This window comes from Lycium ferocissimum, chromosome 4, assembly GCF_029784015.1.
Source record: "Lycium ferocissimum isolate CSIRO_LF1 chromosome 4, AGI_CSIRO_Lferr_CH_V1, whole genome shotgun sequence".
Classification (NCBI taxonomy): domain Eukaryota; kingdom Viridiplantae; phylum Streptophyta; class Magnoliopsida; order Solanales; family Solanaceae; genus Lycium; species Lycium ferocissimum.
This window is the reverse complement of record NC_081345.1, coordinates 29,404,535-29,470,118: the sequence shown is the minus strand read 5'-3', so window position 1 is coordinate 29,470,118 and position 65,584 is coordinate 29,404,535. Positions and strand designations below refer to the sequence as shown.

The window sequence follows — 65,584 nt, the reverse complement described above, 5'->3', positions numbered from 1 at the left end:
GGTTATGTAACTAAAGTAATATTTTTGGTGACTAAATTTTCATTTACTTTCTCTTTTCTTAATTGAATTGAAGTGTGAAGTGGAGCTGCAAGCTGTAGATAGTCAATGCTTGGTTAAAACATAAAACTAAGCTGCCTGTGTTCCAGTGTTGATATATTGAAGTGATATATGTTCCCTCAGACCCTAACTATTCAGAAGCAAAACCATGCAGGAAATTACTGATATATGTGATTTTTTTTGGGATTAAGTCGACAACTGAATGGATCAATCATTCCTTCTGAACATGAGTTCAATTCCTTGCTCCAAACTCTCATTGTGCATTGTCACTTCTTTTGCTTTTAAGTTACAATTTTTGTATCTGGTTAATTTTTTTGCTTGTAATTTCATTGTATCTAAAGTACATTTTCTTTTTTGTTCGAATCAAACTAATGAGACGCTTTTGCTGGCTATTGGAACGCACTTGTTGTCTAGGAGTAGGAATTTGCATTCTAAATCTATTAAGTTAGTTTGATTATAAACATTTTCACCAAAAGCTACTTCAATTAATTTTGACTTATTTGTTGAAGGCCCTAACCATATGATGTTGAAGGTGCGGTGGAGATTCGTAATTTAAGATCAGGAACCCATCCATTATGTTCATTGTTATCCTGGAACTTACAATGTATTGTCTGTGAACAGATGTGGAATCCTCTTGGAATAGTTGGTGTAATCACGGCCTTCAAATTCCCACGCGCTGTTCCTGGTGAGAAATTGAAAATTATAACCATTTTTAATGGTTTGCTTGTTTCTTATGTTTGCAGCTTCATTATAGTTTATTCTTGTTGCATCATGAAAATACTTAGTGGTGAATCAGCTCTCTCTCTCTCTCTCAGTGATGAATCAAACTACTGAAACTCTCTTCTTTCAGTTTCAGAATCCCGTTCCTTCAATTTCTGCCTACATGCTTACTAGATACCACTTGCTAAGATTGCCACTCGCTTTCTGAAATGTTTGTTGCTGAACTCTTTGCATGGGATGCTTTTGTATCCTGTTGTTTCTAAATGCACACCCAAGTATACATGGTCGACAAACAATAATATGATGAGATTGACTTATCACTCAAGCTAATGCCAACTACTTATTCAAGTCATTCCACAAATTGAAAAGTACTCTAGGGAGTTATCAAGTTTAAGGTATATCTCCTGAAATGAGGCTATGAATTGTTTAGATGGACAATTATTTTGCACGACTATGTTGATAAGTACTTGTCACGACCAGATCAGAGGGCCATGACGGGCACCCGGAGCTAACCTACCGAGCACCTCTTAACATATCCTCATAATCACATCTAGGTGGGCCATATGGCTAACTCATAATTTTCATGCGCCAAATAACACGAATTTTCATTGAAAGTAAGCGCCTTTATATAAACATTACTAACGATTAGTATATACACAAGCCGGCAAGGTTATCAAAACGATATACAAAATATGAGCCGACAAGGCTGAGGGATATCTAGCTATACACATCTGTCTATGAGCCTCTACGGAGAGTGTGTAATATCATAAAGACGGGACAGGACCCCGCCATGCCATGTATGTACACAAAAAAATAATACCAACTACTGCAGCTCCGGATCAAATGGAACACTGTTATGCAATCTCTGATGAAGCACCCTAGGGGTCGAGTCTGTCTCCCTGTCTCCTGCGGGCATGAACGCAGCGTCCACAAACAAAAGGACGTCAGTACAGATAATGTACTGAGTATTTAAAGCATTAGTAGTAACATAGTAAAAGCATGAAGGATAACATAAAATAGGAGGGTCATTTATGCCTCTTGAGACATTCATTATGCTTACTTAACCTTTTTCTAAAGAAAACTTTCCATACATATACGTGTACATATAATGATATCATACCCGACCATATAGGTTCGGTGTTATTCATACCCGGCCATAACAAGGCTCGGTGTTGTCCGTATCCAATTGCAGTGGTGTGCGCGCAATAGATATTATACCCGGCCATATAGGCTCGGTGTCACAACATGGCTTTATATATATATATATACACACACACACACACACACACACACATAGGAATACATAAGTAAAAGCAACACCATCATCATCACTATATATTTCCTTAGAGGATCAACTATCGTAGGGTGGGATCAATGATATCATTAGATGTCACAGCCCAACCGGAGGGCCATGACGGGTATCCAGAGCTAACCTGCCGAGCACCTATCATCATACTCTCATAATCATATCTGGGTGAGCCACATGGCTACCTCATAATCACCATGCATCAATCACACAATTTCCATCTGGCTAAGGCACCATTTTATATATAAACATCATCAACTATGCCAATATATACACAAGCCGACAAGGCTATCAAAATGATATATCAAAATATGAGCCGACAAGGCTGAGAGATACCTAACTATACACGACTGTCTACGAGCCTCTAAGAAGAGTACATAATATTATAAAGATGGGACAGGACCCCGCCATGCCCATATATATATATATATATATACACCAAAAGAATAATACCAACTATTGCAACTCCGGATCAAATGGAGCACCTTTATGCATCACCGAAGAAAACATCGTCCGGTGCAGTCGTCTCCACTATCTACCTAGGGGCGAACGCAGCGTCCACAAACAAAAGAACGTTGGTACGAATAATGTACTGAGTATTTAAGGCATGAATAATAACATGATATAAGTATGAAGAATAACATGAGATAAATGAATCATTTATACTTCTTAAGACGTTTGTTATACTTACTTAACCTTCCTTTGAAGAAAACATTTCATACATCTACATATAATGATACCATACTCGACCGTATAGGTTCGGTGTCATCTATACCCGGCCATAACAAGGCTCGGTGTTGTCCGTACCCAACTGCAGTGGTGTGCGCGCAATAGATATCATACCTGGCCATATAGGCTCGGTGTCACAACATAGCTTCATACGTCTATGAAATACATAATTATCCGAGAGAAACATTACAACACTATCGAGGTGACACAAAGTCGGTAAACCCCCGATTTCTACTATTGAATCACCATCATCATTATCATTATCACTATTATCATTATCATCATTATCATCATCACTATGAGGAGCTTTTGCCAAAGTATCTCAAGAATATTGTAAGTTATGAACTTCGAGCATCTCTAGTACAATAACGGATACGCGGAAATAATAAAATGACAAGGAAAAGAAAAGATAGATAGATAGACATAAGAAAATGGAATTAAAAGCAACCTAAAGGTATATTAAACCTAAAGACCTCGGTAGACCAAACTCGAAGGGAATTAGATTCCCTCGCAACCAACCTTTCAACAAATCTCAAATCAACAAGAGCTTAAATCCATAAGACTCTCAATTGTTTCTCTCTCTAGAGACAACACAAACATACTAACATTTTCATCAATTCATCCAAAGCTAAAGTCTTGAAATAAAAGACTACCTATTTATACTAACCAAATAAAAGAAGACCCTATTATTACATAAATGTCATTAATGAGGCAAGGGCCTTGTTTGGCTAGTCTTGTGGAGATGGAAATCTTGACTTTGCGAATGTGGCCTCTTGCAAACATAGCCTTCCTTGCTCGTTTGACCACTTTAATGGTCTTCCATATCCCATCCGTCCTCTCCATGCTATCATCCAAACTTTGGCTCCACGGGACGGTCCTTGAAGTGTCCTTGAGGCAACTCGGCTTGCATCATTCTCCCCTTCTTGAAAAGGATTCGTCCTCGAATCTATACCTTGCAAAACCATAAAGGAGACAAACAAAAACCAAGTCCTCAAAGGATGAGGGTTAGTGTTAGGGTGGACCAACCTACCACCATGCCAAGTAAGCACAAATTTGTGATATAGCCAAGTATCAACCATTTTCAAGCAAAATAAGCTCTCAAGTGGAGCACTATGGGTTTGGCTATCCCAAAGATCAATAAATGAGGATATGCTAAAGGGACCAATGGTTTCAATAAACCAAGTTGGTACAACACACAAACGATCCTCAACGGCAACATGATACCATTCACACAAAGTCAAGGTTTCCCCGGGATCAAAAGGGAAAGATACCCACATATTATGCTCAAGGGAACAACTAAGTACCCCAAGAGGACCCCACCCAATATCAAATGAACTCCCAACAATTACATGAATGTCATTGTTACACCCTATTTTGAACGGGTCTAAGATAGTTTGCAACTTCTCAGTTCTTCTAACTGGTATAAAAGAGTTAGAGTCGCCACCTTATTTTTTAGGAAACCTATATGTATTTGTGTGTCTACTCCATTTTAGTCCACGTCTAAACCTATGAGATGCTAGATAAGGGTTTTATTTACCCCGAGGGGGAAGGTATTAAGCATCCCTCGAGCCGTCGAAAGGGGCCCTTAAACTTAGTTTAACTGAACACTAGAGGGGGATTATTTATATGTTTATCATTATTATTACTTGTTTTCAAAATGTTGTGATTTCATGAAAATCTACACTAGGTGATAATATGCTAATTGTATACAGTGTATAAAAATGTATGTATATCAAGTATCAAGAATTTATGAAAAATGTATATCGATATGAATGTACAAAGGAGTGTGAAGAAAACATACCTCGTTCGTATGGTAGTGTATTTGTTAGTAAAAATAAGTGTATATCTATTGGCACAAAGGTATATCAGTTGGTGTAAAGAATATATACAACAATATAGAAGGTGTATAAAAAAAATAAGAGTATGTAAAATAAGTATATAAAGAATGTGTGTCTATGTGTAATGTATGTATGTTAAACATATAAAGAACATATTTCAAGTGTAAAAGAGTGTATATCAAATATAAAATGTCTAAAGAATGGTATAACTAGGTATATTAGTGCATAAAGAATGTAAAAATAATCTATGAATATTCATTGGTGTAAAGAATTTATATAACAAAATTATTAGAAAAAGTGAAGTTGATTTGACTTGTTTCTACCGTTTAGTTAAAAAGAGTATTCATTTAATGAATATCCTATCAAAAGAATAAGGAACAAAAGGATAGTAAAAAAATTTGGAAAAAATAAGTATAAGGAATTATGTATATAAAAAAAAATGAGTGAAAAAGATATAATGCCTTTAAAGAATGAAAGATTTGTAAATGGACGACCTAATATTTACCTAGCGTCAAAAACGTGAATTTAACCTAACTAAAATATGTATTAGTGTGTACGAAACAATATAAAATGTGTGTTGTATTAAAAGTTTATAAAGAATATAAAATAAGGGATGGACTAGTATTTTTGCCTAAATGTCAAAAGTGTGAATTTAATTAACAAAGTATTTATATCAAGTTAATCTAATCAATTTATGAAAGTGTAGACGGCCTAAATCTTGCCTAAAGCGAATAACGCACTTTAAATTAAACATATAAGCGACAAGTAATTAAATATCCCCGCCCAACAATAAAGTGAAATTTTCACTACTCCAAGTTTATGTTTTGTACAATTTTAAATAATGCGCGAAAGTAAATACAAACAAGGATTCGATGAAGTCTTTGGGTTCCTTCCGAGTGTCGTCTTCGGGATGTGTCTCGCACTCGTATAGACACTTAGTAACAATGTTAGTAAGATAATAAATAACTATCAAATGAATTAAAGAAATAATGAATAAACTTAAAATAAAAACCCGTCTTTTGTACAGGGGAGGCCTTGGAAATCGATGGAAATTTCTTCATCAGCCATTTGGGTTTAGTATTCGCCCAAATGAGTTTAAATAAATGATAAAAAGGGTAAAGTGTCAACAACAGTCCGCCGGGAGTATTTTCCGGGCGCAAAACCAACATTTATTTAGAAAAAAAAAAATGCTAAAGAGTAGTTTGAAAATGAGCATTACAATAGCAACAAATAGTAACAGTAGCAGCGACACAATCAACAACCTAGCAACCAAGCTTCTAGCTCGTTCCTGGAGCGTCATCGGAGTTTAAAAAAAAAATGACCGGAGCAATATTTCATCAAAATGGAGCAGCAGCTAAAACAGATCTAGAGCAACACATAAGCATGTGGCTTACATGATAAAATTAAAATAGCAAATAACCCAACAGAAACTTAAAATAAAAGTTCATAATAATTGGTCATCTCTATTACGCCAAAACATGCAGCAAACCAACATAAAGGTAAAAAAAAAAAAAAAAAAAAAAAAAAAAGAATCAGTCCAACATAGCAAGCAAACATATCCCAACATGCTCGTATGAAAATTTACAAGAAAACACAGAACATGGTGGAGCCGTTGGAGAAGACAACACAGTCACCGATTTTAATGGAAATTTTCCGGCCAGTGGGGTGGTGTTTGGGGTCGTTGAGCGTGGTGGCTTGGTAGTGGTGGTGTGGTGCGGACGATGACGGGCGGTGGTGTGGTTGTCATTTTTTTGGTGGAACTCGCTGGTTGCAGCGATGGAGAGAGAGGAAAATAATGGTGTTGTGGGCTGATGTTTCATAGTGGTTCGTCGACTTCTTCGGCGTCGTGAGTTCGCCGGAGCGGGCAGTGGGGGACGAGAACGGTGGGTGGGGTTGTTTTGGAGGAAGCTAGCAGTGGAGAGGTGTGTGACGGAGGGAGTAGAGGGCTGGCGGCTTGCGTCGGAGTTCACCGGAGCTCGGAGCTCCGACGTGGAGGGGCGGCGGCTAAGAGAGAAGTTGGGGGAGAAAGAAAATGTTTAGGGTTTAGGGGAGAGAAAAAATTTGAAAATGTGAGTATCAAAAATTTTTAGTGTTGTGTGTGTAGAATATGTGTAGAAGATGAAAAAATTAAATTAACCCCTCTCTTTTTTTATAATGTCAATAAACCTACCCCTATTAACCCATGTTTAAAAATGCATGTGTAATATGTGTAATGGATCAAATTAACCTAAATGTCAATAAACACCCTCTTTTGTCCAAAAATGTCAACTTTTTTCCCCTTAAAAGTTTAAAAATGCATTAACCAATGGATCAACAACCTAACCCATAACTTGATCAAATTTTTGCTCTCGTTTAAAAATTAATTACTTCCGATTTTCTACTCGCATCGACGGCCGTACTAAAATATACTTAATTAATACATGTATAAATAATAATGTAAGTATAAAATATAATATTAATGTATAAGATATAAAAATGTACTGCTATAAAATAAAGAGACGATTATTAATTGCACAAAATGGTAGTATTACGCTGTACATGTACAAAAATAATGATTCTTAAAAATGATAATAAATTGATAAAATTCCTAAAATAAGGATAATCATCAATAAATTGTCAAAAAATGTAAAAATGTGTAAAAAGCTATTTTGTGCTCTTTACCGAATCAGGACCACCCAAAATGTTAATTTTAAGAACGTCGAGCCAAAATTAGGTGTCAATAATCATCATATGCAAAAAGATAGTAAATAAAGGTGTCACGCAAAACAACTTCATCTAGGGTGTCCTCAAATGTAGTTTCACTATTAAACTCGAAGAGTACGGTCAATCATACTACTACTATTCCTAACACCCAAGGAAGAATTAACGCAATTTAGAGAAAGTTTCACCTTCCTTGAACACTTCCCTCCCGTAAGTGGATCACGATTCCCTCGAGGAGGATCTCCGTCATAGAAGAGTGTTATCATCCCAGTGGATTTTCAAATATCATGTAGTCACCAAAAGGCCACACTTTCAACATTACAAAACATCCCACTAGTTACTTCACTCTCAATAGTCATGTCATCCTCAAATAAAACATTATCCTTTGTAGAGAGTAATCCGTGAACAATGAAGGGAGTCAAAGCATATCATTTCACTCTCAAAAGAACCAATGTCATCTTTCAATGCATTTTTGCTCACGACCATCTACTTACGACACATCATCACCACAAATTGGAGTCTTAATACGACACTAAAGTACAATCAAGAGACTCATTTTGACATGAAACAAACAAGGCGAGATGTCACATTCTTTCACAAATTGACCAACTATATCAACATCATCACTAACTAGGAGGTACATTAAACACATCACAAGGATCCTCAAGTAGTAAATTATCATTACAAGCACAAGTTGATCAACACAAGTTTCAACACTAGTATGTCAAACTCGCAAGAATTACTAAATATGACGACATGACATTGTACTACCATTAAATTCACAAGTGTCAACACTAGCGGACACAAATAGACATCTGCAAGAAGAATCAATTTGGTCATCAAAGGATCAACTAGTGTTTGAGCACCTTTATTCGATAATGCCTTTATTCAAAACACAAAGTTGTCAACACTAAAAGGACACAACCCACCTTACAAGGATGATCAATGTACCATCATCGGCTAGATCAACCATGTATGGGACACTTTCAACAATGACATTACCAATACATGGTAAAGAAGCATTAGGCCTAACGCAAGGTAAACTAACTTTCACACTCGACTTGACATTAAAAACACACAAAGATGTAGGAGTATAAGGATAAGTGATATTACCTTGGTATTCATGTAAGCTCTTTTGACCAAAGGAAGGAAGGGTTGTGGCCGCCGTCCTTGCCTTCAAGCATGGGGTTCTCTCAAAAGAGGTACCCCTCAAAGATTCATTTCTTCTCCACAATACGGCTTGGGATAATGGCCTCTCAACATCCTTTTCATGTCCTCCCAAGTCTTGATTGACTCCTCACTTGTCTCCCACAATATTTCACGTACTCCAATATTTGACAAGCTCGAGTCAAAAGTTCGAACGGCTAAGTCCATCTTCATTTCTTGTGAATAGTTGTAGCTAGCGAAGATTTCATCTATTATGAACTCTCATTTCTCATATTCTTCTCCACTAGCTTCCCTAGCCAAGGTAGGCCACTTCACATGGGTATCTCGCACTTTTGCACTTGGACTCTTCCTAGGAAGTATTCATGGAAAGAGAAATTTTCCTTTCTTGTCCACTACATATCGATGCTAATCTTGTTCAAGTGGGATTCCATGCTTTTGGAACCAAGGGACTCCTAAACATACGTGACAATTATCCATTGGAAGACATTACACCAAACCTCCTTGTACTCGCCAAGCGAAATGGATACCTTCACGCTTCTATCAACCTAATACCTTCCCTCATCATAATAAGGGTTCCGCCTCATCACACAAGGTAACCTTAACTCTTCAACCGCACGAGGGGTAATGAGATTTGTGTAACAATCGTCATCAAGCATGTTAAATCTCACTACCAATGTTCACCTTAGTCTCCATGTATCGCCTCTTTGGGACCACCTTCTTTTCGTATAGGATGACCCCACTCGTACTCACATTTCCACTCGTGCCACTTTGCTGTATAGAAGTACTACAAGTTAAGCACATTATGTCCACTTAGAAGTCCTTCCGTAATCAAGATTAGCACTTCCGCTACCTCCATAGACACCCTCCACAAGTCCTATTTGTATAAGGATTTTCCCCATAAGACCCATAAGACACGCGTGAAGGAGAGTCATACCGAGTCGTCTTGATTATCATGATGTATAGCACAAGAACCTTCACCCTTCATTATCTTCATCATACGAGAGATAACAAGGTTCTTTCTTCATCCCCATCTTCCTCATTAGTTACGTGAGTACCACCCTTTTCATGTTCGCCCTCAAAATAGGAACTCTCGCCCTCAAATTGTTCTTGATCATGATTTCCCATATAGCCCTCATATCCACCATCGTCAGACCTATGATAGCTTCTATAGTCCTTCCCTTGTAACTACAACTATCATCGTCATAACTATCATGTGCCACCGCATTTAATTAGAATCAATGGAGAAGCACTCGCAAAAGAACACTTAGCAAACACGTTAGTAGTAAAGAAACCTCACCACACTCGTGTTTACACTCATTTGTTCTTGGCTAGCACCACTCAAATGAACTCACACACTCTTGCCTTTTACCACTCATATGGATTAGCCGATATTGCTTCTCAATTGGATTCGGTTGCTTGCAAGGTGCATAATTACGACTCGAGATCCGAATGGATTCTTGTAGACTCAAGAAGGACGGACGACTCAATTAAATCAAGCGTACTTGAATCAAGAATTAACGACGAAGTTGTGAAGAGAGAAAAGAACGAAAAAAATTAGCACGAATGAAATGGGACTCAAGAACTAATTTGCAACTAATAAGATCGATTACTAGTTGTTAAATAGTTGTAAGAATCAAAGAAAAGGATTAGGAATGGAATCAAAAGAGAATTAGAGTTGAAAAACCGGAGACGTGCAACATGCTAAACCTGTGCAGCACATGCTACTCGCATGTTCAACCTGCTACGGTGATCTGCGTCTAGCAGATGATGCAGACCAAAAATTTTCAACTCTCTGTCAAAGGATGCTACACCACCTGCGACGCAACATGCTACTAGCATATGTCGCATTTGGGCCAACTTTTGTGACTTCAATTTTTCTCTTAGGATTTGTTTGGATGCTTGTTTTTCTGATTATTCCTTGTACTTGGGCTCACTAAACCTAGTATTTTTCTTTTTGGGCTAGAGAAACACTTTTCAACTTTTTTGCACTTGAAATTTTGGATCAAAACTTCCCTTTTTAGTCTTCTTCTCCACTTGAATCTATGAAAATAGCTCAAGAACACATGAACATTCAAATTTCTAGCAACCTTCAAATCAACTCATTTTACCCCAAATTTTGGTTTAGGCTCGCTTAACCTAGTAGAACAAGGCCCAATGGTTATCAACTCCCAATTTCGTCACAAATCAAAACCCACCAAGTTGTTCTTGAACTTTTCAAAAGCTTGACCCAACAATGGTAGATTCTTAAATATTGACCCGAATGACACGAAATTTGAAGATTTAAAATCCTAACATACTAAGGAACAAGAATCTAATAACAAAACAACAAAACAAACCCAAAATTGTTTGGGTTTTTGGTGGAAAATTTCCAGATTTTTTTATTTTTTTTATAGCAACAAACCCTAGGCTAGATTTGATAGAACAAATCTAATCCAAGCTCTGATACCAATTGATACAATAACGGATACGTGGAAACAATAAAATGACAAGGAAAAGAAAAGATAGATAGATTGACACAAGAAAATGGAATTAAAAGCAACCTAAAGGTATATTAAACCTAAAGACCTCGATTAATTAACATTAACGAAGCACCAAACTCTTAGGAAGACCTCGGGAATTAGATTTCCTTGCGATCGAACCTTCTCTCAACAAATCTCAAATCAACAGCTTAAATTCATAAGACTCTCAATTGTTTCTCTCTCTAGAGACAACACGAAACATACAAACATTTTCATCGATTCATCCAAAGCTAAAGTCTTGAAATAAAAGACTACCTATTTATAATAACTAAATAAAAGAAGACCCTATTATTACATAAATGGCATTAATGAGGCAAGGGCCTTGTTTGGCTAGTCTTGTGGAGATGGAAATCCTGAGTTTGCGAATGTGGCATCTTGCAAACATAGCCTTCCTTGCTCGTTTGACCACTTTAATGCTCTTCCATCTCCCATCCCCCATCCGTCCTCTCCATGCTATCATCCAAACTTTAGCTCCACGGGATAGTCCTTGAAGTGTCCTGAGGCAACTCGGCTTGCATCATCTAGGATTAGGACATTGTGAATATCTTAGATGGCATCTCTAGAATTAACTCATCATCATAAACATTATCATTATCATCACAAAGAACATTGTCAACAATATCAAGAGAATCTCGAGGATTATGAGCTTATAGCATTTATAGGAATAGGAATATCATGGATATCTCGGATAGATTCAAAATGAGGAAAACATGCCTTTAGAAGGAAGGGTTAGCCTTACGTACCTTTACGTCTTAGCTTAACTACTTAACGTTCTTTCCCCAAAGCCCGCAAACTCTCATTAGAAGAATTTAGACTAAGGTCGTGTCACGACCAATGGGAGGGTCATGATGAGCACAGGTTAACCCGCCGCACCTCTCGTCATACTTTCACAAACATAACTAGGTGAGCCACAAGGCTAACTTGCGATTCATGCATCGATAATGCAAATCTTATCGAGCGAAAAGCACTTTTATATCAACATCACCAACTACGCCCGTATACGTATACACACAAACCGACGAGGCTAACAAAATGATATACAAAATATGAGCCGACAAGGCTAAGAGACATCTAGCTATACACAACTGTCTACGAGCCTCTAGAAAGAGTATGTGACATCATAAAGATGGGATAGGGACCCGCCATGCTCATATGCATATACACAAAAGAATAGTACCAACAGTACCGAGCTCCGGATCGAATAGAGCCTCTCAGTAGTCTCTAATGAGGCGACCTAAGGATGGTCTATCTCTCCGTCCACCGCGGCCGCGCGCGGCGTCCACAAACAAAAGGACGTTAGTACGAACAATGTACTGAGTATGTAAGGCATAATCAATAACATAATAGAAGCATGAAGGATAACATAAGATAAAAGAGTCATGAAGTAGTAGAGCCATACATACCTCTAGCGATGTTCATCGTATTCACTTACCCTTTTCTAGTGGAAACCTTTCATTACATACACACATACATACATGGTAGTACTATACCCGACCATGTAGGTTCGGTGTCACACATATCCAGCCATGACAAGGCTCGATCTTATACATACCCAACTGTAGTGTTGTGCGCGCAATAGATATCATACCCGACCATGTAAGATCGGTATTACCAAATAGCCATACATATATATATACATAGGAGTACATAAGTATCATCAACATCATCATCACTATATCTTTCCTTAGAGGGTCAACTATCGCAGGATGAGATCAACAATATCATAAGAGTATCGAAGACTTAGGAGCTTTTAACACTTCTAGAAATGGGGGCGTCATAGAAGATATGGTGAATTTCATAAATAGGTGCACAATAATGGAATCATGCCTTAAGAAGGAAGGGTTAGCCTTACATACCTTTACGTCTTCTTAACTACTTCACGTTCGCCTCCAAAGCTTAAGAAATCTACATTTAAAAGGATTCATACCAAGGTTAAGTCTTAACGACACTCTTAAGTTCAAACTACAACAATTCATGAGCTAGCGAAAATTGGGCAGCATTTCTCCTATTTCATCTACTTTTACCAAGATCCCAACAACAACGACATTATCGACCCGTAATCGAACAACAATGATAGCTACAACACAACACCATATATTTACTTACATACAACACTTAACTAACATCATTAGTATCACCCACATCAAGATTATACTCATAACATGCCAAGATTTACAATTCAAGCTAACCTATAGCTCATAATATCCTCAAGTTCACACTTGAACTCTATTTCCACTTTTCTTCCTTTACCCACATGGCATAACAATCAAACAACCTTAACCATATGTAAAAGATGTGAAATCTTACCTTAATCACTCAAGAACAAGTCTTGGATCAACTTACTCCACTAAAGTGAAGTCTCCAACATCAACACCATAGAAATCTTGAGTTCAAAAACCACAAGCAAGCTTTTTAGCACTTGAATCTCTTGATTCTCTTAGATTTGGCTTAGATTAGTTTATGGACTTGGAGAGAGGGTTTTGGAGAGCCCTAAGATCTATTTTGGGGAAATAATGAGCTCAAATGAGGTGAAATAAAATATATAAAGCGTGACTTGAAATCCCGTCGGGCAATTCTACGTCGGCTTTGACGGACCGTCAAAATTCCTCGGTTCGTCAAAATGCTCCGTCAAAGCGCCCAACCAAACATGGCTCATGTGACTGTTTATGCTAGGAAAATACCATTTGACGGGCCGCGAAATTCTGCGGTCCTCAAATTGTCCGTCAAAATGTTACTTTCGAGCGATCTGTCTTAAAAAACCCATAACTTTTTACTCAGATGGCACATTGACGAACGGTACATTGCGTTGGAAACTAGACTCAATGAACTTGATTTGGACAAAAAAAAAACACCAAAACTCCTAATATTCTAGAGATATACCTCTCTCAAGTTGGACCAAAATCCTATCCAAAATTTTGCCAAGTTTTCCCAAAGTTCCGACAAACTTAATTTCCTTAATTCGCTTGTTCTCAAATCCTTTCATAGCTTATTTCATGAACTTAAACCCCCCATAACCATAAGATAGGAACATATAATCTCATATATCCTAGAAGATAACTCCAGTTTTCACGATTAGGACAACCAACACCTAACGAATTTCAACGTACAAAACTACGAGGTGTGACAGGTCAAGTCATTGAAAACATGCTTAAGTTCAAACTAGAGCAACTAAAAGGCTAACGGAATTTGGGCAGCACTTCCCCTATTTCATCAACTTCCACCATATGGAAAAACAACTCCCAAACAACAATAATAACGTTTAAAATATCATATTCAAGAAGTTACATTCAATTCAATCTTAAATTTATCCAAAATCCCTTTTTCAAGTTCATCTCATAGTCATCTTCTTCACTTATGGCTTCTCCACTTTAATTCTTTTCCTTTTTAAGGGTACTAAACTTCTACATCAACTCACCCATATGAATAGGATGAAGAACATACCTTATAATCAAGGAACTTCACCTCACTCAACTCACTCCAAGATCAAGTTAACCACAACTTTGAAAGGAAGCAAGAACTATCACCTCCCATGGATTACCTTTGAGCTTTGATGTTGATCTTCTCTCTTGATGATATGGAAAGGTGTGGAGGGTTAGGGAACCTTCAAGAGCTCTCAATAAGTCTCTAGAAATGTAGGGAAATAAGTGTGGAAAGTTGGAATGAAAATGAGGTCCTTGGGGATTTAAAAAGGTGGCAAAAATCGCTCCCCGACTCAATTGGCGGTGAGTATGCGACCTAGCACACTAAGTGTGCGGCCGCACACTATCTCCACCACTTGGGGGTGGTGTTGGCCAGTAATTACACCCAAAATGGGGAGTTGGCGGTCAGTATGCTGCTCAGCACACTACCCCAATTTCTCCGATTTCGCGAAATCGCGTTCTTTCCAATTCATTTGACCTCCAATCCTTATGGAACCTTCTTGGCACTTGTATAAAACTTCGTTAACCATCTAAGGGACCTTATAGAATCCCCTCAAGGTAATTCTAAGCAATGCATAACTCAAATGCTACATAATCTTCCCAAACATGACTCCAACTCCAATTTCTCCAACAAACTTACTTCCACCGCTTCTTATAACTCCGAAACCTTAACGTGTACACTTAACATTGTCAAGTACCCTTCCTAACCTTATGAGGGATTCATGTCTACTTTAGGCTTGAGTTGGTTCACTCATAAGGCAAACGTCACGAAGTTTCCAAGGTGTAACATTAAGAGTATCAAGAACTATGAGCTTTAGCACTTCTAGGAATAGAGTCATCGTGGAAGACATTATGAATTTCATGTACAGGTTCACAACAATGGAATCATGCCTTAAGAAAGAAGGGTTAGCCTTACATACCTTTACGTCTTCTTAACTATTTAACGTTCTCCTCCAAAGTCTGAAAAATCTACATTCAAGAGGATTCATGCCAAGGTTAGGTCTTAAAGACCAGAGGCGGATTCAGGATTTGATGCTTGTGGATTCCAACCCATATCAAATTAAAAAATATAAAGAGAATGGTTATGCTTGTGGGTTCCCAAGTCGTATTTGATATATATTTACTAAATTTTTCAATACAAATACATGGGGGTTCCCACCCCCATATACTCTTAAGTTCAAACTAGAATGATTGACGAGCTAACGAAATTTGGGCAATACTTCCTCTATTTCATTGACTTCCACCATATTACAAAACAACTCCCAAACAACAATAACAACATCCACAATATCATAATCAAGTAGTTATATTCAATTAAATCTCAAAACTCATTCTCATAATCAATTTATATCAACAACTTCAACGCAACCGTTTGTACACTTGTATACAACACTCTCTCGTCATCACTATTGCCCCTCATAACAAGATTATACTCAAAACATTCTAACAATTATAACCCAAGTTATTTTACTACCCAAAATATCATCAAATCTATGTTTGAACTTCATCGTCCAATTTCTTCCCTCACTCGAGTTGTTCAACAACCAAGCATTCTTAATAACATGTAATAGATGTGAAAACTAGACTTTTATCATATAAGGATAAGCTCTGGATCAAGTTATCCACTTGAGTTAAACCTCCAACTTCAACACCGAAGGAATTCTAGGACTCTACAAATCCTAGTGAGCTTTCAACACTTGAATCCTTTGATTCTTGCCTTTTGATCTGTGATTTCACTTGGATTTGGTTGGGTATGCTTAGGAGAAGGTTCTAGAGCTTTTATGGACTTGGGAAATGTTGAAACGAAATAAAATGAGCAAGGGTCAGGTATATAACTAAAAAAAAAAAAATCTAGTACTGACCCGGATTTAAGGTCCACTTTTACGGACCGTAAAAATTATACGGTCCGTATAATTGGATCGTAAATTCTGACCAGTGGTTCACCCCCTTCTGGAATCAATTTACGGTGGAAGTCAGCCAGATATACGGTCCGTAAAAATTATACGGTCCGTATATCCAACCGTAAAACCCACTTTTCCCCGAAATACATTCTCGTCGATTTGTTCAACCTTTAATCCTTCCAATACCTGTTAAACATGAACTTAACCCTTTATAACTATAAGATGAACTTGTCTAATCTCATTTAACCTTGATAATCCCCGTATCCAAGACTAGAACCACTGACACACGACGAATCTCAAAGTACAAAACCACGAGGTGTAACAGTACTCTGGGGAGGAGTTTCTTATTTGAACACTCTCTTTGCAAACTTTGAAAGAAGCAATTGAAATAAACAACTCAGTACGTCAAGATTAAATAGTTCCATTAACTGAAATCCTGATGTTATATTTAAATGGATTGGTAAAGCAATCTGTCTTTTAATATTCTAGACAATGTTCTCTAGATCAGTTTCCCTCTTATTGAATGTGAATATACCAACAAATGGAGCAGAGATTGGTGGTGCCTTTGGTGCTGAAAAAGCTGCAGGTGGTGGCTGCGAGGCAGGAAGTGATTCTTGGAAGCAATATATGAGGCGCTCAACTTGGTAATTACATGAGCGTTTTCCTTGAACTCCATTTGCGTGTTATATTTTGGGAAGCATGACATTTTAACGCTTCAGTTGCTCTCACCAATTCAAATTAGTAGCATGTCTTAATTATCCCAGATATCAATACCTACTGAATGTAATTACCATGAGGCCAAGCTTGGTTGACCTAACTTGGCTACTTTCCTTATCATTGCAGCACAATCAACTATGAGTATGAACTTCTCATTGGCGCAAGGCATCAATTTTGGCCAGAATTAGTGGAGTCTATTGCCCTCTTACAAGCTGAAGTATCTCATAGCATGTTCTGCTGACCAAACTTTGGCTACTCTAGTATATCTAAAGAGCTTGTTACTAATCTTATAATTAAATGGAAAAACTCGGCCTTACTGCTGGCCTTCATCCGGCAACTTAAATATTCTAATCTTATTTCAACCAATCACCCTTGAAAAAACAACAGGTAGACGTATCTCAAAAGGACACGGGGATAACAGGTATGGTGGAGAGAAACAAACAGGGCACAGTTAGAGAAACAAGGCTGTTCATTCACTTCCTTTCTGCAGTCTTCTAGTTTATGATGTTATACAGCAAGCTTATTTAAGTTTGATGAAAGATTACCTTTCAACTTGCAAATTTATGCATACTTCCTCAAATATGAAGCAAAATCATAGTATCAATTTAGAACAATGCTGTTTGAGGATAATTTCACGGCTCGAAACAGGACATACTTCATCACCATTTGTCCTTTATTTTTGTGTGGGTAAGTATACTCTATTGGAATGGAATAGTCGATCCAAATGAAGCAAAACAAAAATTGCATTATTTTTAATTTTCGTATAAAGTATACTATATTGGAATGCAATAAGTCCAAATAAAGCGAAATGGATAATGGGAATTCATATAGTTGATTTTAACTTATTAATGATGGAGGTAGTGTTTGTTATATCACTTATATTGTTATCCTGGTCTTATGGTAATGGAGTTTGAAGTTAAGAAGCCAGGACCAGAACAGATATAATCTGTGAGACTGTGACATAATCAACCAATGAAGCCGAAAACTGTTTTGTCATTAAGAAACTAGGATGACGACATTGATAATCGGAAAGAATGAGGATTCTTTGTTCCAACTTTTTCTTGTATTTAGAACACGATAAAGAGATAGATTTTGGGCCTAACTCAATCCTGAAAAGGGTGCCCAACATCGAAAACAATGAATTAGAATGGGTCTGACTCTGATAGCATGATAAAAAAATAAATTTTGGCCTACTAAAACCCAAAGGCTAGCACAAGAGGGGATGATTGCTAGACCAAATAGCCCGTATCCTACCAACACGGGACTGCAAATAAAACATGATTGAGTTGGTCCTGGTTGATCATGTGTGGTGACAAAAAGCAGAAGAATATTATTGAAGTTTGGTGAACCATCAGGACAGAAGAAAAAGGGATGGGCCTAAAACCAGACACAGGTGATGTGTAGGTTATTAGCTGTACACTTGTACTATATTCTCACTGACCAATGCTTGCTTCCCAGAAATAGGGGCAGAATGTCCTTCTGTTGAGGCAGTAGCTGAAAAAAAAAAATTGGTCCTATTTGGTCCCAGAGAATGTAAGCATGACAAACAAACAGTGTCCCAGGCCTACTTTAGTACTCCACTTTCCGTGGAGTTTCAAACTCCGACTATGATTCTCTATGGTACTTGGAAGTAACTAAACTAAATAAACTAGTCATCTATGATGGTGTTTGATTGACTATTAAATTTAAAAAATAATTAAAAATTTCGATGGTTTAAAATAAATCATAAATATATGTGTAGTTTTAAATCATTTCATTATGTAAAATAAGAAGTTTAAAGAAAAACTTGGTTACAGGAACCGAAGGTTAGGACGATTACTTTGGTAGAGCAAGACCCAAAAAAGCTTATTCTTACCCCTTACCCCAAGTTAAATAAATTGTTTTTAAATAGAGAAGTATGACATTTTTTTTAGACGAACTAAAAAGGAAAGTGTGATATATAAATTGGGACGGACGGAGGGAGCGAACCATGGCAAAGTAAGATGAGCATAATTTCACTTCTTCTTAATCCTTATCCTCTGTTTGGATGGTTGTTTCACGTGGTTCATTAATGTACAGTATGGTATGGTACAGTATGATGTTGTATTGTATTGTACTGCATTAATGAACACAATGTTTGGATATTTGTATCGTTTGTTTTGGTTTAATAACATTTGTATTGTTTGTTTATTTTGATTGTGTGATGCTTGTATAATAACTTGTAAGTTTACTAAAATACCATTAACTCTTAATTAGAAATTAGTTTATATATATTAATAAAACTCGGGTAAAGAACAAAATAGGAACTTTAAAAAATAAGTAGGTAGTGAGTGGGAGGGGTGGGTGGTGTGGTGGGTGGTTGTGGGATGAAGGTGGGGTAGTGGGTGGTAAGGTAGGGGTGGGCGGTGGTGAGGGGTAGTGGGTGGCGGTGGTGGAGGAGTGGGTGGTTGGGGGATGAGGGTGGGGATAGTGGGTGGTAGGTGGGGATGAGTGGTTGTGGGGTGGGGTTAGGGGGTGGTGAGGGGTAGTGGGTGGTGGGGGTGGGTGGGTGGCGGATGAGTGGGGTAGTTGGGGTGGGGTGGGGTGGGTGGTAGGGTGAAGGTGTGGTGGGAGTGGTGGCGGGGGTGAGGTAGGGGTGGTGGTAAAGGGTGGGGTGGATGGTGGAGGGTGGGGCGGGGGTGAGTGGTAGCGTGGGGGTGGGGTGGGGTGGATGGTGGAGGGTGGGGGCGGGGGTGAGTGGTAGCGTGGGGGTGGGGTGGGGTGGATGGTGGAGGGTGGGGCGGGGGTGAGTGGTAGCGTGGGGTGGGGTGGGGTGGATGGTGGAGGGTGGGGTATAATGGAGAAATGAAATATATGGCAGGAAAAATCGCCAAATCCGTGGTTACAAAAAATTGGGACTTTTTATGGTTATATAACCATGGGATGAACGCGGGTTCTGTGTCATACCACATAATTTTAAAAATAAGAAAACAAGCTGATTTCGTAGAAGGCATAATCACATTAATGAACCACAGGAAACCACCATCCAAACAGGGGATGGTTTTATCTTTTGTCTTCCGGCTAGCCAAAATATACAAACTACAAACTATGAATGTGCCTATTCTCAGAGTTTCTGGATATACCACAATTCACAATCCCTGCCTATAAAATAAGCTAAAAGATATTTTTCAGTTGGGGGTTGGTTAACAATCTCTGCACAATAAACCCAAAAAAAAAAAAAAAAAAATCAAAGATCTACTTGGGAGTGGTAACTACCAATAGAAAAAATTAATCTGGCCATATTCGTTGCTTGATTATGAACAACAAAATGATATTGCCTGAGGGACAATATCAAACACATAAACACTTAACACGCAAGCAAGGAAACTGGACCAGTCTGAGAACCTAACCAGTAGGAATGGTTCAAAATACGTGTTCTAATAGAACCAAGATCCTACAGAAATGGTTTGATACACATATTACAAGAGAGGCAAGATTATACTTCCTCCCTCCAAGATTAACACTCACTTTAGCTCAAAAAAAATTATCTCAAAATAATTGTCACTTTAGGAATTCAAGACTAAAGTCAACAATCATTTCCAGTTATACTCAATTAAAGAAGTCGGAGTTGTTCTTTTTACTAGTGCTAAGTTCTCCAAAAATAGTTAAATTAAAATGGACGGAGTGAGTAGCTTGTAAGCTAAAAGAAGGCTTTCTCATAAATAAATATTTACAGGATACATAAAGAGCTAATCAAAACTGCAAAATCTGTTGGGCAAAGTAAATGTTAGTACTACAATTCAAACACACTGACAAACAGTAAATTTAGAGCAAGTAGTACTATTCCATTCCATAATAGAACTGCCAATTGCCCTGTTGTCTTATCACTTCGGAGATAAATTAACACGTTACTTGAGTAATTTCCCCAACATGCCTGAGTTGAAAACGAATTCAATGTTTCATTCACAACCTCCATCCAATCCCAACGAAATTGCTGGGATACAACTCTCCGATCGAATAATCACAGCGTGTTTCATCTCTCCACTATTTTCTGCTGGACTACTAGACATCGACCTAAGCAACTTGGGAGATTCCAAACTCCTCCTCAAAATCTGCCTCATCGCAGCGATTAAATGAACAGTCGGATTTAAAGGCGGGCTAGACGAACTGAAGTTCTTACAGAAGTTGAGGTGACGATTCAAGGCCTCTTCAGTACTGATAAGCATCTCGCAACGTATGATCTCGTCTTTGATTGCCTCAGCACACAATCCGCAAATCCACTTCCCTTGATACCGCTGGCGAATTGTTTCTATATATGATAGAGTGCATTCCTCTATCAAACCGCAGCAATCGCATTTAGCGAAATCAACATCTATTGGTGCTGTAAGTTTTGCTTTAACTGTTTGTGAATCTGCTGATTTCATCACCATTGCATCGCTGATCATCGACATCGTTATTCGTCAATCTGAAAACGAATTTCAACGTGAAAACGAATTTCAACGTGAAATCAAAAAAATTGTTCTAATAAACAAGAAATTAGTTCGAATCTTCATTATGTTTTATAGAGTTGATGATAAAAAACACACCTGAATTATCAATTTTTTACCTGTTGTTCCTTTTTCCTACCTGAACTATCACTATCTGTATTAAAACACACTTCAAAACTGACTAGGCAAACTATCAGTTGTTCCTTTTCCTACCTCCACTATCACCTAGGTTGTTTTAATACATTAGTTCATGTAAGAAAAAGGAACAAACTGATGTGAAACTCGCGAGAAAGTGATTGTTCAGGTGTATTTTTAACCATTATCTCTATTTCATATATATGTATACAAATCTAAGCTAAAACAGTTCATCTATGACCAACTACTAATCTATATGCATGGTAAATAAACTTACCAGTAGAAGCAGATGCAGATACAGAGATAAATATAAGCAGAGAACTTTAGAAATTATAATTATTCCTTTTTCTTCTGCTTATATTGGAATAATGTTTACAGAACTTAAAAGGAATACTTTTCTATCTTTCTTTCTCCCACTCGCCTTCCTATTTGCTTTTTTTCCTCATGAACAGAATACGTATCCATAAAGTAAAAAAAAAAAAAAAAAAAAACTTAAAAAAAGTTTACAGAAAATTCTACAATCTGTTTATGGACTAAATGAACAGAGAGAGAATCAATGAATTTAATGCGTAGATGAGATCAAAGTATAAGAAAGAGACAAAGTGAGAGCTTTTTTTTTGTGCTCCACAAAAAAAAAATTCTTCTTATTGAGGCTTTTTAGAGAATTTGAAGCATAATATATGAAGGCAAAAAGAGAAGCCTCAATGATTGATTGGCGGTTTGAAGAATCCACGTCACCTATTATTGTCAAATTAAAAATTGCCGACTGTATTCTTGTACATTGCCAGCTGTTCTTTCAATATTTTTCCATTTATTAGAGAAAAAGTTTAGATTCTAATTTCGCATTTTAGTAAAAAGAATCTAATATTAGTACCTTACTTAAGTACATTTCAGGTTCAATTATTACACTTTAATTCCTCCACTAATAATACTTTTTACAAATTTACTATACCTTTAAATTTTAGTCCCTAATCGAGTAAATGAATATAAAATCTGATTACTATGGTTAAATTATCAATTCTTCACTGTTAGTTTTATCATCCATCTGAATTTATTTGAAAATTTTATGTGACTAATCATTAACTTTAATTACTTTTTTAGGTTAAAAGGTTTGTTGAATTTGAATAGATTTAAGGTGAGCGATCAAAAGTAGAATTCTACTAGGTAAACGTCAAATGTGTTTTGACACGTACCATGAGAACTAAAGCTAACAAAGGAACCAAGAGTACATAAGTACATTTGTAAATTACAATATTTTCTCTGTTTCATTTGGAAATTTTCCTTCCCCTTAATTTTTTTAATAAGGAGATAGCTAATGACAAAGAAGCACGTGTGATGATGGATCACCGACATTTATATCCAATATATTACTCCTTATTGCACAAAAGAAAGAATATGAATAATGGAGTACCACGTGTGAAAATTAGGTCCTAATTTGTAGTTTACGATTTAGTTAGATCTAATTGCGGAGTTCACTACACTTCATAATCCACCCACATTTTTCTATTTGTAGATAAGCATTTCTTTCTTTTCTACAGAAAGGGAAATTTTCTATGGTTAACTTGAACTCAAGTTCTATGTTTATTTAGGATTCTAACCTTGATTACCTAGAAAACATTAAATGTCAAGTTGGAGAATATATGCTTTCTACTATAACCTCTTGATTAAAGGTACCAAAGCTCCCGTGAGAAAAGAAGTAAAATTACATAATTATCTAACGGTAAATACTTATTCGTATTTGATTTTTAAATTAAATCATATTACATATTTATAGTTAAGTGATTTAACAAATTTGAAAAAAAAAATAAAAAAAAAATAAAAATAAAAAAAAAATATATATATATATATAAGAGACAACCAAGGGGTATTTGTAGTCCTCACAAAAAATTTCAATTAATTACTTCTAGGTCCCAAATTTATTTTTTAAGGTCAAATTTACTTTTTATTCTTATTGCCTACTTTTCATTACTTTACTACTATGTATATGGGAGAATAACCACTTTTTGTAGTCTTCACGTGTTTTTTTTTTTTTTTTTGACTCTTTTTACTCCTAATTGAAAAATTAATGGCTTTGTGAATCTTCATACATTTTAGTAAATTGTGAGAACTTTAAGGACTTTTTCATGCCACTAAAAATGATGATGTTATCGTTATGGAAAAGATTATAAAGGCCCGGCAAAGCATAATGTGATAGAATAAGACCATGGGCTTATAAAAGAATTATTAGTTCATAGAAGTTCTAAACTTCACCAATTATTCTGTAAGTATAATCTTATTATATCTAGATCTGATTCATAATTTACGTGACACCAAATTCGACGCATTGTACTCATATGTGAAGGCCCAGCAAAACTTCTCTTTTTATTCTATTCCAAAACTTTTTTATTTCATTCTATTTCTTATTATTCATTGAATCACAATTATTAAGTTTGCTATCAGAACATTGCTAAACCCATTCTTGACTTGATTCTTATACCTATATATAGTATCATTGGTTTTGCTTTTGTGTAAGAGATACATATCAATAAAAATTTCTTCTATACTATTGTGCTGGGTTTAATATTAAAGTAAATCTTTGTTAGATTCTGGCTCTTATTTTATACTAGATGAGCTTGTTGAATCTTGAGAGGTACACCCATACCGGGTGAAATGTCCTTAAGGATAGTGTCTTCGGACATGCCTCAAGCTATGAAGAATTCCATACAGTGTTCGTGATCAAGTATTTTCCGTATGATTTCCAATAACTTCAACTTTTAATTCTTAAAGAAAAATAAGAACTTATATTTATTTCCTCCGGCTAAAAGTTTATGTTTGTAATTTCGGGTGTTGTAATTTCGGAAACAGCCTCCCTATCTTCCGAGATAGGGGTAAGGTCTGCGTACACTTTACCCTCCCTATACTCCATATTGTGAGATTTCACTAGGTATGTTGTTGTTGTTGCGTAGTTTAAGATTAAGAGTTTATCATATAATTTAATATTAAAATTGTATAGATTTAAATTTAAGGTTTATGTCATATTTAAATGTAGAATTTTAACTTTTAGAACAATTTTTGTAGAAAATAATAGTACATGAAGGAAATACTGCTTTTTACTCCCTGGGCATGTGATTAAGGTAAGAGGAGAAGTTTTAAGTTAAATTACTTTTAAATATAAAAATATATCTTTTTTTTTTTTGACTGAAAAAAAAAGTGTATCACATAAATTAGCTAATATTCAACACAACAATTTTAATTGCACCACTATTTCCAATATTACAACCCCAATTTTTAGATTTTAACCTCATATATCACGCATAAAGCAATATGCATTAATTATGTATTCAAAATACAAATGTAACCTCGAAGAATTATAGCTTGTTGAAATTAATTTCCTTTTCAACAAATCAATATGTAAAAATAGTCAACACAAATTTCAGTTATATTCTGCACCAGATTATATAAATACAGTCAAATCTCTCTATAATTATCATTCGTTATAACAACATTTCACTATTACAACCTAATTTTCCTGAAAAACCGATTTTTCATGTTATATTTTACTCCCTCCGTTTCATAATAAGTGAGTTTTTAGGCTCTTTTTTTTTTTTTTTTAAATAAGTTTTGCTTAAGAATTTCAAGAATACTTCGGGCAGATTCTTCCAAAATTGTTCTTATTTAAATAAACAAGATCCATGAACTACCTTTTTTTTTTCTAGGCATTTAATTATGTAAGCACAATTCGATTAGGGGTAAGTTAGTAAAAACACACCTAATTTTCTAGGAGTGAGCAATTTCTTAAGGGGTGTGCATGAGCTAAAAGAACCACTTATTATGGAATGGAGCGGAGTACTTCACTCTAACAACATTCTACCTATAACAGCAGTGGCATGCATTATAGCGGTACACTCTTTGTAAAATTACCTCTCCATAACAGCGTACTCAAATATTTTGTAAGAAATATATTATGTATAAAAATCAAAAGCTATTGATAAGAGTTAGCTGTTACTTGAGGTGAGATAGAAGAGTCACATGTTAAGCTCCTAGACAGAAAAATATTGAATTCCCTTCCACTGAAAGTTTAGACAAAATTTTTGGTCAATTCAAAGGTTATATTATCACTAAGAGACTGGGATTTATGAAACAACGTATAATTGTAGAATTCTTACGTCAAACTTGAGATATTTCAATTCTCAATTAATTTTAAATGCCTTTTATAGGTATCAACTAGTTATACATTTATTAGTAATTTATTACTATTTTCATTTTTTAATTAATGAGATATGAAAATCAATCCAGATTTTAAAATTAACAAGTATATTGTTTTCGTTTACATATAAGATAAAATTACAAAAAATCATTGGTTGCTACTTTTGTTTATAACAGCTAAGAGATCTAATGCTAGTATATATACATAGCAGCACCTTACTATAGCAGCTATAAAATTTTCGGACAAATGTTGTCATTATAGAAAGGTTTAAGTGTATATACAAAGTACTATCATCTTTAATACCTTAAAATATTAGCTAAATAGATCAATTAAATTCATAGATTAATCCAATTAAAAATGCATGTGGAGGAGGTCCAAAGATAAGCATTACGTGTACAATGAAAAATTGAATGCAAGTATAATAACAGGCAGTAAAGCCAAATAAACAAAAGCTCAAAGGGTATTTCCGTAAATTCATGTGAATGAAAGCTCCTCAATTTCCTTTTATTAATAGTACTAGATGATGAAAGCCTGTGCTACAAAAAATAGTATCACACTTTTCTTTTTAGTCTGTCTAAAAAAAATGATATATTTTTATGTTTAAAAATCATTTAACTTGAAATTTCTCATTTCACTTTTGGCTTTTTACATTCTTAACATATTTATTTCCTCCATGCACTTTTACTTATTCACTTTTAACTTTTCATGTTCTAGCTGAATATTTATTCTCTTCTCATGTATAAACATATGCAGTTCAATTTTAATTCTCCTACACAAATTTATTTCCTCCATGCACTTTTACTTGTTCACTTTTGGCTTTTTACATTTCTATTATATATCTATTATATATAAGCGGCTTGGGGGGACGAACACGGCTCCCCAAGCTTGTACCAACAGCTTCACGAATTGTACCCGCATTAAATTCTTGTACCATGAGCTATATAATTTGTACACTTTATTCAACTATTTTTATATCTCATGTAGACATGTGTCATAATACTTAATGTTTATTCTCTTCTCATGTATAGACGTATGCACTTTAAATTTAATTCTCCAACACATTTATTTTTTCCGTGCACTTTTACTTGTTCACTTTTGACTTTTCGTGTTCTAACTCAATAGTTATTCTCTTCTCATGTATAGACATATGCAGTTCAATTTTAATTCTCCTACACAAATTTATTTCCTCTATGCACTTTAATTTGTTCACTTTTGACTTTTCACATTCTTTGAGAAGTAATAAATTTCACGTGGATATATGCCACAGTGCTGAATATTTATTCTCTTCTCATGTACACACGTGTGCACTTCTATTTTAATTCTCCGACACATATTTATTTGCTCTGTGTACTTTTACTTGTTCATTTTGACTTTTCACGTTATTTAAGAATTAATAAATGAAGTACTCCTTTTGTTCCATATTACTTAACTACATTACTATACCTGACTTTTCACGTTCTTTAAGAATTAATAAATAAAATACTTCTTCCATCCCATGTTACTTGGCCACATTACTATACTTGACTTTTCACGTTCTTTAAAAATTAATAAATGAAGTACTCCCTTCGTCCATATTACTTGGCCACATTACTAAAAATATATGTCTATTTTTCTTTTCTATATTTATCTTCTTTTCTATTTCTATTATCCCCATTTTTCTTCTTTGTCAACATTTTAAATGTGAAGAGAGGATGAACAATAGCAATGCAAATTTCTACCAAGTCATTTTAATGCTCCTACACATAACTTATTCACTTTTGACTTTTCACGTTCTTTGAAAATTAATAAATAAAGTATATATTTTATCATAATATCCATATTTATTGGTATATAGTCTCAATAGCCTCAAAAAATGAATAATTAATGTGACAGGTAAAATAAGAAGAAGATTTTTTTTTCCGTGATTTTTTTCCTTGATATGTTAACGTCGACAAGTAAAAGTAAAGGGAGGGAGTGACATTTATCCCCGTTTTCCTTCATTGTCAATACTTTACTTATTTACTCTCCTTTGTAGTCTCTGATTATTATTTCTTTACATTTATAAAATGTATTACTTTATATTTTCATTTCAGAATTAAAATTTGGTGATTAATGATATAACATATATATTTCTAATTTTGATTTCTTTGTAACAATTAATATTTTTTAACAAAAATATTTTAATCCAATATATACAACAAAATGTTTCTTATGTTTGAATCTGAACAGTTACTTAATTGAAATGGATATTAACCTGTCGGTATACAACAACAACAACAACAAGCCCAAAGATAATCTCACCATGTGGGGTCTGGGGAGGGTAGAGTGTACGCAGACCTAACCCCCACCTTGAAAGGTAGGGCGATTGTTTCCGAAAGACCTCGGCTCAAGAGAGAAAAACAAGAAAAACAAGACAAAAGATCAGATAGGGCCAAGCATACCGCAAACAATATGAAAACAAGGAATAACAAAAGCGAGAAAGTCATGGAAGAACAATCCGGAAAGAAAGGAGCATTAACTACTATAGATAAATAGGATAAACAAAGTACACGACCCAACAAATATAAGCAGCAGTCAAATGCAGAAATCAAATGGTAATAAACAAATGAGCAAAGCAACTCCTATGGTGAAAGGATAAGCCACCTAGCCTTCTATCCTAATCCGAGTCCTCCACCCTCCTATCTAAGGTCATGTCCACGGTGAGCTAAAAACTTTGCCATATCCTCGTCTAATCACCTCTCCCCAATACTTCTTCGGCTCCTTTACCTCTCCCCGAAACCGTCCATAGCCAACCTTCCACACCTCCGCACCGGAGCATCCGTGTCTCTCCTCTTCACGCCCAAACCATCTCGACCTCGCTTCCCGCATCTTGTCCTCCACCGATGCCACTCCCACCTTGTCTCGGATATCTTCATTCCTAATTCTATCCCTCGTAGTGTGCCCACACATCCACCGCGAAAGATTCGCATTTTCGCGACTTTCATCTTCTGAACGTGACATCTCTCGACTGGCCAACACTCCGCTCCGTACAAATAAAGTCGGTCTAACCACCACTTTTTAGAACTTGCCTTTAAGTTTTGGTGGCATTTTCTTATCACACAAAGACTCCGGAGGCTAGCCTCCGTTTCATCCACCCTGCACCAATACGATGTGAAACATCGTCGTCAATATCCCCATCTCCCTGTATAATAGACCCAAGATACTTGAAACTTCCTTTCTTTTGAATGGCCTGGGTACCTAGCCTCACTTCCTCATCAGCCTCACGCGGCACGCCATCGAACTCCGCACCCAAGTATTCTGTCTTGGTCCTACTCAATTTAAATCCTTTAGACTCCAATGTCTGTCTCCAGCCCTCCAGCTTATCGTTAACTCCGTTGCGAGTCTCTTCAATCAGGACTATGTCATCCGCGAACAACATACACCAAGGCACCTCACCTTGTATTTGTCGTGTCAATTCATCCATCACCAAGGCGAATAGAAACGGCCAAGAGCCGATCCCCGACGCAACCCCATTAGAACAGTGCTCCGAGTCTCCTCCTACCGTCCTTACCTCCGGTCTTAGCTCCATCATACATGTCCTTTATCGCTCTAATGTACACCACAGGTACACCTTTAGCCTCCGTGCATCTCCATAGGACCTCTCTTCGGCACTTTATCGTAGCCTTTTTCTAGGTCAATGAATATCATGTGCAAGTCCCTCTTCCGCTCCCTATATCTTTGCTCCACCAATCTCTTTACAATATGAATGGCTTCGTAGTCGAGCGCCCCGCATAAATCCAAACCGGTTCTCTGAAATAGACACACCTCTCCTCACCCTCATTTCCACCACCCTTTCCCATACTTTCATAATGTGACTTAGCAGCTTGATACCTCTATAGTTGTTGTAGCTTTGAATGTCTCCCTTGTTCTTGTACACGGGAATCATTGTACTCCACCTCCATTCTTCCGCATCTTTTCTCGTCTTGAAAATGACATTAAACAACCCAAATACCAACCACTCCAAGCCTACCCCCGCTCGCATTCTTCCAGAATTCCCCAGGAATCTCGTCAGGTCCGGTCGCTTTTCCCCTGCGCGTCCTACGAACAGCTCCCTTCACCTCCTCAACCTTAATACTCCTACAATAACCAAAGTCTCGACACCTATCAGAGTGCTCTAAGTCTCCCAACACAATGTCTCTGTCCCCTCTTTCGTTCAAGAGTTCATGAAAGTATGACTGTCATCTCTGTCTAATGCGGGTTTCCTATACCAACACTTGGCCATCCTCATCGTTGATGTACTTCACTTGATCCAAGTCGCGTGCCTTCCTCTCTCTCGTCTTGGCGAGCTTAAATAGCTTCTTATCCCCACCTCTGTCCTCTAGTTCTGCATAAAGGCATTCAAAGGCTGCCGTTTTAGTCGCCGAAACTGCCAACTTCGCCTCCTTTCTCGCCATTCTATACTTTTCCCTGTTCGTCCGCTTCTCTTCATCATCTTTGCTATCTACCAACTTCACATATGCATGCTTCTTTGCTTCTACCTTCCCTTGGACTTCTCCATTCCACCACCAACCCTCGGTGCACCACCACGGCGCCTCGCGAGACCCCCAATACCTCTCTAGCCGTTTCCCAAACCGGCCGTTCTATCCCACATCGCTCGCATCCCCCTACTATCCCACGCTCCCATAGCCATCAACTTCTCCTCCATCTCTAAGGCACTAGCCGGAGTCAAACTCCCCCACCTAATCCTCGGTCGGTCATCCACGACCCTCTTCTTCTTCTTCCTTCTTATCTCCAAATCCATCACCAATAGCTTATGTTGGGTCGTAAGATTCTCACTCGGTATGACCTTGGCCTCCCCACAGAGGCCTTTATCATCTTTTCTAAGAAGCAAAAAGTCTATTTGCGTCGCGATCACACCGAGCAACGAAAGGTTACCAAGTGCTCCGCCTTTCTTCGGAAAACTCGAGTTGGCTACCACCAATCCAAAAGCTTTGCGAAATCCAGAGTGAAACTCCTCCACCATTCCTGTCCCCGAAGCCAAATCCACCATGCACCTCGTCATAACCCCTCGAAACAGACCCAATGTGCCCATTGAAATCTCCTTCTATGAATAACTTCTCAGTAGGCGGTATACTTACCACCACTTCGTCCAAGTCCTCCCAAAAGCGCCTTTTTACCTCCTCGTCCAAACCCACTTGTGGCGCATAGGCACTAATAATGTTCAAGGTAAACCCTCCAACGACTAACTTAATCGCCATCATCCTGTCATTGATCCTCCTAACCTCTACCACCTGGTCTCTAAGCTCACTATCTACTAAGATCCCTACCCCATTCCTATACCTCGACTTGCCCGAGAGCCAAAGCTTGTACCCGTCCACATCTTTAGCTTTAGGTCCTACCCATTTAGTCTCTTGGACGCAAGCTATATTAATCCTCCTCTTCTTAAGAATCTTAACTAACTCTATGGACTTTCCCGATAAAGTCCCAATATTCCAAGACCCTACTCTCAACCTAGAAGCTCCCTCAACCCCCTTAGCCCCCCCAACCCTAGCCCCCGATCCCAACCGAGAACATGACCCTAGTCTACCATCCCTCGCCAAAGCCAGTAAAGCAAATATACTTTAGTGAAAGGTTAATCTAAGACAAACGAAGGATCAATAATAAAGCACAAGATAGCAATATTCTATAAGCAGTGAAATAGTATTCAATTAGGCGGAGTAGGCAAAATTTATAAGGCTAAAAGACATGAAATGGGCTATTGGAGGTACCGACTCCAAGTAAATAAAACTTTGTTCACCACCGAGAAAAGAGAAATCTCTCGTTTTGTTCTCTCACGGAATATCATTAGTGCGAATCACCGTCACCCGCCGAATCACCGTTCACCGACGAAAAACTCGAGTACTGTAGAACAAAACCTACCGGTGAGAGGGTTTCCGTCGCAAGGTAGAAGGAAAAGAAAAGAGAAAGAAAAAAACAAAAAAAGAAGAAGGAAAAAAAAGAAAGAGAGAGAGAGAGAGAGAGAGAGATCCGGCCGGTCGTCGTCGCCGGCCGCCGGTGGCCGTTTGGGGTGGCTTAGTTGGGGGTGGGTGGGGTGGGGGTTGGGGGGAGGGAGGGGAGGGGCTGCACTTACCGTTGGAGAACCCTCATATTCTTACTAATTTTCTTTTACATCAATGAACTACTTTCACTGTCATGATACTGATAAAAAGGTCCGACTCTTTCCATCTCAAAGACTTTTAATTACAACTAAAGTGATAGTACATAAAATATATAATAACAATTAGAATGTTTTTAAAGTTATTTTCAAAATACAAACCTTAAAGACTGACTAATTAAAGCGAATAAACATGTTCGGCCCGTGCGGTGTGTATATATATATATATATATATATAGTATTCCCTCCATCCCAATTTATGTGACACTTTTCGCTTTTCGAAAGTTAATTTGATTAAATTTTGAAGCTAAATTGGATTAGATTAACTTAATATTCTAAGATTAAAAATATGCATTTGAAAACCACAAGAACAATACTATAATTTGTAACTTTTTTCATATCAATTTGGTAAAAAATACATCTTAAAATGTTAGTCAAAATTGATGCAGTTTGAATATTGGAAAACGAAAGTGTCACATAAATTAGAACAGAGGAGTATCATTTGTTTATATTGATGTGGTATAAATACTTATCTGAAATATGGTAATTCTACTGTGCCTAGACAAGATAACATGGCTCGAAGATTACTAGCCGGCACTATTACTGCAAGTATTAGGTGTTTTCTAGATAAACCATTAACATATTGAAAGTGGTAAGATATTTTGCTAGATTTGTACTGTGGTACATAAAGTCACTTTGTGAAGGCAGCCGCCAAATTTTCTGTCCTTTGATTCTTTGTAGAAAGGTAATAGAAATGTCATTTCCAATTGTCCAGCAAGTAGAAATATTGCCTTCCGGACATTTCTCGGTTTATCTTTGGAAAATAATTATTATATTAAAATTTCAAGTTATCATCTTAGATTTTTTTTATATGAATTTTAGAACTCCAGGATACTGATTATTATTTTATTATAATAATTAAAATGGTTATTTGTAGGACGCGTTTGGTCATAAGAATTATTCACTTTTTTTCGGATTTTTTTCCCTTTTTAAAAAAATTAGTGTTTGGTCATGAAAATTTCAAGAAATTTGAAAAATAAGATCAAGTTTTTCACTTTTTTCATAACGAAAACAAGTACATTTCAATAAAAAAAAATACTATTTGTAAAAATTATGACCAAACACAATTTCAACTTCAACTCCAAAATTTCAAAAAAATAAAAAAGTTTTTGGTCTGTATGGCCATACCGCCTACGTAATTTTTTCCTGTCCAACATTGGTGGTGGACTGGTGACTAAATTATTGGATTCAAAGAGTGAAGTCTACGCTACCCAAGTTGGCCACTTAATTACGCATTATATTATTTGTTGTTAGGCTTTAGATTTTAACGAAGCAAAATGTTAGAGCCTAGAGGTCACCTTCATATCTTTGATTCTTTCCTTTGATTATACCAATAGTGCATGGACTAAGTGAAGAAAGAAACTGATTCCTTTTTCTTTTTTCAATAAAAATAAAAGGGGGAATTAGCATGATGGTGAAAAGGACGTCCACTTAATAATAGTAACACGAAAATCGTAAGAGATCAAAAACAGATCTCATCTTTCATGCATTATCTTTGGGTAAGGGCTTCATTTCCCATGACAATTCTACCATGAAAAAGTGTGGAGATATGGTAAAGATTCTTCACCCAGCGGTTATAATTTTGAGCTGTGAAAATGAAGAACCGCTGACATCTTTACCATCTTAAATTGTAGCTCTTCTTAGTGAATTATTTGGAGTAACATGTAATAAATTTCGGATGCCTTGAAGAAAAAAAAAAAATCAGGAAAAATATATGGAAATCAACCATTAAAGAGAAAAATGGAAGTAGTTGTTGTCATCGGAAGCATCAAAGGATCATCAATTCACATCGTACTATGCGTTAAATATCGACACATTAGCACGTTTCTCATGCTTGATGCTTGTTTTGTCAATTCTATAGATAACTCTTGCGAAAGATATGTGTATGGCATGAATCTTTTACATAAGTAGCATCATGTAGAAGAAATTTTTGGAACACTGACAAAAGGTCTTCTCGCTAACAATTCCGATTCTATCCAATAGTTTCCATTAACCAATTAATCATTGCCCAACAAGTTCCATCAATTTTCAGGTCAATGTTCTTGCGTTTTCAGAGTCCATACTTATTCTCGAATAAAGAAAGAAAACTAAAGAGGTGGTCAGGTTTCAAGTGCATGTGACCTTAATCAAGCTTCTTGTTACCTCGCTTTGATAATCATATATAGAGTTTAATTAGTTATATATATCATCAGTATAAAGAATTCTAGTATATATCATCAGTATAAATAATTCTATTATTAGAAGACCCAAAGAATATTTATAAGTCGGTCATTTAAAAGTGTGAGATCTATCATATTCTAGTCCTCTTTCGGCACACTCAAACAATAAATGCATACCCATCAAAACATTTGATGGTATGATTCAAATGTTGTCTTCCGTGTTCAAATCTGTAGAAAAACAGTAACCACAACGAGAAACTGGAAACCAGTAAGAAGAAGAGACAAACAAACACAAAAAAAAACAAAAAGTATGTAACGTTGAAAAATTCACAGAATTGAAGAAATCCGAGACATATTCACATCAAAGGTGTCCTTAAGGAATTTAACCCCCTCACCGTACCCGAGGTTGTGGATTATTTCCTCCCAGATATAACGATATAATCAGAGTGGCGGTACCAAACGCCTACGACTTCGACGAACTCAAATTCCGGAACGAAATCACACTATGACTCAATAGGTTTTATTTGCGTACACTGAATTTTTAATGCACGAAAATTGTTTTTTCTCGCTATCGAAACGAGGCATTTCGCCTTATATAGCCTCGAATTATGCCTCTTCGACATGCTCGTGAGGTTTGGTGCCTCTCGAAAAGGCCATGCCTTTTTCTGAAAAATAAGAACGTTGGGAATTATTTAATTAATTTCCAGTTAACAAATTAACATTTTTCCCGCGGAAATTAAAAAATAATTTCAGAAAATGAAGATTGATTTTTAAATAAATTTGGTCCAAAAAGATTATCAATCAATCAGATCATTTGACCAAATCCAAATCCAAATCCAAATCCAAAGCCGAAGCCGAGCCGAGCGACGACGACGGCGCGAGGGGAGTCCCTCTTCTTAACCCTTTAAGAGCTAGAAGAAGTGCTTTCTAATATAAGCACATAACTTTCCCTTTCTACCACCAATGTGGTACAAAGCAACTTTGCTTTGAAACTTCATTTTCCTTCTATTGTCTTCTTCCTCCATTTCTCATTCACACCAACTTAGCTAGCTTTAATCATTAACTAGCTTTAACAATCCCCCACATGAACGGGGAATGGCTAAATGAAAAATGCATGACAAAAAATTCGTAAGCACAGGATTAATCGTATCCGGATAAGTAGATTTCTCTTTGAACTTTCCGTAGCTACATTCGGTAGATTTGATATCTTTGAACCGTCGAGCTTTGTGTATACCTAGACAACCATATGTCACACAATTAACCCTTTAACCGTCTTGGTTCTCATTGTTTTGTTCGTTTCATATAACACTTCCCGGTTCATGAAAGAGATTCTCCTTGGAAGACACTTCACACTTACGTGGATTCAAGTGTCATGTTATACACTATTTGATATACTTTAAACTTAGAAACCATTAAAAAGCCTTAATGCTTTATCGTTTGTCTCATCAAGAATGGACCAAAAAGTTATTATGACAATGTGAACCGTCATTAATGACTATCTAACCTAGATCATCTCCACAGGTAGAGTTACCGCCACGATGACTTGTCCTCGCCATAGTCCCATTCCCCTCGATCTTTCAACCACTTCTCAGTTAGGCCTTTAGTTAGCGGATCCGACACATTATCTCTTGACTTAACATAGTCGATTGTATAATACCACTAGCTTGTCTTTTATGTCTTCGTCGTATGTGACGAGACTTTCCGTTGTACATAACGCTCCCGGCTTCCTATCTTTCCGCAATGTATGCATATAGGAGAGTTCTGGAATATCTTTAAGAAATTTTATGTTTCTTGATTCCATCAGATACATCTACCAAGACACTCCCACCTAATAAAACGTATCCACTTGTGGATTTAGTTTCGCTTGAACCGTGATCCATTATGATACCCGTTATAATGCAAAGCAAAGTGAGTATGTTTCAAATAAAAACTAATAATTATAGCACACGCAATTTGCAGTATATACATCAAACTTCCCAACACTTAATCCAATTTTCACCTTTATTCTTTAAAAATCAATTGGCGTCTTTGCAACTTTAAAGTCCAAATACTTGAACTTTTCAAGTACTTTTTCAATATAATGAGATTGAGACAATGCTAGACCTTGAGGAGTCTTATGGATTTTAATTCCTTCGGCAACTCCTAAGTCTTTCATATCAAACTTACTACGCTTAGTAGCATTTATGTTAGCAATGTCGTTACTCATTATTAACATATCATCCACGTATAAACAAACAATGACTGTGGTTCGAGTGTTCTTAATATAGACACATTTATCACACTCATTTATCTTGAATCCATTTGACAAAGATCGTATGGTCAAATTTTGCATGCCATCTTGTTTTAGCCCATAAAGAGACTTAACAAGTCGACACACCTTCTTCTCTTTCCCTCGGAACTACAAAACCCTTCTTGTTCCATGTAAATTTCTTCCTCCAACTCTCCATTTTTTTCACATCCATTTGATGGATTTCAAGACCGTACACTACTAACACCCGAATAGATGTAATCCTTGTTACCGCGAGTACGTATCAAAGTAATCAAGACCTTCTCGTTGTCTAAACCCTTTAACAACTAGTCTTGCCTTATATTTATCAATAGTCCACATTTTCGCAAAATCCATTGAAATTTTATTCCCCGGGGGAAGATCAACCAATTCCCAAGTATGGTTGTTCAATATGGATTCTATCTCACTATAAACATTGAACTTCCGATACTTGAAAGTTCGAGGCATTTTCCAACAAAAATGAAATAAAATATCGTCCTTTGAGTCTTGATTTTCTCATATTTTCCTTTGTTTCTTCCCGAGGTCAGATTCTTGGCTAGAACATTCCCTTTTATACTGTGAAATTACCGTATAATTTTCTCGAATATATTTGTGGCATATCCTATGAAAACACAATCAACGAGAAGGTCCTATTTTTACCCTTTGGGTTTAGGAACTTATTGGCCAAACACCCCCACACTTTCAAGCCAAATCGGGCTTCCTTCCTTTCCACTTTTCGTATAGATTTTGTTTTAGCATACATCTAATTACAAGTTGGAACTATTAACAAGGCATTCATCATTTCTTTCAATGTTCTATTTTTCCTCTCCGATTATTAGCACGAATAATGCCATATTCCAAACATATTTGTTCAAAATAGATTCATATTCACCGCCCCTATCACTCCTTATCATTTTAATCTTTTTGAGTCTCAATTTTCATTTTGCTTCAACTATTAAGTAAATAAACGTAAATATCGAGTACTATCGTCAATAAAAGTTATAAAGTACTTCTTTCCACCGCGAGATGGAATTGACTATGTCACAAATATCGTATATTAAGCAAAGGACTTGAATTCCTTTCAACCGACTTATAGGATGTTTAACATACTTATTGTTTGACATTTTGATGATTGCATTCAAACTTAGGCAATACTTCCAAACTAATCATTTTTCGCAAGGTTTTATAATTGATTAAACGTGAATTAAATCATTTTAAGGTCAACAACCATTACATTAAAAACTTATTAAAAAACATAAACACATTTAAAACCGTTCTTCACTAGAAGTCCTCTTTTTTCCTAATTGGAGTTTTTACTCTGGGTCATCTCGTAGAACCTTCAATCTCGTAGATTTATATGACCGAATCAAAAGCAAAAGGCTTCTCATCAAAGACAAATGTACCAGTCCCACTAGGTTGCAACAACATACGACAAGTCATAACCTCCTCGAACCAGAAGCCTTGGTCCCGATGCTTTTTCCTCTTTTTCATTTAGTGCTCCCTATGGTTGATCTCCCATTTGTATCTTCCTCGATTCTCAACCTGTAAACGAAGATCTTCCATCATCTTTTCGAACTGTTTCAAGTAATTTTTGAAGTCCTTCCAGGCAACTTCTCTATCACAATGTAATATAGTTAAAAACATATTTTTTAAAGGTATTAATTAGATTTAACGTATAGTAACATAGTAACAATAATTGGTCTACCATTTTGTAGTCCAAAACGTAAACTAATTCATATTTCTTTTCCAACGCATCCCATAATTGATAACGATGAGTGTGTGTTTCCCATAAGTCATATCAGGTGGATCACTCTTCGATAATATTATAATCCAAAATAATTATTGCGGAAATAACAGTTGCTAAGAAATCGTACGTAGTATACTTGAGATATGATTGAAGGATTGATAATTACTACAAGTTTGTTTTATTTTACGCAGACAATTTTTATGTAACTTAGGAGTCCAATTAACATTAGTTTAAATTCCTTAAGCTTGTTGTCTTCCGTGTTCAAAAGGTGGATTAAGCAATATGTAATCTAAGAAATCGAGACCACGTAATTCACCGTGTGTCCTTAAAATTTAAATAAATTTCCTCCCGGGATATAGGATATACTGTCGAAAATATTCTTTCGAGAATGAGAGAACTAAGTGACTTGTTTTTTCTCGCTAGTTTCACCCTTATATAGCCTCGAATTATACAGGACTAAAGGCTTCCGAAAAGGCCATGCCTTTTTTCTAAAAAATAAGAACGCCTTATTTAATTAATTTCCGCTTAACAAATTAACATTTTCCCAAAATTAAAAAAAAATTTTAAATAAATTTGGTCCAAAAAGATTATCAATCAAATCATTTGACCAAAAATCCAATAAAATCCGCACACTTAACCCTTTAAGAGCTACTCTTAAAGCAAACTTTCCACCAATGATCAAGAGAACTTTGCTTTGAAACTTCATTTTCCTTCTTTGATTTCTCATTCACACCAACTTTAAATCTAATCATTAACTATCCCTTAGACCTCGAAAAATGAAAATCTTCTTAGTAAGAAGCACTTTACTCGCTCGTCAATGGATTTATCCAACGCAAATCAAAATTAGTGGAGCCAGTAAATTTTACATGGCAAATGATTAAAAAAAGCATAAACGAAACTACATTAGGGAGTAGGAGCTGTAGCTCTTTCAAGTAGTCTATATATCAAGCTGAAAAGATCAGAAATTCGTGGCAAATGTATGTTATGCTTTATTTAATGTTCTAATTATATGGTCAATGATATTAGCATACATATTACAGTAAGACATATCAAGTCATCTGCTAAATTAGTAGCTGTCTTTGCAATTGAGATTAGTTTTTTGTTTTAAGGTAAGATTAATAATAATTTTAGAACCTTCATTTTACTTTAAAAATATTTCCCCCACCTCCTCTCTCTATCCTTGGACTATTTCGCCCTTGATTTTTCAATCCTCCATTTATGTAATACATTTCTCAACCTTGCTTTTTTCAATCCTCTATTTATGTAATACATTTTTATATTATCAGTTAAAAGTCACTTTCGTATTTGAAATTTTGCAATAGGATATTCTATAATGAAGATACTTAACACCCAAAATTATGAAATAAAATATGGAGGATTTGATACTTATCATCAAACATTGTGAAATACAATATAGAGGATTTAAAAAACGAAGAGAGAAGATACGAGACATATACCTTTCAAGCAAGTTGTATGAAGCATACATCTATTATTGGAACTAATTAATCTCAGGATCATTAGCATTGTCCTCGCATATAATTTAATCATTTCTAATTGACCAATTTTCATTTTAATAGAATTTTTATTTCATATTATATATTCATATGCACTATCACAAGATAAATAATTGTTTTATGGTGCTCCAAATTTATTAATTTAAATTTTTAGAATAACTTCAAGCCATCCGCAGTCGTAGTAGTAGATTTTTGACCGAATCAAATAAGCATTGTACCAGTCCCCAAGAACAAGGAAATTAAGAAAGAAGCGTGACTTATTTAGAGATTGTAATGTAAATCATAATTTATGAACTGGTGGCCAACATGTTATAGTTAAAAACATATTTTTTGATAATTAACGTATAGTACATGGCAATAATTATATATTCGATGAGTGTGTGTTTCCCATAAGTCATATCAGGTGGATCACTCTTCGATAATATTATAATCCAATAATTATTGCGAGTTGCTTAGAGATGATTGAAGGATTGATAATTACTTTTCAATTTGCTTAGGAGTCCAATTAACATTAGTTCTTTCGTGACAAAAGGTGGATTAAGCAATACTAATCTAGGAAATAAATAAATGAAAATATTCTTTAGAATGAGAGAACTAAGTGACTTGCACTAGTCACCCTTATTAACTACAACTACTTCCAATAACGAAGCCTTAGCAACGGTTTTAAGTCTATAGATAATACGTAATAGGCACACTTAGCTACTCTTAGCAAACCCAAATGATCAAGAGAGAAAATTTTGATTTCTTATTTAAATCTAGTATCCCTAGATCAGATATAGCGACATGAAAAATACTTGCTCATATTAGGGGTTGCACTAAACAAATAAATGCATGGCATTTATGTTCTAATTAATGGTCACTTCCCTCGCTAGAATTAGTAAGGTAAGATTTGAACCTTCATGCATATTATGTTGGAGTTCAATTTATCAAATTTTCAAACTTCAGTATTGTGTGCTAGAGTTGTTCCGTGTTTTAGTTAGGGGGTATTTTTATTCAGATATTATTTCCGCGTTAAAAGTGATCGCTTATTAATTGCATTTTCAAACGGTGGTTAAATATTAATAAATGGTTGAATAACTTACCATCCGGGCTAATTTTTCGGCATTTTTATAAATATAGCCAGTTGGTACTTTCCCTAACTAGTATACGTAGAGTCGTAGATTATATATTCATTATAGACGGTTATTTATTCATACATTATACATCCGTTTGCAATTTTTAAATTTAAGCTATTGGAATTTGGACAGGTAGTTATTTAGATTAAATTTTTGAAATTTTTACTTGGTGTAGCTTCTTCTAAGAGATAATTATTGATAATAACTACCTTTTAATTTATTTATATTTAGTAGCTACAGTGATTTTGTAAATTACCATTCGTAGCTACAAAATATTAAAGTTGGAGTGAATGCCCGCCCAGTTCGAACACAGACCTCAACAACATTTCTTTTCTTACATATTATGGCGAAATACACTCAAATACAAGGAGAAGAAGCTAGGAAAAATATGTAAGACAAGTAATGTTGTTGGCTGGGTTCGAACCTGGACGGGCAAGGGGAAAGTCTCGCTCAAATACACGCGAAATACACAGCTTTGCTTAAAGTAAGCTACAAATTGTAATTTGGAAAATGGTAGCTACTAATGGTAAGATCCTCATAGAAAGTAGTTATATCTGTAAGTTTGCCTTAATTGTTCTAACTTTTTTATTTTGAAGAGTTGCTAACTATACTGTCAAGTTTCATCTAACTTCGAACTCTTGTTCATAATTTGGTCTTATGCGAGTTCGGGCTTTGAGAAGTTGCTAACATTTTTTTGCGCGGATTGTCCTTCAAAGGCACTGGTCTTTAATTTTTGTCCCTCAAATTGGTGGTCTTTAAAATTTGCCCTTCGCTAAAAAACTCTTGGTTTCGGGTTCAAATCCCGCTCAGTCAAAAATTTTAAAAAAAAAATCGCAAGGTAGAGTTTTGCTACCTTCAAGCAGAGTTTTGTTACCTTGAGGCAGAGTTTCAAACTGTGCGTTAAGGTAGAGTTTGCCTCAAATTCTACTTGATAAGGCAGAGTTTGACTGGAAACTCTACCTTAGCAGGCAGAGAAGGTAGAGTTTGCTACCTTATAAAATGATTTCATCACAAATGTACCAACTCCTACTCTACATCATCTGCTTTACTACCACTTAAACACTATTCTGATCCTTTAATACTCAGAAATAGAACTCTTATCCTCCAACCATATCCTTGCCCTAGTAGAAAATGATTTAAAACATGATAATCAAGGTAAAATATCTTCAACAAAAACTCACAGCAAACAGACCACAATCTAGTATTAATTACAATACAATGACTAAAATTTGTCCTTTTTAAAAATGGCAGCCTCATAATCAGGTAAAATTATAACTTTTAGTTACAAGCAACAATAAATAAATGTGCTTGCATTGCAGTTGAGTCTTTGTCTATTTTGGAGGCAAAAGTTTGCCTTAAGGCCTAACTTTTGCCCGAATAGGTCTAATTTTGGGCAAAAGTTAGGCCTTAAGGCAGAGGTTTGCCTTAAACCCTAATTTTGGGTAAAAGTTTATCTTAAGGCTTAACTTTTGTCCGGATAGGCCTAATTTTGCTACAAACCTTTGCCTTCCGAAATTCTTTTTTTTATTTTACTGATCCGATGTTCAAACCCACAACCTCATAGTATTAGGCGAAGGATAAAATTAAAGATCAATAATTTGAGAGACAAAAATTAAACACCAGTGCCTTTGAAGAACAATCGTGCAAATGACCCAGTTGCTAACCGTTTGGTCTTGTCTGGGTTTGGGCTATGATGTAGTGGGCTGAAATCGTGCTTCTTTGCTCAATGCATCTTATCCCATACAAGAATTAACTAAAGTCAATTTTTTGTTCTTAGCCCAAACAAGAATTAGAGCCCGTTTGGATTGGGCACATAATTATTCAACATAAAAAAATTTTTTGAAATTTTTTTTTAGTGTTTGGTGAAAGTCATTTTTGTACGTTTTGTCTTAAAATAAGCTCAAAAAAATAATTAGTATTGCTTTGATTTAGCCTTATCTAAAACCAAGTTGCAAATTTTATAAGCTGTTTAAAATAAGCCCATCCAAACAGGCTCTTAATTACTAGTGTACTTGTTAAGTCAAATTTCTTTTCAACTTGATTAGCCTGAAAAATGTGCTATAATTATCTTACACAATAGTCAACTGTTTGTTCATCAGAATAATATAATAAATTAGACTAGAAAAGTAGGAGAAGATCCAATGAAATGCGAGCTAGCTAGTCAAATTGATATTGCAACTGGGGCACTGTACAAAAATAAATAAATACTAAAGTAAATAAATAAACTGGGGCACTTTATGGAGTTGAGAGGTCCACATCACGTAGGGCCTTTGTTTAATGGAAGCGAGGCGGAAAAACTTTCCAAATTTGGAAAGTCACATATACCCATTGCAAGAAATAAGGTTAGATTTGCAAGTCACTAGAAATCTAGAAATTCACCCACATGGCCTTTATATGCTTTTTAACCTTCTTGATGACAGTGATAATTTCTCTATAGTCTTCTCTCTTTTTTTCACTGTGCTAATCTCGATGTTATAGGGATCTTAAATTAACAAAGCTTCTAAGCAAGTACATGACGGGATAAGTGACGATTAGTCTGAATTCCCTTATTTGTCTGATCCTTAAGTTTCTGCAATTACTATTTCTTAACCATTTTGTGGTCCATTTTTTAACCGTTTTGTGCTTTCATTTTTACTTCTAACGAATTGAATTTGAGAGCATTATTGACTTAGCGGACGCATTAGTGAAAAGTGGTTAAGGGCATTTTGAGCTAAAATTATAGTAACAGCTAGGGTGTAGCTAAGGAAACCTTTTACCATCGAAAGAAAAATTTAAACCTTTTCACAAAGTACAAAAACAATTCAGCATTTTTTCCCTTTGAGAAATTATGATGAAACACACAAAATTCCTACAAAGCGAGGTGCCAAAACTGTAATTTTACTTTGTATATAGAAAAATTTAGCGATAGCAAGTTGGCGAGTGCCAACGGGGTGGGACAGGGCGGGCTAGGCGGAAGGTTTTGTCCTCATGTGGGGCGGGGCGGCTTACCCTTATGCGTGGTGGGGCGGGTTGAGAATGTTACTGGTTAAGGCTCAATCCGCCCGAACTTGCCCTGTCCCACCGTCATGCCTAGGAAAATTCAAGGAGGTTGCGTCTGTTTTCAAATTTTTCCCTCGTTCACGGGGATATGGCATACGATCACATCACATGCTTATTTGTCTCATATAAGGCTGCATTAACCACTTCTTCTTATGACACAATGCTATACTTTATGACAAAGCCACTGTTTATTTTAATTAATAATCATATCTACAATGGTTTAAAGAGAGTTTAACGGTGAAATCCAATCATTCATTCTCATAGAGCTAAGCCTCGCACCGTGCAAAGAGGAAATATATTGGAAGAATTAAGTGTGGGTCCTAATGTATTAGCAATATCTCAAATTAATCACACTCCAAAGAGATTTATTATTTGTTGTGGTGCTATTGACTTCCAAGTCAACCCGACCTCTTTGGTGCACGTGTTGGTCCGAAATCATTTGATGGGCTTTTGATGTCCCGACACCTGGTGTTCTTTTAATTTGTTTTCTTTTTATTTTGTTGTAAAGTTACGTCTTCCCTATTATTTGTGCATGTTTACCCTACAAACACAAGAAAAAGGAAAAGAAAAAGAAAGGCACAATTGATGGCTATTTGGTGGCACTTCTATACTCAGAATAAGGTACGTATACATATTTCTATAAATGATTGTATTTTATAGTACTTTTATATATGTAAATTTTACTTTAAGAAATCAAATTAAATTCGAATTTAAGCTCCTTGAGTAGGTGGAGTTTGGAGCACCAGACCAAACTGAGAGGCGCTGCTTCTGGGCGTTGGATATGAATAGCTGGGCACTATAATAGATCTTGTTGTCTACTTGTCCCTGGTACATATAGTCCATATATTTTAGGAAATACTTCATGCAATAGCTAGCTCCAAATCTCCATGAATAAAAGCAATTAGTGTACTACAAAGGTCTATATCACGAAATGATATTGATTTAATATTAACAAATTGCACGTTAGTCATCGTAGCTAGTTGGAAGAGTAGACCTATGCTCTCACTACAATCTTTTGTAATCATGATTTCCTTGTAGAAACTCCAGTAGTAACTGCTGTACTCGTCAAGCAATACATGAAAAGAAAACAACTAATTGACCAAGAAATATGATTAAAAAAAAATGTAAAGGATTATCTTTCTTAATGAGTACTATTTGTTTTGCTAGTTATATGACATGGAAAATTAAAAGACAATAAACATCACTGATTCTTCATTCTCTGTCCAGTCCACTCTATTTTTCATTATGATAGGTCGTGTTACTAGCTAAGTTAATCAAGTAATCAACTGTCCAAGATATGGCATGCTTGCTTGAATTAATTGTGGATGTATGTAACAAGGGCAATATGGGAAGTACAGGCGTGGTGGGATCTTGAGAAAAGTACAAAGAGGAGATTAATCTTCGCTAGAGCAGTCTCTTACTAAGTGAGGTCAAATCTACATTGAAGAATGATCATACGGGAATTTGCAAATTTAGGATCCGATCAAAGAAGGGTCATTTTTCTGTTAAGGATTATTTCATTTAATTGTAATTATAGCTGCTAGGTGAATAGCAATTTTTGTAAGCTCAAAATGTATAGGAGTTTCTCTCCAACTTCCTGTGATCAACAAGTGCTAAACTTGTTAACCTGTATCTACACTAGAGAGGCTAGGTTTGGTCCTCCTCTTTGTAATTGTCTGTTTTGGTGTGATATGTCGCTGAAGATTCCAGATGGAAACTTGAGTGATTTTTGGAAAAGAAAAAAAAATCAATTGAAAGTAAGGTAAACAATTAACAATCTCTCAGTTAACTCATTATTGTTTTGACGTTATGTGCTATTTTAAGGAAAATAATTAATGTTCAGTTATGTTTTTCTTTGATATTCTCATACCACTATTAAGTATTTAAATTAAAAAATAATAATAAATCTTATGTAAGAAAAATGGACATGGAGTACTTAACTCAAACCCAAAGGTAATTAGTTCATGTTAATGAGGTGAGAATTATACACAAATATATAAAAGTATATTATAACATTGCATTCCCTCGACACATTTTAACACTTCGATTAAATAAGATCTTGTCTATTGATTTGTCAATCTTTAGCACTTAAGTTTGACCCTCTCAACACAATCAAGAAAAGAGAATTCTAGACTGGGATTTGATACTAGTAAAATTACGTAGCTATTATTGTGTGATTTAACTGGTCATAACTAAAGATTAAAGGGGCTAGAAATAAACTCGTGTCCTGGCCATAACCGTTGGATATATAGCAAATGGTTACTTTGAGATTGTTCGTATACTTAAAAATCACCTAAAAGGATGCCTCAAGATTAGGATTCATGTTGAATCCCATGGATTGAAGCACTTCCACACCTTTCTTATTCAACATTTTGGTCACACACTCTCCCATGTGTCTATGTTTGTTTTTATACTATAAAGTGAAAAAATGCGTGGTTTATTTTTCGTCCATATAAGAAGATAGGAGAATGTCTTTTAGAAGTAGCCTAGTTGGTACTGTGTACATAGATCTCTTGGTATTTGAGACTTACAATTGCATGGTACCCTCTATGGCTTTGACAGCTTTAAATTGATGAATATAGACACATACTACGTGCTATCAAGTTGGGGGGAAATAAGAGGGGTGGTGCCGTGTTTAGAAACTTGAACCAATACAATTAATTGCTCTATTTAGCCATATAGAGTGTGTTTATTTTCCTAACAGTCTCATCTTTATTTATTACTAGCAACTAGCAAAGCTCACTTCTCATTGGCTTCTAGGATCTGCCACCTCTACTTACATTCTCTCTCTTTATTCCAACTTTAGCACAAATCACCAATTTCACAGGTGATCAACAGAGAGGTTTCTTCAAATATGAAGGTTAGTAAGCATGCATGAATAATATGTATGGTAATTTTGTCTAAAGTAAATAGAGTACTACTAGTTAGCTTTTAGAGGTTTGTATAATTTACTGTTCTTTTGGGGTTGCAGTTCTTAAGCTGGATGCAAAATAAGTTCAATGGTGGACAAGGGAACAAAATACCTAATGGAGTTCAAACCAAAAGTAAGCCTTCTTTCCACTTCTTTAGCAAAAAAGTAAAGTTTAACTGTTTTTCTTAAGGACTAAAACTAACATGCGTGTGATCTTAGCTTACCGTGTTACTTGTCATAAATCACATGAGTTAGAATTAAGTTTAGGAGGTAAGATTCTAAACCCTTACATACAAAAGTGCATGGCCAAATGTTGATATAGATCCAGGTTTTAGTATTAATAGACTCAAGATTTTGTCTTTTATTTGTTCAAAATATAATCTTTGTACTAATTTCAGAGTTTAATTGTCATGTATATATTCATGATCTAAATAAAAAAAATTGTGAGTTCAATTGAGCATTCCTAACTATACATAAATACGGTTCAATCCAACTATATATGACCCGACCAGCTTGTTTTCTGATACGACAAAAGTAGTGTTTGGCTACAAAAATGCTAGAAATGGAGTTTAGTGATTCCCAGTAAATCCTAACTAGTCCTAAAATGCATATAGCAAGCTTGCTTAGACAACGGCATACATGGAGGGGTTTGTTCATTATATTCTCTCCTAGCTGATTTCATCATATATCTTCCGACCAAGAAGACAATAGATTTCGAAATTGGAGAACATGCTGGAATGTCTCCGTTCCTTCAAGTCCAGAGGCGGATGGAATGTCATTTTTCATATTTCGTACTACTAAATCTTTTATTCCAACATCGTGTGTATGACATGTTTAAATCATAAAATTCAAAGGGCATTATACCTATCTTTAATTATAAATCACAAGATTACAAAAGTCATTCTTATTTTTTAAATTTCTTGTTTAGTCAAGTTAAGACACTTAAAATAAAATGACAGATGGAGTAATTAACCTCTTTGTCCGGTAGTCCCTTTTTAGTTTTCGATTAAACCTTAGTTATTCTACAGATCTAAGTTGGCTTAATTAGAAAATTGGTTAGGTTTATAACTCTCTTGTTTAACTATCGTAGATCGGACAAATCAAGAACCTCGCAACGAAGAATTCAACGGTTGGCCTGATTCATTATTAGCCATTGGAACTTTTGGTACCACCAGCACTTCTCTAAATGCAAAATCAGAGACCACCCAACACGTACAAAATCAAGATCATGAAAATGAAATCTCAGAGGAAAATTACAATGAGCAAAGTTCCTCTCCAGATTTAGCAGAATTCACCCCTGAAGAAGTTGGCAAATTACAAAAAGAATTAACAAAGCTATTATCAAAAAAGCCTGCAGCTAATAAATTAGTTGCTGAAGACAGAAAGGATGGTGATCTCCCATTGGACAGATTCCTTAATTGTCCTTCAAGTTTGGAAGTTGATCGTAGGACTTCCAGCAGATTTAGTTGTACCAATTCGGAGATTTATGAAAATCTGGATGAGGAAGAAATTGATAGGACTATTAGAGCAATTATTGGGAGATGCAAGGACCATGTTTGCAAGACAAATAAAAAGAAAGTAAATGGGATGAAATCAGTTTCGTTTCTTCTCAAGAAAATGTTTGTTTGCTCAAGTGGTTTTGCTCCTACTCCTAGTTTACGAGACACATTTCCCGAATCAAGAATGGAGAAGGTAAATAAATTTTAAGTTATGCACAATATTTTTTTTATGCTATTAATTTGTGCAATTAAACGGGTTATAATGGTTTATTATTCTAGTTTTAATATTATGCTATAGCAAATTTGATATGGATAGTTACATATGTTATTGTAGGTTCACTAATACTTTGCTTGGCCAAACTTTTAGAATCAGTTTATTTTGAAGAGTGCATTATTTTTCGAGAGAGTACTTATGAAAAGTAGCAATTTTTGTTTGACTAATCAATTTGAAAGACATATTTGTCAATATTAGAGCAATAATATGTGTTTGGTCATTGTTCCAAAAGTATTTCTCTATGGAAGTAAAATACTACTCAAAACACTTATTTGTTCGAAAGGCTTAGTCAAACACTTTTAAAAAAAACACTTTTTAACTTCCCATAAACTTGATCAAACGACCTATGAGCCATAGTGTAAAAATTGTTAACATTGTAATTGTCAGTACACAGACTATAAACTCAATTAATTTCCACCTTCAATATGCACATGAGCATGTATATATCTGGTTATTTGTGTTAATATTTGCAATTTTGTATTATTTTTTCTTTAACAACTCATGTTTTAACGGTATTTATTTTGCAGCTTTTAAGGACTATACTTTCAAAGAAAATAAACCCACAAAATGCCGGTCGAGTATCAACAAAGAGATATTTAGAGGACCGATGTGCACCAAAGGAAGAGGAAGAGGAAAAGAAACGGGAGAAAACCTGTCATGGATCTAAGTGGGTCAAGACTGATTCTGATTGTGAGTATAATTTATTTTGTAGTAGTAAGTTTTTAATTAAAACAAGCATTTTAATGTTGTTAGCTTAATCACTAGTACTTAACAAGTGCTTATTCTTATTTTGCAGTTATTGTTCTGGAAATTTGACAAACCTCCCTGCCTAAATGGGATGTTCAAAGAATAATCTCTCTTTTTTTTAGTTTTATTTTTATTTTTGGCAGGATACTTCTTCTTTTTCTTATTTTTTTCATGGTTGTATTTATCCACCGATAGATTCAACACATGTTGTGTAATGTCACAGAAGAATCTTGCATATTGTACTCTTTTTTTTTTTTTGCTTTTATCTTTTTCAGATGTCTAGTTAAAAAGAATAATCTTTTTCTAGTCTTCTTATTTTTGGTTTTACCCATTGTTTCAAGTGATTAGTACTAACTATTCCATACTTCCTAAGTATAATTATATATGAGAGATTAAGTCCATTGTATGCTAGTAAAAGGAGGTGAGAGCTTTTTCCACTTTTACTTAATTTCCCCTCCTCGCTCTATCCACATTAACAATTGTTTTTCATGTTGAATAAAGTACGGGAAAAATGGAACTAAAAGATTGTTCCTTCAATCACGATAATAGTAATTAAATAATAAAAGTAACATATAAAATTATATAAATTAAATAATAAAAGTAACATATAAAACTATATAATGAGATTGGGTATTACTTGTTAGAATACCTCTTTTTGCCTATTAATTACATGACATAAAGCCCTCAACATAATGGCCGATTTTTCCTATCGTGCCCATCTTTCATATTTGAAGGGGTGAAAATCATTTACACCCTTCAACTTTGCTTTAAAAATCAAACTCCCCCCTCAATTTTGAACGATGTACATCCCCCCCCCCCCCCCCCCCAATCCTAATTGACTTTTTTAAATGCCTATTTTACCCTTACATTATCAATTTTTATCTTCTTTTTTTTTTACTTCTTTAAAATCATGATATTTTTCTATTTTTTTTAATCTATGTAACAAATTTCCTTTAAATAATAAACACTATCTTTTGGGCGAAAAAGAAGTGATAAATGATAATTGAGTATATAAGTTTATGATGTTCTATAATGAAGTAAATTAGCAGAATCAAAATAATATTAATAATAATCAAACTCCAGCATCTAATTATACAAGTGAGAATAACAGGCTATACTAACTTTATAAATATATTTCAATATAAGAATTATTCCATTAATGACAATTAACACTTGTTTATTTATATAGACAATAGAGAATAACACAGAAGTGAAACTTAAATATGCATGTACATACACATACACATACTTAATACATATAATATTAAATAACAATCACAAAAGATAATTAGATTTTGTGAGAAATTCATAAAAGTATTATTATAATGTTAATAAACTTAAATAAGAATCTATAAATACCTAGGTTTAAAAAATAAACATTATATATAATATAAAAAGGTATTACAAATATGGAGGATTGAAAATAACAAGGGCGAAATAGATATTGCATAGGACAAAAGAGGAAAAATGTCTATTATTCAAAGTTAAGTGGGAAATTTGATTTTTTTTGGGGGGGGGGGGGGGGGGGGGGGGGGGGGGGGATGATTTCACCCTATTTGAAGTACAAAATATGTTGAAGCTACTCCTTTTCTTTTCTTTTTTCTTTCCATTCGGTGTGTCAAAGCTATTCATGGCGCACAAAATGAAAACTTTTTTTGTCTCTAATCCCAATACTATTATAGCCACTGCCAATGTAAGCTAAATAGACTATCCTTTAATTGCTTTTGTATTTACTTAAAACAATTTTGTACCGCAAAGTTGTTAGCAGTACAATGTATTGCACAACTATTTCGGTATCACATATAATATTTCATGAAAACTATGGTACAAATTAGCCTTTTGATCTCAAACGTTTATCAATTACACCTCAATTTCATGGTTAGTTGTGAATATAGCATATTTGTTCGGAATTGGAATCATTTATTCATACGAAGTTCACCAACACCGGAGATAAAGTAACAAGAAGTCCATTTTTTAACAACAAAACGTAAAGATAAAAAATAAAAATAAAAACAAAAAAAGGTTGGAGGCCATAATCAATTAATCGTAGTAGAAAATAAAATATTTCAAGGGGTCAATGAAAATAAAAAAAAAAGTAAAAATAGAAAAGCAGTGACTTCTCACGTTCTGTATAGCTCCACCCCATAATTGGGGATAGGCCAAAATTAGGGTTATGGATTTTCAGATCTGAAAAACAACCAAAAGTCAACAAGTCCATTCCTTTCAAATTTCTCCATATATTAGGGTTTTAGAATTAGGGTTTATTTTGTGTTTGGAGTGAAGTGCCTTGTTAGGGGTGTGTAATTTTGAGCTGTCAATGCAATTTGAATTGCAATTAGGAAATTTTTTCGGTTATTTTTGGGACACCGAAAAAGCTAAATTGTGAGCTTATATAACATCAATGTCGTGGGCAGGTCCAGAAGATATCTATCTTTCTACTTCTCTTGCTAGCTATCTTGATAGTGAGTTCCTTTCTATTCTAATGCTTCATTGTGTTTTTGGCTTCTTTTCGTCTAGTAAAATAGAACAGAATGGATATGGAGGATTCATGTAACAGAACCCAACTAATTTGGTATTGATGCTTAGTTGTTTGATACAAATAATTAATATGTTCCTGTCAGTTGTTTAAGTCTTTTTTTGTTAATAAATTCTTGATCTTGATGTAATGTTCAGAATGGGTGTGTTCTTACTTAATTGTGCCAACTGGTTCTTGGATCTTTGGCTGTCGTTTAATTGCATGTTTAGAGGTTCTGTTAATGGATCTTTACTCTGATATAAATTTTGTTGATGCAAGCTATGTTTTTTTGACTTAGAATTCCGTTGAGATTATCTGATGTGGCTACATGAGCGCATAAAGGCTTAATTTTTAATCAGTTTTGCTGGTTTAAGTGCCTGTTTAGTTGTTGTCTATTGAAAAGGAATAGCCTTGCTGGATTAGTTTGATCTACTTGAATTCAAATAACACATTTATGATCTCTTTCTATTTTCTTAGCTCATAAATTAATGTTTGTATTTTTTTATCAAACCACCTTCCTTGATGGAAGGACAGAATACTATGAAGATGTTGAAAGATTAATATTTTCCTCTCCTTATGAAAATCAAACGAGGGGGTGAAATCTCTCCTCTTGAAGGTAGAAAATATCTTGGAAGATGTTGAAAGAGTAAATTCTTTTCTCAGCCTAAGAAAATCAAACGGGGAGATGAGAATCATGAGATACCTTGAGAATCAAACGGTATAAAGATACTGCTTCAGAATGATTTCATTCTTTTCTCTTTAGTCCTAGCACTTGTCTGATCTTGAATGATGGAGGAACGACAATCCTGTTAGAGCCTGTTTGGAAGAACTCATTGCAATCAGATTTAGTATAATTACTAGGGTAATAATTATACAATATAGTAATTACATACACCTTTGTTTGTCATAATGTAACTACAATGTAATTCATGAGGATGTGGCCTAGTGGTCAATGAAGTGGGTTGAGAACCATGAGGTCTTGGGTTCAAATCCCAGGGGAAAACACTAGGTAATTTCTTTCCACCTGTCCAAGTCTTGGTGGACAAAGTTACCCGGTGCCGCTGTTGGTGGAAGGTAGCAGGTACTCTGGGTAATTCCACTGTTCATATTTGATTGCACAAAAGGTGTCCTTCAAACAGGCTCTTAATTTTGAGGGTGGCCAGCATTTGATAAGGGTAGAGAACTGACTGTTGGAAATCCACGAAATAAGGATATTGGTATAAGCGTTGTTGTCTTAAGCGCTATATCATAATGATCTAGCTTGGTGAGCTTTGTTCTTTATCTTTCCCCCCTCTGATATTATCAATTTTTCCTAGTAAAATGTTCAACACTTGCTTCAAGAAACTTACACGCCTTTTGACTAGAACTGTGTTCCAGATACAATGATATGGAGAAGTAACTCATTCAAATCCACATCAATAGAAGTAGTTTTTTCTAACTGATTTCTTGTATTTTGTTCGACTACTAATCCTGCATAGGCTATAAACTGAACAATTTGCTGTTTTGCACCCTTGATGGGGTTGTTAATAAAAGGGCCTAGCATCTAATTTAGGACTTTTCGGGGGCAGAATGTATCACGGGGAAAGCTGCTTATAAATGTTTTTAAGTGTAGGGAAATTCATATTACTATTCGTATCAAGCAAGCTAGTAGACAAGTTGTCATAGTTTTATAGCGTAAGTTATCCTGTTTTTAGCTCCATAGGCACTATTTCTTTCTTTTCTTACTTTGACTTGATATCCTTCACAGAGAAACTTCTCGTATTGCTGCGAGATGGGCGAAAGCTTTTGGGGACACTTCGTTCTTTTGACCAATTTGGTAGGTTTCTCTTGTCATAACTTCAGTTTCACAGCTATAATTAACCAGCTGAAGGGAATCTTCTCTGCTTTTTGTAGCTAATGCTGTTTTAGAAGGTGCATGTGAGCGTGTTATTGTTGGTGAAATCTACTGTGATATTCCGTTAGGTCTTTATATTATCCGAGGGGAAAATGTTGTGTTAATTGGCGAGTTGGTATGCATTGCTCTCTCTCTCTCAACCCCCCTCCCCCCTTCATTTTAAATGAGAGTTTCTTTTCTACTTGGTATCCTGTAACTCTTTGCTCATATTTTTTGTTCTGATTGATAAGGATGTAGATAAGGAGGAACTTCCACCCCACATGACTCGTGTCCCAGAAGCTGAGATAAGAAGGGTATGACCCCATTGCTCTTTATCTGACTAATGTAAATGTGTAATGAAGTTCATGTTGGAACATGAGAATGCCATGGGTCCGCCATTTGTTTGCAACTAGGTTTAAATTTTTGTTAGCATTGTTTAACTCCTAATCTGAGTTTTCACTGTTAGAATATTTGAATATGCCATACTGTGAAATAGTCATGTAATTGTAGTGGGCTTTAAATTTGTGTTGATCTGCTGAAGAGCATTTACCTTTTTTCATTTTGTACGTGATCCGTTTCTGGTAAAATCTCTCAAATAATTGTTTGCTTGCAAAGATCAAAGCTAGAAGAGTTTGTGTCAACTGGTGCCTCAACAAAAAGGAATAGCATTACCATTCTCAAAAAAAAATTCATTCTCAAAAAAAAGAATAGCATTACCTTTGTCAGTTTTTCTGAAAAATATCTACAAGAAGTTAGTGTCGTAGTGGTAAAGTTTGTTACATCAGAAGTTAGAAAAGCCCCCTGCCACCCCCAAAGAATAAATAAATAAACAAATACAAGACAGGATAAGGAGGAGTTATTCTGTTATTTTGGCTTTTACGGTGTCCCTCTTAGAAACATTGTAGGGTTATAAAAGATAGATGATCTTTGTACTTAGTACTCTATAATGATGTCCAAGACCTCAACTCTGCTTTCGTTTCTTCTGAAAATGGGCTTGAGTGATCCTCTGGTAGAGAAATTATGCACCCATGAATCTTTGAGAGGAGGCTTTCAGCTTGTTCCTACTAGACACTGGCTGTTAAAAGTCGATTGCCCTCTGGTTTTTTTTTTTTCCCCACGCACATAGCAGGAGCTTAGTGCACCTGGCTGCCCCTTTTTTTTAACTAGTCCCCTTCTTTTGCACATTTGCACTTCCTATCTGCCCGCTGGATCCTTTTTTCTTTTTAATAAAAACACTGCTGTAGTGATTGGATGATGGAATCTATTAAATGATAAAACACACACATATTTGATATCATAAAACTCCGCAGCCCCGATCCAGTAATTCAATAGTGGCCCTTCCCCATTATTTGAACGAGATATAGTAAAAGCTTGAATTCCATACTCTGAAATTTTATTCTTGAAACTCATGAATTAACTAAATCCGTTATTAATTGAATATCATACAATAGTGATGTATATTAATGTTTGCTAAGCCTTTTATGTTATATCTGCTTTCATGTGTATTATCGAGATATCATCTGAGTTTTAACTCTTTTTTATTCTGTCTAATTCTGGATATCAGGCCCAAAAAGCAGAAAGGGAGGCTACGGATCTTAAAGGTACAATGCGAAAGAGGATGGAATTCCTTGATATGGATTGAAGTTTCTTGCTCATACCAGGTTTTGCTTGGAAATCATGCCAAGCCTTCCGCAAATATTAACGTGGTTGCTTGGTGGTTGCAAAAAGTAACTACGGATCAATTTCTCTTCTCACTGGCTGTACTTTGCATCTGTAAGTGTTCGTCATAACATCTACAGTACATCATTGCTGCTGGGGTGGGAACAGAGTTGCTATTGCTATTATCTTTTTATGTTTCCTCTGTTAGATGTTCGAGTATGGTTGGTTCTCTCATCTTCCTGGTAGTACAGGTATTCTACCTGTTGATGGTTTGGACAATGCTAGACTATGAAGATGGTGAAAAAGTGATCCATTGTTCTCTTATTTTAGTCTTAAAGAACGTAAACTTCTATGGTTGATTGTATAGACTGAAATCTGGATTCAGCATTTTATCCTGTTGAAATAACAGTTAATTTTATTTATGTTTCTGTATGTGTTATTTTATTGCATTGCGTCAGAATTTTTTTAATTTTCAGGTAATTGGTCATGTGATTTTTTCTTTTTTGAATGCTTCACTAGTCTCCGATGGGCATCACATGTAATGTAACATGAGCTTGAATTTCAGCAGTTGACCGTCCAAATTCAGACAATAATTTAGCCCTTGTTGAAAGTTCTTTAATACTAATGAATGTGTTTTGGAAGGGTGGGGACGAGAAGATTTTTATTTTGGGTAGTAGAGCAAAAGAAACAAAGGAAAAGTACATGTAGGTTGACCTTTATGTGCAATATTAATCTTTAGTCAAAAGATTTTGTTTTTTCTTCTCGTTGATTGATTACCTAAACTTTTATCTTGTTGATAATGGTTTGATTCCCTAATAAGAGGCTTCCTTAAAATCCCTATACTCCCCACCTGGTAGGCCAGAAAGAATGATAAAATTGGAACTGTAGTTTAATTTTTTTTTATTATAAGAAAAAGAAAGAACTCAACGAAAGGGATAAGAAAGTACTCTTCTCTTTGGTTTATTTCCAAATATGTATCCACATTCAATATTTACACTAAATCTTATTTATCATGGTTAATTGATTAAATGCATCAAGAATATTCTAGAGTTTCAAGTCTTCCATGTTGACATAGACCTTTTCGTTGTACTAGTCGAGGTCTTGCTGGTCAGTGATTTAGGCTAGGAAATAAATAGAGCATTCAAAGACGTGATCGCTTTCCAATTCAATTCTAGAATTTCCAAGTCTTCCATTTTACGTCAGACATCTTTATTGATGTTAAAATTCACCTTAACTCACTTAAAATATTTAATGGAAACAGCAAAGTTGATTTACCAGAACAAAGTCAAGTAGTACATAATTGACTGGTCCATGCTTTCTGACCCATTTACTTAGAAGGAACGTATTTAAATTCACGGGTCTTAATTCCCTGTTCTTGTTTGATGTTTCATCCTCATTCTTCCTTATCTTTCGTTAATTCAGAATTTAGAAACTAAAGAGGACTAGCTCTTGAATATGTAAATAACCGATTAACGTTTGTATAGAGAATTACCTGCAATTGTCTTTTAAATGCAAAAATTGTACACAAACACTTTTGATTTCAAAATAAGGTTATCCGAGAATAATAATCCTGGGATTACAACCTCGATAGATAATGTCACCTTCTATATGGAATAGATAATCCTATGATTTTGGAATAAATTTTATCCCCATTTTAGTTGATAGCCACAATCAAACATTAGACAAATTTAATCCCAAATTTTATACTAGGATAACTAACCCCTAATCCTCGTAACCAAATGGCCCCTTATGGTGATGTGGCAAAGTAACATCCACAAAAGAGAGAAGACAATCAATTTAACAATGAATTTTCCATATTGGGGTCGACAAACCAAGTTCTTTATACCTTTATCTTGTGAAGTGTTTGTTCATTCACCAAACCTACAAGAAGCTAGGGAAGATTTCTCTGTCATATCATTCTGACTTGTTCCATCAAAATTCCCCAGTATACATTTGAATCTTTGTGTACCACAGCTTTTGGAATTGGCGGCTGAAAACAAACTTAGACCGTTGAAAATTGAACATTGATGAATCAAACTAGAACCAATGGCTGACCAAGCGTCAGCCTTATTTGACCCTTCAAAATGTACAGAAGCAGAGCACAAAATAATCATGTTTTCCTGAACATGGTAATGTAGGAAGAGTTCTGAACCGAAACGAGGAGTTTTTTTTTTTTTCCCAAAAGTACTAGACTAATGTGCTTGAAAAAAAAGAGAACATATCACCTATAGCGCATGTTTTTTATGCAGTATGTATGAATAGACTCAAGTCCCATCTAGGAAAGACCAGCGAAAAGGAATATGGCAGCTAACTTCTTAGTCTAAGAGGTACCATCATGGAATGCAAAGGAAATTTCAGGGAATACAACGTTAATGAAGAGATGTGGAAAGGTTGGAACAATCACTAGATAAGGAACGTGATGCGAAGGAAAAAAAAATTGAAATCAGCACCAAACTGGTTTCCCTGAGTCTAACTTTATCTCTCTTGAAAACATAGTTAAATCCAAGAACTATTTGTCAATAAAAACTACATGTGGTTATCAGGAACTGCAGATGATATACTTATGTCTGACTTTCACGTTTAGGACACTTGAAAGTTCGAACAGGACTGCAAGAGATGATACATTTGGAAACTAACAATCTGAACCACTTCAGCGAGCTCATTAACACAAATGCTCCTTGTAAGCAAGCAGGAAGTATCCACTTCTATTATGTTCTGAATATAGCAAATTTTTCAGAGTTCGAATTCTGCTTCTCTTTTTCAAATACGTGTGTTAAGTGTTCAATTTCTAGCTTACAAGAGAATATCACTCTATGTTCTTTCATTTTGAGATAAGGTAAGCATTCATGTTTTGAGAGTATTAAACAATCAAAGTGGTCGGTAGGTTCTGTTTATGCTTTACCAAATACACAGGCAAACTGTCATGCCACAAGGACTTCCAGTGTTACAGTTGGAGAATCATGATGTAACTGTTTTCATTTCACTGATAAAAACTTTTAACTTATAAGCAGTAAGAAGACAGCAAGTGAAATACAATAAATTATGATATTGTTAATGGAGTTTGAAAATCTAGTTTGCTTCAAAGAATTCAGTTGTTAGGGATATTGTCCTTGGGAATGTTGCCTTCAATGTTCAGACTATATTAAGCACCTGATAAGAGGCATAGGCTTCCGAGGGTGACCTACAATGATAAATGAAACTCTGTTCTCATGATTTTAATGGCTTGAACATTTCAGAGTAAAAGCAAACGCACAAATTCAGATATGAACAAAATAAGATAAAAATCTAACATATGAAAGAAATACAACAACACTGCGCTTACAGGGCAGGAGCATTCAGGCAGAGGCGCAGACTATCATAGATACAGCTGATCTTCCCAAAATTTTCTGCTTTGCGCGACAATACATGAACTCCAGAATGCCAAAACCTCAGCTCCTAAATGACTACACAAAAAAATTCAACGAATGTCCTAAAATTCTAATTACTGAAACATATATCCTTTCACTGAGATCTTCTTCTTATGTGTTGTTGAACTTGGTACCCCTCAAAGAAATCCAAGACAGCATTCTCAATGTCCTCACCGGAATACTTGATATAGTTTTCCGGATGCCTTCCACTCTCAATATGACTCCTGAACCTTCCGAGAAATGATCTATAAGCTGGGATCAACTTCTCGGATATAGAAATACGCAGCTCCTCTCGGAGCTGAGTATCCGGAATCAACCAGGTGGATTGAATCCTATGCACCTCTTCAAACATAGCATTAAACGTCTTAAACCGCTCTCTCAATGCACTCTTAGACACCCCAGATGAAAAATTGCCTTTAACATGTAAACCCTCATCTCGCAAACAATGCAAAACATATATCCAGGTTGATCTCTGGTAGTTTGTAGCTGCTTGTCTGAATTTCCCTGTTAATCTCCTTAAACAATCATCCCCAACCATCTCCCTTAACTCAGGCGACCCTTTAATCTTCTGAACAATATAATGTACATTGTTCATCATAAATAAATGCGCCAATGAAGTATCCCTATAGCACTTAGACTTACCTTCCAAATTGAACTGCAAAATCACAGAAATCCAAATCAAATGAAGCGCCAACGGGGTCTGCCCTTCTAGTTCCCCGAAATCCATATCAGGGGTATTAGGATCACTAGAATACCTAGACCCCGTTGTCGGCTTTGACACAATCAATTCAGACATAGTCTGTTTGTAATCCGAGATTAAACTTATGTAGTTCATAACATACCTAGTCAAAGGATGTATTGTCCCTCCAGGGACAGGAACTTTAGAAGGTTCTCTAAGCACTGCATTTTCAAATTCCGATAATATCCCTCTAGCAGCCTCAGCTAACCTAGATAATATCTCTACAGCTTGAACCCTAATCGACTCCGATGATTTCGAATCAAAAACAATCTCAATATCCACCAACAAATCCGATAAAGCATCATGAAGATCCAATATCTTAAACAACTTCTCAGGTGATCTTCTACTAATACTAATAGCTTCAGCGAAATTAAATAACTGAATAGCTGGACCTTTAATTGTCTCCATAAAACAAGCATCATCAGTTGCAGTTCCCAAATCTTCAAAAATCTGCTCACATAATTTCTTCTCACTAGCAAAAAGTATGCGAACGCACACTTTTGCAGCTTTTATCCACCGCCTGATTTTCATTTCCAGTGTTTCCCATTCTAACCTCTGAATATCTCCAATACTCAGTTTCTCTATACCTAGACGTCGAAAACTTGAGTCCACAGCAGACTTACGTACACTGCCATACACCTGAATACACTCCCTAAGATATCCAGCTGAAATCATTCTCTCAGCTATACGTCGAAGATCATAAATCGCTTCACCAGGCATTAGATCGATCTCACGAATACTATTCGTAGATCGATAACTACAGCTACTATGGCTCTCTTGATGCTCAAACTCCTTAGTAGTCAACGGTGAGTCAACATTATCCTCCTCCTCGTATTCTTCTTCTTCTTCTTCAGGTAAAGGACACGTGTCAGTTAGTGATTCAGCTTCCATTGGAGTTGTATGTGCTATTAGAATATTACGAAACTCGTCTTCAAGACGAGCCATAGCGATCTGGATCGCACTATTGACTTTGTTTTGATCATCTGAAAGTGTTGCGGATTCCATTGACCGTTGGATTTCATCAACGGCTGAGAGGTAACGTTCGATCTCGATGCGATCGCCAGCGAAGATCATCTTCTCACGAGAATCTTCTGATGCTGTTGAATCCCAACGGAGTATTATTTTCTCAGCTGACTCAAACGCAAATGCAACGACGTCGTTTCCTGGCGGTTCCATTATTAATTTCACCTTTGAAATGTCTGAAAATAATTTGTGTGTGAGCTTAGAGAGGAAATGAAGATGAGGGTGAATTTGAGAGGCTAAGTGATACAATTTGTATTTGTAATGGTGGTATTAATAATGAGTACTATTGTGAAATTTAAAATATATATTTATTCTACTGTATGAAAATGGACTAAAATTAATGATTTTCACCGGCGAAGGAATCATTTGAATATTCCGATGGTCGATTAAAGTGGGTTTTAGAATTTAGTTTATTTAAAGGATAAAGGAAAAGAAATGCGTGGATAGGGTGTGCAGAAGTGTTGTCCTATATATGCGCACACTGTCTTTACTGGACAACGAGGGGAGAATATAGGTATAGTAAATTTCACTTTGCACCGTTATCCTTTCGATTTCGCCATTTTGAATGGGAGATAAATCGAAATTTTGAAATATTTTAAAGGCTTAATGCATATGCACCTCTAAACTTATCTTTTTTTATTTTAACATCTCAATTAAGTATTGTTTTTATTAAACTCATGAACTCGTCTTCAAATGTGTCTATCAAACCCCTTAAATCTGATTTTTATTAGAAGCAGAAATTAAATTGAGAAAATGAGGTGGAGTAATATTGTAGGCGTGCCGTAAGCTATTTTTTAGGTTATGGATGTGTCGATTTCTGGTTCTGCTTTTCCGCTACCGGCTTAATCAAGAGCTACTATTTTTCCCCCTCTCAATTGCTGCTAATCTTAGCTAAAAGATGGCATAATCAAAATTAGAATATATATTAGCATGTTGCTACATTGAAGATGGAATACTATGCAAGTCCAATTGTGTTTGATAGACACATTGACGATTGAGTTCAGGAGCAACACTTAATTGAGGTCATGTAAAAAAAAAAAAAAAAGACAAGTTTAGAGGGTTCTTCGCGCCCCCAAACTTGCCCTTTTTTTCTATTTTAGATCTCAATAAGTCATTGTTATATAAACCCCTGAACTTTACCTCAAGTATGTTTATCAAATACAATCCGACTTACATAGCATTTCACATAATGTATCCTTGAAAGTTAAGCTAATATATATATATATGGAATTTGACTATGTTGATAAAGATAATGCTATGCTGATGATGTATTCTGATTCTCTTTGTAAAATATGTTTTGATTTTCGTGCCAACTATACTTGAGTAAAAAAAATATGAAACTCACCATATATGCTATGTAAGTCAGATCGTGTTTAATAGACACACTTGAGGCCAAGTTCAAGGGTTTAATAGGAACAACACTTAGTTAAGGTGCCAAAATTGGCAAATTTAGGGGGCCGCATATTAAATATATGTTCATTTACATTATTTGTATCGAGTTACACCATCTATATCGAGCTCAAATGGAATGATATGAATACTAGAGATTAATACAGTCGCTTTTGATTAGATTGAGGTTGAAACGTAATTATTGTGATATCATTTATATTATTTAACATTATTTGTTTACGCTGTACTTATTATTCTTATTTACTTATTTGAAATAATTATCAATTAATAATTTTTAGTAAGAAATATGTGAGAAAAAACTGAAACAAAAACAACAAAAATTATAGGAAAATTAAAGGAAATATAAGTTACATTTAAAAGTTTTAAGCTACCGCAGAAAAGGATTCTCTATAGACTATAATTGGAACCTAATTAGGAGGCTATTTAAAGGAAATAGAAGTTAAATTCAATTATTTAAATTACGACAGAAAATGATTTTTATAATTGAAGCCGAATGACATACAGAAGAATGTAGAACAGGAATAAGAAGTACATAATTTTAAGTTTACATGATACAATTTGGTAACTTTTCAATTCACGTTGGCAAAAAGGGCCATAAACCCTCTAAATTTCCAGGTCAAACTGTTTCATTGCAAGTCACTTCGAAGTCAGTTAAAAATAGCTGAGTTTAAGTTTTTATGCATTAATTTTATAAAAAAAGATAGGTCATTTACAAGGTATTTATGGATAAATGTCTTGATAATTCTTAATTAGTAATCTAATAATTAAAGATGGTAACTAACCTACTATGACATGTTAAAAGTCACTAATCATATAAAAAAAATGTTACACTGTCAGTATATATAACTTAAATACAAAATAGTTTTAGTTTTCCATCTCTGAAGTTATTCATATCAATTTTCTAAAAAGTTTTCTTCGTTCAAGGTTTTCAAAAAGTTCTTCAAATCTTCTTTTATTGAATAAGGATGGGACATCTTTTCATTGAAATTTACTTTTTTGTTCACTGAAGTCTCAAAATCTAAAATAACCCCAAATTTATCCAATCTTTTCTATATTGAGAGAGTGCCAAGCTACTGCTAACTTGATAAAACTTCCTTATATTAGCGTGAAATTATCTCAATTAGATGTAACATGCAGCATGGGTAGATAAAACTGAGTTGTCATATTGCACTTCCGTTGACCAATTGCTATATGTGGCAAATCCTCTAATGGTAGGAATATTGGTTGACACTTGAAGAGGAGACAAAAGCGAGTGTAATTTTGGTTTTGATGTGAAAAATCATTCCTTTGTTAGATGCATGATGGAGAATGGCATAAGAAGAATCATATATTTGACGTATGGAGGATTTTTCATGAGCAATATTAATCGGACTTGGGTAATTCTCCTCGTAAGAGCTAGCTTTTGGGATTGAATTAAATGAGGCGCTTAATCAGTTAAGTAGAAACTAAACAACCTTCTACATTAAGTGGTATGGTTTCTTTTGTAATCAATCCAAGTAAATACATGATAATGGTGTTTACACTATCAGGGAACAAAATTAATCTCGGTTTAGAGACCAACTTCAGTATTTAAAATCGTCCAAAGACCCACCTTTTTTACCAATATAAAGAATGAAAAGGCTTAGGTGCAAACCAAACTTACTTTGCGCAATAGAAGATAAGTAATGAAGACTATAATGAAGCCAACTTGAATGTACTGATAATTAGTCGACAGTATTCACATGGTGCATGATATGGTAGATTTGTGGTAATTTTCTGACAAAAAAAGGGTAGTAATTTCCGAATACCAAACAATTCATGGAATGGGAATTTAGTTGGAATTGGTCATTTAAATGGTATTCTTTCTCTAAATTTTACCTTTTTCAAAATGGTATTTCTAGTACTTAATAATTTTGGGCAAGTTTAGGACGTTCGAGTTTGAACAGCTTACCTTTGTCTTTACAATAATAATAATGCTACTTAATATACGTACATAATTTTTTATTTTATTTTTCCTAGGTACATATTTCGAACCTAACAGTAAATGTGTCTGCATGCATCTGTTAGACTGTTACAACTATTAAAAATCTAACTGCATCTCATCCCCCTAGTAGCTGGCACTTGGCAGGCAACAATTTACTGACACAAAATGAATATATTAAGAGACAAATCTGGGATTGCACGAGTGCTAGCTATAGCTTTAATTAACAACTCCGCTTATAATAATAAATTCATCATCTCAAAGACGTGTCCCATCGTTAGTTTAACTTAGTTAGATTAACAGTTTTCTCCCCTCTAATTGTGTCGTTCCAGCTAGCCTTTCAGAACAGTGAGCACAACCGAGGGGTTTTGCAATGAAATACTACATAAAAAAGTAAATGACTAAATGTCATCATCCTTGGCTCTTTCCATATTATTAATTGTCTTTCTTACTGTTATTAATTTTCCTAGGTGTTACTCCCTCCGTCCCATAATAATAAGTATCACCATAATCAAAAACACCGTATTAAGAAACTAATAATGTAATATAAAATTTACTAAATTACCCCTATATAATAAAAATAACTTTCTCCTCTTGAATAGATTATGCACCGTAATCCTTTCGGCAAATCCCAAAATTTTCCAATCATCGTTTAGATGTTATTTTAACTTGTAAGTTTTTGTCTAAGGGTATAGTAGGAAAAAACTAGCCAATTATGTCTTGGTTTCCTAAGGTGACACTTATTATGAGACATATTTTTTTGACTAAGGTGACACGTATTATGGGACGGAGGGAGTATTATCCTTAGTAAGATACTGGTCCTACAATTATTGGTAATTAACTAGTTATAATTTTGACCGCCATATATATATTTATTGAAATACTTGTATCTTTTTAATCCGTTTATATGGAAAGCACATTATATTTAAACTATTTTTCGTATTATATTATCATCAAATATATATGAAGTAACCGTACAAGCTTAACTTGATACATGCTTAATTACATAGTGAAACGATTAATAACTATTGTAAGTTAGACGTATATTTGCCGAAAGGGGAACAAAAAGTGCATGCACAATTCCGAGGATAAAACTCTAGCATCATGAAGCTTATAACTTCGATTATTCGTTTAAAACTTTAAATGTAAATGTATATATTCTCACGTCCTCGTCACTAGTTTAAATGGAAGAATCTAGATATAATATCATGTTTTATCAATTTCTTATTTTGTTTAAGAAGCATTATTAGAAGTACTATAATAAACTTCCTTCAGAAAATATGCCACGTATAAGTTTGTAGCCTCGCACAAATTTCTGATTCGAATTTAAAAGTACACCACAAAGCCAGGGGCGGTCGGCGGAGCCACACACGGCTAAGGGCTCGTCCGAACTATCTTTGATAGAAAATTACACTGTTTATATATAGTTAAAATTATTTTTTATATATAAGTAGTAGATGTTGAATTACTTTAAACTTCTTCAAGTGTTTACTTTTTAAAATTTTAAGTCCCTATCGTAAATCCTGGCTCCGCCAATACAGAAAGCCGTCCAAAAGTCAAATAGGATTTTGCACTTTGTTTTAGGCTATTTCTAGATTTGTTGATTAAGAATCTATCAGAAAAATATTTCCTTTGCTATTTGATTGGATTAGGAGTAAATGCGTACGATGGTGGGGAGAGAGATAGAGAATGGTGATAGTTGTGAATAACACATAG

The 65,584-nt window shown here is 35.3% G+C and overlaps 5 protein-coding genes across 6 annotated transcripts; 2 read left to right on the top strand and 3 right to left on the bottom strand.

The window, feature by feature from the left end:
* Window positions 1–20,720: 20,720 nt before the first annotated feature.
* LOC132052179 (uncharacterized) lies at window positions 20,721–22,301 on the bottom strand. The gene is made up of 2 exons (XM_059443577.1): window positions 21,931–22,301; window positions 20,721–21,496 (listed from the first exon to the last, which is right to left on the bottom strand). Exon 2 carries the CDS (start codon window positions 21,480–21,482, stop codon window positions 20,991–20,993), a length of 492 nt encoding a protein of 163 aa, XP_059299560.1. The 5' UTR covers window positions 21,483–21,496; window positions 21,931–22,301; the 3' UTR covers window positions 20,721–20,990.
* Window positions 22,302–30,728: 8,427 nt separating this feature from the next.
* Window positions 30,729–31,944, bottom strand: LOC132053918 (uncharacterized). Its single transcript, XM_059446010.1, has 2 exons — window positions 31,928–31,944; window positions 30,729–31,416 (listed from the first exon to the last, which is right to left on the bottom strand). The coding sequence occupies exons 1-2, from the start codon at window positions 31,942–31,944 to the stop codon at window positions 30,729–30,731; spliced, it is 705 nt and encodes a 234-aa protein (XP_059301993.1).
* Window positions 31,945–44,436: 12,492 nt separating this feature from the next.
* On the top strand, window positions 44,437–49,862 carry LOC132053916 (protein NEGATIVE GRAVITROPIC RESPONSE OF ROOTS-like). The gene is made up of 5 exons (XM_059446009.1): window positions 44,437–44,472; window positions 46,658–46,711; window positions 46,823–46,895; window positions 47,838–48,454; window positions 49,063–49,862. The coding sequence occupies exons 1-5, from the start codon at window positions 44,437–44,439 to the stop codon at window positions 49,291–49,293; spliced, it is 1,011 nt and encodes a 336-aa protein (XP_059301992.1). The 3' UTR covers window positions 49,294–49,862.
* Window positions 49,863–51,336: 1,474 nt separating this feature from the next.
* LOC132052178 (sm-like protein LSM1B) lies at window positions 51,337–55,751 on the top strand. Its single transcript, XM_059443576.1, has 5 exons — window positions 51,337–51,744; window positions 53,545–53,613; window positions 53,691–53,806; window positions 53,922–53,984; window positions 55,235–55,751. The coding sequence occupies exons 1-5, from the start codon at window positions 51,684–51,686 to the stop codon at window positions 55,310–55,312; spliced, it is 387 nt and encodes a 128-aa protein (XP_059299559.1). The 5' UTR covers window positions 51,337–51,683; the 3' UTR covers window positions 55,313–55,751.
* A 1,386-nt stretch (window positions 55,752–57,137) lies between these two features.
* Window positions 57,138–60,959, bottom strand: LOC132052177 (exocyst complex component EXO70A1-like). 2 transcript variants are annotated; one of them, XM_059443574.1, is made up of 2 exons: window positions 58,652–60,959; window positions 57,138–57,319 (listed from the first exon to the last, which is right to left on the bottom strand). In XM_059443574.1, exon 1 carries the CDS (start codon window positions 60,649–60,651, stop codon window positions 58,831–58,833), a length of 1,821 nt encoding a protein of 606 aa, XP_059299557.1. In that variant the 5' UTR covers window positions 60,652–60,959; the 3' UTR covers window positions 57,138–57,319; window positions 58,652–58,830. The 2 variants fall into 2 exon arrangements, with proteins under 2 accessions (XP_059299557.1, XP_059299556.1); XM_059443573.1 differs by lacking the exon at window positions 57,138–57,319 and adding an exon at window positions 58,288–58,510.
* Window positions 60,960–65,584: the final 4,625 nt, after the last annotated feature.

Coding starts and splice junctions, on each gene's coding strand:
- LOC132053916 (XM_059446009.1), top strand. CDS start 44,437: ATGGCTATTTGGTGGCACTTCTATACTCAGAATAAG. Junction 44,473..46,657: donor ACTTCTATACTCAGAATAAG/GTACGTATACAT, acceptor TTCCAACTTTAG/CACAAATCACCAATTTCACA. Junction 46,896..47,837: donor TAATGGAGTTCAAACCAAAA/GTAAGCCTTCTT, acceptor TATAACTCTCTT/GTTTAACTATCGTAGATCGG.
- LOC132052178 (XM_059443576.1), top strand. CDS start 51,684: ATGTCGTGGGCAGGTCCAGAAGATATCTATCTTTCTACTTCTCTTGCT. Junction 53,614..53,690: donor TCGTTCTTTTGACCAATTTG/GTAGGTTTCTCT, acceptor TGCTTTTTGTAG/CTAATGCTGTTTTAGAAGGT. Junction 53,985..55,234: donor CAGAAGCTGAGATAAGAAGG/GTATGACCCCAT, acceptor TCTGGATATCAG/GCCCAAAAAGCAGAAAGGGA.
- LOC132052177 (XM_059443574.1), bottom strand. CDS start 60,651: ATGGAACCGCCAGGAAACGACGTCGTTGCATTTGCGTTTGAGTCAGCT.
- LOC132052179 (XM_059443577.1), bottom strand. CDS start 21,482: ATGTCGATGATCAGCGATGCAATGGTGATGAAATCAGCAGATTCACAA.